General features: G+C 34.8%; 3 protein-coding genes across 3 annotated transcripts; 2 read left to right on the top strand and 1 right to left on the bottom strand.

Moving 5' to 3' along the window:
* The first annotated feature begins 14,970 nt into the window (after nt 1-14,970).
* LOC113748819 (xyloglucan glycosyltransferase 4) lies at nt 14,971-17,783 on the top strand. The gene is made up of 4 exons (XM_027292390.1): nt 14,971-15,624; nt 15,996-16,304; nt 16,382-16,786; nt 16,890-17,783. The coding sequence occupies exons 1-4, from the start codon at nt 14,977-14,979 to the stop codon at nt 17,529-17,531; spliced, it is 2,004 nt and encodes a 667-aa protein (XP_027148191.1). The 5' UTR covers nt 14,971-14,976; the 3' UTR covers nt 17,532-17,783.
* A 1,579-nt stretch (nt 17,784-19,362) lies between these two features.
* LOC113750090 (uncharacterized protein At2g37660, chloroplastic) lies at nt 19,363-27,205 on the bottom strand. Its single transcript, XM_027294026.1, has 9 exons — nt 26,858-27,205; nt 25,594-25,706; nt 25,424-25,477; nt 25,226-25,310; nt 24,564-24,669; nt 22,511-22,597; nt 22,300-22,397; nt 21,173-21,282; nt 19,363-19,727 (listed from the first exon to the last, which is right to left on the bottom strand). The coding sequence occupies exons 1-9, from the start codon at nt 27,171-27,173 to the stop codon at nt 19,644-19,646; spliced, it is 1,053 nt and encodes a 350-aa protein (XP_027149827.1). The 5' UTR covers nt 27,174-27,205; the 3' UTR covers nt 19,363-19,643.
* A 31,140-nt stretch (nt 27,206-58,345) lies between these two features.
* Nucleotides 58,346-69,282, top strand: LOC113749975 (pseudouridine-5'-phosphate glycosidase). Its single transcript, XM_027293874.1, has 13 exons — nt 58,346-58,493; nt 58,678-58,789; nt 59,618-59,728; nt 61,153-61,235; nt 63,315-63,374; nt 63,485-63,545; nt 64,882-64,988; nt 65,074-65,151; nt 66,726-66,771; nt 66,880-67,000; nt 67,147-67,232; nt 67,464-67,547; nt 68,690-69,282. Exons 1-13 carry the CDS (start codon nt 58,431-58,433, stop codon nt 68,698-68,700), a joined length of 1,023 nt encoding a protein of 340 aa, XP_027149675.1. The 5' UTR covers nt 58,346-58,430; the 3' UTR covers nt 68,701-69,282.
* The last annotated feature ends 2,807 nt before the right edge of the window (nt 69,283-72,089 follow it).

Consider the following 72,089-nt stretch of genomic DNA (forward strand, 5'->3'; position numbering starts at 1 on the left):
TTTTCTAGTGGTTCAATCCTATAGGTAATTAAATTTGGCCTATACTTATACTCTTCTTTAGTAGTTTCAAAATTATTCATGCCATTAGCACTAGCTTTCCAGTTGTAATACTTGGATCTTTTAAAGAAAGAAATAATAAAGGTTTCTCAAGAATGCAAACCTTTATGGCTAGCGTATATATAGATGATGTTGCTTTCTTCTTTTTTTTTTTTTCCCTTTAAAACTCCCTTCAGGTAGCATACTTACTTGCTTACACTTGTATTTGCATAGTGATTGTTTCCTTGAGGCATGTTTCATATCCAATCAAGAGACGCAAGTTAAACAAATCGTAAATTTATAGATCTCAAAATCAATAACGGCCTACATAAAAAGGAGAGCAAAAACCTCTCTTTGAAGTCCTCTATAACAATTGAATAAGATTAAAAGTTTTGCAAATGTTTTGCTAGTTTTTCCTTTGCCTAAAAAACTAAAAAATATCTTAATCAATAGCCTTTCTTAGCATTAGAGAACAGTATTCTAAACACGATATCTAGTATTAAACTAATTCTAGCAAAATCTAATTTATATTCAAACCACTTATAGTAATAATAGTTATATCTAACTTTACTATTTATTGGGAATTTCAAACTTTCCATTGATGTATACTCCAAATCACAAAAGATCTTTAATTTACTTTGTAAACTTAATAGATAGAAGCAAGATTATATTTCAGTAAACCTATTTCTATAGTGTATGAATATCAGTGAGATTGTGCTTGTAGCGTGCGAATATCAGTGATTTTATGTGTATATTTGAGTTTTTTTGGGTCTTTGTGCATGGTAGAGAGATAGAGCAATAAGCTAAAAGAATTGATTTTTTCTATCGTTATATTTTTGAAAATCGATTATTAGCCTATTTTTCAACTTTTCATCCATTGTAAAGCATTAGATGACTTAAAATTTGTGAGACTTTTAACAAAACCAGACTTCTTCCCTTTGCTCCAATGCAACAACCTTGTTGAAATTGAGCCTTTAGGAGGCCATTTGTAAGTTTGACTCATTTGGACAATAGGGCTTCTTTTAGATCAATTGTAAATCAATCCAAACTATCTCATATCTAATGGTTTCTTTTTTTAGTTCACTAATCTTAAGATTCAACTACTTCGACTCCTCCAAAGGCTCATTTCCTATAGGTAACTAAATTCACACCATTCTAATATAGTATTTTAGTGGCTCCAATATTATTCATATCACTAATGCTAACTTCCCCATTTGCAAAGCTTGATCATTAATAGAGGAAGTAAAGGTTTCTCAAGATTGCAAACCTTTAAAATTGCACACTATATAAGTAGAGCGCTGATGCTGCTCTTTCTTTGACTAAAATTGAGCGATAAGTTCCATACTTATGTGCACATATTGACATGTTGCTCTTGGTTTGTAGTTTTAAATGATTTTGGGGTTTGATTTCTATTTAATTTGCAAGATTTGCCTATTTGGCTACAGAAAAATGCATATAAAGGCAAATCTACAAGTTAGATAGAGAAAAATCTAACTTTGATTTAGTTTATTATACTTTGATTTATTAGATCTATCACCTTGGCTATTTTGAGACATGGAGAAATTTTTAAATGTTAGATGATTATTAGTTAGGTGTAATATGTTAGATATTTATGGATCTAATAAGAAATTTGAAAACATTTATTTGGTAAAAATTATTAAAATTTTGTTTTTTTAAATTTGTGATCAAAAGAATTTCATCAAATAAATTATTTAAATATGATTTGCTATGTAATTTTCAATCTTTAAATATAGCGTAGGTATACACAACACGTGCACGTACACACGCACACTTACTTATATAATAATGCATGTATGCATTATTACATATATATAAGTGTGTAAATCTTATTTGTATATAAATACATGTATGTTTGAAAAATTTGTAAAAACAATTTATAGATCAGTTACATATTCTTAATTGATTTATTACAAGTGCCAGTCTTCAAGTTAACTCAATTAGGTTGAAAAATTAAGAAATAAAAAGGAGTTTTTTCCCTATATTTTATCAAGAGTAATGAATAGGCAAATGTCATTAGTATTATTATTATTATTATTATCATTACTATTTTAAATTGAGGTATTCTTTAACTATGTATTAACTTTTATGTGAAGAAATTCTCTTAAAACTATTTTTTAACTAACTTTGGTCTAATAACTTTGGTTATTTATTAAATATCGAATAAATATAAGGAAATTAGCTTATTCCCTTTTTCATGAGAACAATTGTTTATTTAATATTAAAAAACTTTAAAGTTGAGAAATATAATTATATGCATGCCTTATGTCTCAAATTAATATAATAGTACCTCTCTTAAAACTTATGAAGCTATTGGATTTTCAAGTGATACCTATCCTATATTTCCAAATTTTGCAAAATTAAAATTTGATTCATTGATACTTGTTACGATTGATATAGACACAAACATTGTTTTTGGCTCCATGACACAAATATGTTTGGAATCTCCAAAAAATAACCAAAAAATGGTACAAGAACCCTAGAAAAACAAATATTAAAATCCATTGTCAAAAGAAGAAAAATAGACTTAGACCCACTTCCATCGTTAACCAAAAATAAGGGACTGTATGTCAAATTCTCCAAGAATTTCCCTACAAGGGTATTTATGGAATATTACAAAACCAAAAGTTATTTATGTGTGAGTGACTAGGGGTTCAAATGAGTCGAATTTAATCGAGTAGCTTGCAAACTTGCTCGGTCAAAACTAGGGTTCGAACTCACAATGATCGAGTTCGAGCAACTTGACGAGTTGAATTCGAGTTTAATATGTGAAGTTCGAAAGCTTGTCGAACTTAATCGAACTCAATTGAGTTTCACATATATATATTTTTTAATTTTTTATTTATTAGTATGAAATGTCTATTTTGTCCCTTATTTAAAATTATATAAAATATAAATGTATATTTCTTAAGATCGATTAGGCTCAATAAGCATGAGCTCGAGTTCAAGCTCGAGTAATGCAAAATAAAATCAAGATCAAGCTCAAACACTTAACTTTCAAGAAGTCGACGAGTTCGAGCTCGAGTTCAAGTTCAAGTCTGAGTTTTTTAACTCGAATCGAGCTTGAGTAATGCACTAATCGATTTCAACACGACTCAATTATACCAAACAGGATCCTCTGTCCATTATACTTGTCCATTTTTCCTGTCCAATGCAAAACTACGTAGTTCCACTTAATAATACTGTTGATGTGACACATAACATTGAATGCATATTTAGAGGGTGTTTGGTAAATGGGTTTCAAATTCAATAATATCCATAAATAATGTTTGTTTATGCCTAATTGTACCTATAGTCTTCTACTTTGGAATTTCACGCCGCATGATTCAGATAAGATTAGACAAGCATTTGAGGACGAGATTCTTGAGTTTGTCAGAATTGCAGTTATGTGCAGTCAATTCAAAAAATAGACCGTTCGTGCTAAAATTAAATTTGAAACCTATTTACCAAACACCCCCTAAATATGCATTCAATGTTATGTGCCACATCAGCAGTATTAATAAGTAGAACTACTTAGTTTTGCATATGACAGAAAAGTGGACAGACATAATGGACAGATGATCTCCTTTCCGATTATACTCCTATACTTTAGGATTTTGGCTTTGCCACTACCACTATCGAGATAGGACCAATTCTTGCACAAAACTCCGCTTTTTCGCTCGAATCTTGATTATGGCCTCATTTTTCTTCAATTTAAACCATTCGATGATAGAAAAATAAGGTCACAGTTGAAATCTTGAGTCGAAAATTTGAAAATTTCTAGGGATTGCCTCCTGCTTTAGGGTTTTTTTAGGCTCGGGCATATGCCCACCAACCAAATTCATCATCATCCAACACTTACTCCTCCATTGGCACGCCCAACTAGCCCCTTTAAAACAATTTTGAAGACACCCAAAATGGAGCTTAATAATCATAAAAAAGCAAATGCAACTTGCAAAATCCAATTTTCAATTTTCTCCTCAAGATTTAGCATCAGGTTTTACAAAATTCCACAAAAACGATCCAATCAATAAATACTGAAGCACTGAGTCAAGTCATATTGTATTTGTGCAGATTACTCAGTGTGTTTGCCGTGTCTGACTTGTATGTGTAGCAAAGAGAGAAACCATGGAGAGGATGAGGTGGAGGGGGTAGAGGGATGCTGGGAGTAGAGGTTTAGACATATAATCTTTTAATTCTTCAATGTTTTCTTTTAGCCAGATTTGTAGGTAGTTTCTTATCAAAACAGCCATATTCTTTCTGCAGACTTGTAGGTAGTTTGTTATTTTACTCTCAGTACTTTTTTTTTTAACGCGGTTGCTTTACCAAAAATAAAAAATGCACTTCAGCAGCATCCATAATCTTAAAGGGTTGATGGCTCATTAATTCACCTCTGAAAGCCATAGAGTATTGAGTTTGAAATTTCTTTTACTATAACTTAATGATCTAGGAACATGGAGAATAGTTCAGGTGCAATTTGTTAGATCTACCATGATGTTAACCAGTTTAAATACTATGGGTTGAAATACGAAAAACCGCCCAATGGTATAGTAAATGTTTTAACTTACCTCCTTATAATTTAGCCCTTCATAATTTGTAAGTTTTTAAAATTCTAACAAAAATCATCAAAACTAACATTGGCATGCAAATGTCACAGTTAGCTAGAGCTGTAAACGAGCCGAATCGAGCTGAGTATCTCATGTTTGACTTCTGTTCGTTAAGCGATTCGAACAACGTTCGTGTTCGTTCGTTAATTTTCGAACTCCAAACCTGTGTTCGTGTTCGATTCGTTAAGCAAAGTTCGAGTTCGTGTTCGGCTCGTTTAACATAAACGAGCTGTTCGCGAATATGCTCGAATCCAAATTATTTTAAGCCTTAAATATGCCATACAAATCATTAATCATTCTAAAAAATAATTAAAGTACTAAGTAGCTAAATTCTATTATTCATTAACTACATAACTAACGTTAACATAAAAATAACAAATAAAACCCTCCAAATATAAAAGTCTAGCCATAAAATTAACCCTAAAATTTGTCAAATGATAATTATGCTTATGTTCGCGAACGTTCATTAAAACTCGCAAACATACTCATGTTCGCTCGATTATTAATCGAGCAAAAAAATTCGTTCGAACTCGGTTCGTTTAAGGTTTCGAACGAGTTTTTCACAAACACGAATGTGTCAAAACGAACCGACTATCGAACAGTTTGATTCGTTTAACAACTCTACAGTTAGCCCATATAAATAAACAGTTTTAATACCAAAAAGGGCCTTGCGGCCTCGAGATGTTCAACTTGTCTCCTTAGATTTAGAAACTTACAATATAGTCCCTAGTGATTTGTAGGCTTTTGAAATGCTGATGGCTTTTACGAATCAAAAATCTTCATCATGGCCTTCCTTCAACAATTACAAAGTTTCTACTGGTATCTCAAATTCCTAATTACACCACTCGCTCAATTGGCTAAAAAGATATTTTTGAGATATATGAAATTTGTTTTGTATACACATGTCTAACTACGTGGATTTCTTTGGCACCCTCTGCATCAAATGTCCACTAGTTTAAGAAGATTTTCATGAGTTGATATAATTTTTAAACTAACTCTATGTCACATAAATTTAATCAAAGGATGATCTATTGAAGGAATAAAATTTTAGATTTTCCATTGTGCATGCTCGTGTGATTCCTTACAGCATCTCTATTACCATAACGATAATTTGTTCCAATGCCTTCAACTTATACATAGAGAATTAAAAACATTAGTGGAAGTTCGATTCTTACCCTTAACAGTTGTTTGTATCATGCTCTTACGAAATTTTCCAAAGAGCTCCACGAAAAAAGACCCTAAAGTACAAGTACAAAAAGTATTCCAAACTTCTTGGAGTTTTGAAGAGCAAAATGGAACAGACTACATCAATAGCTCTATATGTTTACATCCCATATCTTGCACGAAACACAAGAAACCAAAACTGTAATCTAGTTACCATTATGCATTTGATTTTTGCCCGCTCAATCTCCATGGACCATACCATTCTCCATTGAGGTCTCTCCTCATTCAATCCAAAACCCTCACCCTCGGTTGTCACCCCTAAAGGCACTAAGTCGCCGCCAAGCCTGGGCTAAGGTGCCAAGACGAGGGTAAACCACCATTTGAGCCACCAATGCGAAAACCCTTATTTTTCTCAAAGTGTGGCTACCTGTTTTATTGTGCATCTCCTTTATAATCCAAGCGTGAACCTTTTTCTTTATCTACACCAAAGCAAGGTTGGATTAAGAATGCAAAAGGAGTGCAATCTTGTCTAATACTAGATTGGGGTTAACAGACCAATGGACTGCTAGTCTGTCTACGCACACATAAAGCAGCAACTATGTGTATTACATCTAACTCTATTATCATTATTGTCAAAATTACTCTCTTGTCTCATCTTTCTTTCTCAATTTACTTTTTCTGTAATTATTTGTTCACCTTTAAAATAATGTTGTTGTTGAATATTTAGAAGTAATTTATTGTGTGCACATGTAACATACATTGAATTAGCGACATAAGTAGAATACAAATTATAACCATGGAGGAAACCGGATATGGCCAATGGACCGAATTGGACAAAGGGCGGGTCGAAGGATGGAACGAGACAGGGACCCGCCTCATTGCTGGTCCACAGAACATATGTATCCTGAACCAGGCATCTTCAGCCCAGACAAGAAAGGGAGTCAGTCTCATTTTACATAGTCCTAAACACAGTTCATGTTCTTGTTTCGACATTATTCCCGGTGAAGCTTTAGCTGTTGTTTGGTTATGTACAAAAATCTTCCATGTGCCTCTGTTTCTTAACTCTTAATTTGAGAAGGAAGGAATGAGTGTGATTTGGCAACTACATTTATAAGCTTCCACTGTTTACTGATTGCATTTGTAATGATTTAGACCCTGTTTGATAATTCAATTCAGTACTTAAATTTAATGGATTCAGATATTAACATATTCAGACCGTTTGATAACAAAAAATTGACATCTGAATTAATTAAATGACACTGAATTTTCTAGGCAAAACTTGCTCTTAAAATTAAGTGATAAGTTATTCACTTATCACTGAATGTGATATGCACCCAAATATATTAGATTTAATAATTAACAATTCAATAACTTAATGAATTCAGATTTCATATTTCAGATTTCAAATTTTTTATTTTAATTTTTTCAAACACACAGTTTGATTACAACCTTAAATAGTGTAACACCGTCTGAACACATTACAATCTACCGCAAGTTGCTTGAGCACGTTGTAATGCAAATGTTACATTTTTTTTTTTTGTGGTAACAGTACATATCTAGCCTACTCCTACTCATGGAGAGCGGGGGAAAGGGAATCTACTCTATGGGAAGGCCCAACTGAGCCGGAGGAACTTGATGGGAACTGAACTATTATCAGACTAAACGAGTGCACCATATATCCGTATGGATTTAGAACAAAATATGCGTTAAAATTACGTGACATTCTCCATACCCAAAATCTTAAATTTTTGCACTGTGGGCAAATTTTGGACCATATATGCCGTCGCAATCCCTTGTCCATTTTAGCTTGCGTAGCCCAAGATGAATAGATCTAGATCCATGAATCATGGACTGGCTTTATTCGGCTAGTTCTTAGGTTAAAGTACACTTTGGTTCCCTTGACTTTTCTGCCTTCCTATTGTGCTAATAATGTCCACTCTCTCGTAAGTTTAACAAAGGTTAGGGAAAAGTAATTACGGTGTTTAGGGTCTGGGCCTGCTGCAGATTATTTGAAATCGTTTTTAATTCTGGATACATTAATTACAAGCTTGTAGGATTTGGTAGTTGCTAACTTCCTAAAGTAACATGGCTTATTAATGATTGACGTACTTTTGCATGCAAGTATTGTCAGTTTCATAATTAAGATTAAGGCTCCCCCCCCCCCCCCCCCGCCAAGGCATATTATCATGTTAGACACAGTACACGCGTCCGGCATATCTTAGATTTTTTGTAGCAGCATATTTTGCTGCCAGTTACAAGGCCAGGAAATTGAATTTTCTAGTGGAAACATAAATAGAAGAATTAATTTTCTATGCATTGTTAGTGTATACATTGTCATCGTTGAATTTATAACAAATAATCTGAATTTAAATTTGAAATATAAATTTTGTGTATACGTTATCTGTATACATTGTCAGTGAATATAAAATTAACTCTAAATAAGATAAGATTCCTCTAGTTCTGAAATTTTTTACTAGATACTAATAATTTTCACATAGTAAGTAATAACAAGTAGCAAAAACATAAATTAATGAATAAAACGAGAGGATATTAGGAGCCTGTTAACACTCTGCAACTCATAAAAGCGATAGATTAGGTCTATTACTTGATTCTTTTACAAAACTTGTCTTCAATTACTCATAGTACCTATTCATAATGAGTTTCTACCGATTATGACGATAAAAACAAATTTGTTCTACAACCCCAATACCTGAAATATAAGTACATTTTCTTTGGATAAAATGGAGATTACACTAATAATTTAGTAGGATAAAAAAAAATTTTTGCAAATCCAAGTACCTAAAATGAAATTTATCCTCTTGCCTTCAATGAATAATGACTAATAGGATATAGAAAGGGTGAACCCCAACCTTTTGACCCAAAAAAAAAAACCCCCAACCTACAATATTCGATGCACAGTTGTATAGGAAACTTGAGCCTTTGCTTGCACCATGTATACTTTTGATCTCGTAATGTTATCGTTGCCGTAAAAAAAATTAATACAAATTATAGTTTCGACAAAAAAAAAAAGGGACTAATGAGTAGATCCACCACTGTTTGTGGTGATATATTTAGCAAATACTAATAGGGAAGGTCACATGGGAGGGTATAGTGGGACAGCAAGGTTGCATGTGGCCCTTGCAAAATATAGCCAAGACAGAAAACATCAAAGAGGGTTTCTTTTTTTTTCTTTTTTTTTTTTGTCAAACATCAAAGAGGGTTTCTTGGAGAAGCATTTATTTGAGAAACGCACACCCAAGTGGGTTCTGCCGGCGGGGCTGCGGTTCGGGGCTTGGACTTTGGATGCGGTGCACGGTTGCTAGGGTGCACGACTTCCCTAACCCCATCTGACCGGGAGCCCATCGGTTCTCATTTCATTGTTGGAAGGAACCAACCATTTTCGAATTTTGTTAAAATGCTAAAAAAGTATTTGTTTGATTATTTTTCTTTTTTTTAAGAAAATAAAGATCTGCAAATTCGTTTGAATACGGTAAGGGTTTATTAGATTCTTGAAAATAAGGCGAAAATTGTTGAACTATTACGATTTCTCTAGTCGAGATTTAGAAGTGGAAGAAGCGAACAAACTTATGGGGTTTATGTGATATTCTTTTGGGGGAGTGATCTCATTTTCTAAGTTAAGACATTATTGATTCTCATTATTTTTAGGGTAAAGTGCACTACCGTTGATCAAATATTTTTTTAATACTGTATTTAATTTATCATGCTATTTTTCACGTCAAGTGACCTACTAAATTCTTGAAAGTGATCAATTCAATTTGATCCTTTTTTTAAATTATTTGCTCGGTAAAAGGACATAAACGTCATGCAAGTAATTAAGCTGTGCAAAATATTTGCCGTGACATTTCCATCATTTCCTAGATGGAACATAATATAGGGGGCTAATCCAAAGATAGTATATTGGTTTAAATGAAAAGTGTAGTTACGGTTGGCAGACATGTTTGGAAAAATTTTTTTAACCAAGAGAAGAATAGAAGTAGAGCAAAAATTTATGATACAAATGATCCTTTGTGTTCTTAAATCTTTTGGGAAAATAATAGAAGTATTTTATTATTTGGAAAAAAAGTACCAAAAAGATTGGTGATAACGTCTTTAAGGAAATATCATGTTGACAAACAAATAAAGAAGTATAAAAAAGCAAAAAAAATTATTAGAAAAGGGAATACTGAATTTAAGAAATTCTCTCTATTCTCAAAATTTTTTTATCCTTCTTTACCTATTTGCCAATGCAATATTTCCATAAAGTTTTTTTTTATGACTTCTTTTATTGGTAGTTTTCTGGTTCCTTTCCTTGAAAAATCCAATTGATATTTTTCTAAAAGATGTAGCAATGCAAGCTTAATTTAGTGTAATAATTTGTCACTAACAAAATTTTTCCAAAAAAAGTGTACCAACAGTCACAAATAAATTATTTTCGTCTACAAAGTGAAAGAAATAGACCCACCGAATGTATTGTGCGACTCATGATATAGCATGAATTCCGTCTCTTTCTAACCGAGCAAATAGATGGAATGGTCTAATTGATCATTTTTAGGGTTTATTAGATTAATTGACACAAAAAAAAAAGAGGACATGATAGGCCATAGAAGATTTTGGAAAAGTTACTGGTAACGTTTTGAGATGATCAAAGTACAGTTGATTTATCATTCAAGCACCTATTTGGATAAGAACATTTCGTCCTCACTCGTGCAAAAAGCCCAGAAGCTATCCTTATGAAGGGAAGAGAACCAACATCCAGCCATAACACCGTTGCTCTCATGTTCTTTGTCTTTCTCCTGCAGACACAAATGCTATTATAGTTTGGCATTATTGTCTTGAGATGGTTCCTTTTCACCAAATCTTTTGTCAGGAATTCAACATGCATCCCTGTCTGTTTAGCAATCCATTGTACCAAAGTTGATTTAAAAAAAAAAAAAAAAAAAAAAAAACCCAAGAAGCTTAGCCCGTCTGGACGGGAGGTTTTAGGATTTTTTTTTTAAAATTAATCACAACAATGTGACGTATGTGAAGAAAAAAGATAATTGAAATTCATATCAATTGAATAGTTCATATGTGTTAGGTTAATTTGCGATTTTGCATCAGATAACGCAAACACATCAAATTTTTCAAAAAATTCGGTTGAAAAATGAAAATCAAATCTCTTTGGAGCTAGGAAATCAGCCACACCCTGTAACAGTGACCTTGGAGTGTAAAGGAATTAATAATTAGGTAGAGGACACGTGTAGTCTTTGCCAAAGAATCTATCTCGTGCATATTCGCACATTCGGACGGGCCTCTCCGCCCATAATTCTTTACGATTTTTTTTTGAAATTTTTATTTAAAAAATTACTGTAACGATTTAATATTATATAAATAAAAAAATAATTAAAAAATATATTCACTAAAAATATAAATATTTTTCTTAGAAAACTATATATGATTCCAATAATACAGTACATTTTCAGTTTTTTAGTATCACTGCAACGTTTGATTTTCTTACATGAGACTTGTGATATTCCATGCTCCATGGCATGAAACTTTCGCTAGCCATGGGCTGTCATTGCCGAAAATTAAACGTTGAGGACAAGAATGATTATCAGTGCAACCTCCTCTATTTGAACAAATTATAGATTGATTGCTTAACAATATAATTCACTTTAAATGTCATGAAAATCTAAAACACAATTTTCTGTGCCAAATGCATGATGATGAAAATCATAACCACCGTGTAATCTGATCCTTACTTTTATTAAATATAGCCTTGTTCAAATTGTTAATTTTTTGCAGAAAATTTTTTTACGTTTTTTATGAATATATTTTTTAATTATCTTATTATTTTATATACATCAAATCGTTGTAATATATTTTTCTAAAAAAAAAAGCTCTTAAAAATAGTAATCTAAACAGCACCTAAAATTTGACCAATTATGGCCTTAACCTTTCGAAGCCAAGCAATCGTTCGTGTCCTGTCCCGTGGTTTGACTCGTAATAGTGGTTGACCAACATCGGGGTCCAATAGAAGCAAGAAAGGAATCTATCATTGCCGAAAATGCGGTTAGTGCTAGACATGCCTCTAAGCACATATCCATGTCTTGCAATTACTACAGTTAAGTGTACAAAGAAATTTGGTTAACTTTTTTTTTAATAAATGTCCTATATACTATTGCTATTGAATATATAACAATTAATTCAAATTTAAATTTAAAATTCAAATTTCATATATCTATCATGTATTCAACTACGATAATATATTTATAAGATTAATTCTAATTCTTTACGTCAAAGTTTAAAAGAAAGAAATGAGTTAGAACTTTTTGGGGAATATAAAGCACTGATGCCACATTTCCAAATTTTCTTAAAGTAGATTACTGCAAATAAAAAAGGTTTCAATCGTAAAATACATTTTAATACCATAAAAAATGGTGAAAACATCAACTTAAAGTAGCGAAAATTTGGTTTATTTTATGGATTAATCTTTTTAATACTGAGAGAAAAATTACATAAAATTTGAATTTAAAATTCAACTGAATTCAATAATGATAATATACACACTAGCAGTATATATAAGATTTACTCTTATTTTATTCATCTATACTTATTTTCCTTTTGTCGAATGTGAACATGAAATTCTATCCGGTCTTACGTTAACCTGATAGGGACAGCTGCTATTGTCCTGTGACTCTTGGTAAGGTTCATTATAATAGCTTTGTTTTCCTTCTTCCGGAAACGGAATTTGACTAACTAAACCTTAATCCCAGAAGTCAACTCAAAAGCCGGCAACTTTTGGAATGCTCTCAGGGACTTAACTACCCAAACCCCAAACCCCCGAAAGCCGATGTGGGACAGAAACCCCGCTGAGGCCAAGCCCATTGGACCCGCTGCAACTAAGCGGTGATGACCCCCCACAAGCCCACAGAACTTGGAACTTGGAAGGTTGATGAACATCCTGGTCAAAGCTTCTTTTAAAAAAGTAAATAAACAAAGCATGACGAATGGATGCCTGACCTCCAAATCTTCCAAGTTCCACCTATTACATGGTTATGTGTAATCTTTTCAAGCCTTGTACCCTTTTGATGGTGAGGCAAATCCAAGGTGTAGATAGCCAATTTTGTTCCCAAACTTTTTTCTTCTGCCTATTTGATACTTGATCTTATTTTACAGTTCCAATTAAAAACCTCTGTATGGCACCATTATCTAAAACTGATCTAACTCCTAATTGTCTAACTAAATTGAGATATTACAAGAATATCACTTATGAGACTGTAATAAAATAAATAAATTATATAAAAATCACCATATAAAACTTTTTAAATTGTGTAAAAAAATCCCTAGGTACAACTTTTTTAAAGTTTAATTTTGTGATTTCATATGATTTACTTGATTTATTATAATCTTGTGAGTGACGTTTCCAAAATACCCCTGTTTAGTTGATCAATTAGGAGTCACATCGATTTTAGGTGATAGTGGCGCCACGAATGTCCTTAATTGAAACTGCAAAATAAGTTCACGTATCAAATTGAATAGGAATAAAAGTTAAAGACTAAATAACCACTAGTGAAAAAATTTTATGGATGAAATTGACCATTTTTCCTATATCCAATAGGTTACCACTTTTTTACCTGATTATGCACTCTGATGCACAAGCTTCATCAACCACCAAGAGTTTTGCACCTAACTTATAGACTTTTTAATTGTAAAAGAAACAAAAAAATCGAATTTAGAATCTACCTTTTCATGAACAACTTTTTGTTAAATCTACATGTTCATGCACTTAATTTCTGTCAATTAGCAACCATAATCATGGCAACAACACACGGTGTACAGGTCAGCAGACAAAATTTTCAAGAGGAGACAGGTATCGACTATGGATCGTCCTTTAAATCAACAATGTAGCTGTAATTTTGCTGTCACGAGTAGCTTCCGAACTGGTTCTTAGTTCTCATTTCTTGATCGGCAACTAACTCATCATATGAATCTTGTGATATTTGCCAATGCCAGATCTCTTCTGATAAAAGACAAGTAAAAGGGCGATTTTGATATTAATTTGTACATTCCCCTTTTTTTTTTCTTAGTTACATATTTTTGGCTGGAGTGGAGACATTCCCCATTTGACAAATTGGGATCGCATCTGATCAGTTGCTTTGTATTATCCTCCAGATCGCCAGTACTTTTTTTGGGTTACATTTTGAGGAGAATAGCTAAATCACAGTGGAAGTTATTACTTTGTTTTGTGAGTTAATTTTATATATATCATGATTGGATGGATACCACGTATGCAAAATTTGAATTGTACGGAGGATTAATCTTTATTTTATACTCCACAGTCCATATTATAAGATTTATTCTTTTGATTGTTTTATACACCATATTGCAAATATAGAAACAAAATTAACAAATGTAGACTCTAAAACACCAACATGCAAAAGTATAAAGCCTTAAATTTTGTATTCACAATTTAATCTTGTTTCCCTCCAATTAAAAATCAACCTATCCTCATCATCAATTGTACTCTGCAATCACCGTTTTGATTCCACAATCACCATGAATTGCAGTATTTCATCCACACTTGCATGATTTTCTAAAATATCTAGCCTTAGACCATAATAATTAATATTTCAAATTTCCGTATATTATGCATTTTAAAATCACAGCCTTTAATGCTACAATGTATCTATAATTATTGTACGTTTTGGACTGTGTTCACATGTATTTTATTATACGCCCGAACCTTCTACTTGCTTGCCTAACAACTCAGGCACCAAATTGCTCTCTCCGCTTTGTCTATTATAGTAACTGGAATGCCGCAAGAGGTGAAGGAGCATGTTCTCCCTCCCTCGGGCTTTGAGCTTTTAACTTGAAATATAGTCAACCTAAGCTCATTCCAATCGATATACAACTGCCACCTGAGTTCTTGAACTCCGTGAGTTTCTCTTCTGTTAGATTACATAGTACCATTAATACTCCTTAGATTCTGTAGTTAGTGAAAAGGGTCCATTAGATAATATTTATGGTCTCCTCCCCTGCTACTTCCTTGTAATAAAAGGTTGTGGAGTGACTAGTACAATGTACAAATCTCAAGACTGAATTGTTTTTGAGGTCAGCCTATTTCTTGCTTAACAAAGTTGAGTTGCAGGGGTCGGTTTCTTCTTTTGATTGACTTTACAATTTGAGGGAAATGGCCCCAAGCTCTGTGGTGGTCAATATTGAGAAGCCTGGTGGAAATAATGGAATAGCTCTGGTAGAAATCAATGATCCCAATTCACCTTTATTGCAGGACAAGCAGAAAGTTGCAGGTCCTAAGCAGTTTACATGGGTTCTGTTTCTCAAAGCACAGAGAGCTCTGGGATGTATTCCATGGTTAGTTACAGGTTTGTTGGCAATGTTTGTTTCAGTCAAGAAACGCATTGCGCATTCAGATGCAACAGATGAAGATTACAAGTATAGAGGGAGGTTGTATAAGTTTTTGAAGGCCTTTCTTGCAATATCAGTGGTGGCTTTGGTCATTGAGATTATTGCTTATTTTCAGAAATGGAATTTGAGTATGATTCGTCCTTGGGAGGTTCATGGTGCTGTGCAATGGTGTTATGTGGCCTGGCTGTCCTTAAGAGTTGATTATGCTGCTCCCTTCCTGGTAATGCTTTCCAAGTTCTGCATTGTACTTTTCATGATTCAGTCTTTGGATCGACTGGTGCTTTGCCTTGGATGGTTCTGGATTAAGTTCAAGAAGCTGATGCCAGTGGTAGAAGGAGAAGCATATGACATCGAGGATGCCTCAAGTTTCCCTATGGTTCTTGTACAGATTCCCATGTGCAATGAGAAGGAGGTAAAAAAGAACAAAGCCCAGATTTCCTCCTTTTCACTTTTGTTTGTTTGCTAGTTTGGAAGTGCTTTTTTCATCTTTCTCTTATGTGGATCAGATTCTTGATCCAGAAATAGTTAAACGGAATATACTGAAAAAAGGAACTTTTCAAATTTGGATGCCCTTGTTTGTCTGTACTCTGTACACAAGGGATCAAACTTCAAACTATTGCTTCTTCAAGACTTACAATTTGCCGAAAGCTGGATGACCATCATTTCAACAGAATCCTTACTTTTTACAAAATTCTACTGTTTGATCTCCAATTGAAGTCATTTTGTTGTGAGACACTTTTTGCTTATTGACAATAATTTGCTGTCACTTTCTTTGTATTCAAGGTCTACGAACAATCAATTGCAGCTGTCTGCCAGCTAGATTGGCCAAAGGATCGACTTTTGATTCAAGTCTTGGATGATTCTGATGATGAAATTGCACAGGCATTGATAAGAACCGAAGTGCTGTCGTGGAAAGAGAAAGGCGTTAACATAGTGTACAGGCATCGGTTCATTAGAACAGGTTACAAAGCTGGAAATCTCAAATCAGCAATGGCCTGTGACTATGTCAAAGACTTCGAGTTTGTTGCCATATTTGATGCTGATTTTCAACCCAATCCTGACTTCCTAAAGCAGACAATTCCTCATTTCAAGGTAACCAAAAAAAGAACTCCACATCAGGAATACAATTCTTTTCTACTCCCTCTAAAGTAATTTATGCAATCTCTTAGGGAAAACCAGAAGTAGGACTAGTCCAGGCTCGATGGTCCTTCGTGAACAAGGATGAGAATCTACTAACTAGACTCCAGAATATAAACTTATGCTTCCATTTTGAGGTGGAGCAACAAGTAAATGGTGTGTTTCTGAACTTCTTCGGATTCAATGGCACGGCTGGTGTCTGGAGGATCAAGGCCTTGGAAGACTCTGGAGGGTGGCTCGAAAGGACAACAGTGGAGGACATGGATATTGCAGTCCGGGCTCACTTGCAAGGCTGGAAATTCATATACCTTGATGATGTTAGGGTGCTCTGCGAGCTGCCTGAATCTTATGAAGCCTACAGAAAGCAACAGCATCGTTGGCATTCTGGCCCTATGCAGCTCTTTAGATTGTGCCTACCTGCCATCATAACTTCCAAGGTACATTTCTTGATTTCATATTTTAATCACTGAAATTTCCATCACTTTCTTGAAATTGTGGAATGAAAAGTACTTAAACAAATTGTTCTGCATTACCCTGCAGATATCAATCTGGAAGAAAGCCAACATGATTTTCCTCTTCTTTCTCCTGAGGAAATTGATACTTCCTTTCTACTCATTCACGTTATTCTGCATCATACTTCCATTAACTATGTTCATACCAGAGGCTGAGTTACCTGCTTGGGTTATATGCTACGTCCCCATCGTTCTGTCTATATTGAATATTCTTCCAGCACCAAAGTCTTTCCCATTTTTGATGCCTTACCTGCTGTTCGAGAACACAATGTCCGTGACAAAATTTAATGCAATGATCTCCGGCCTATTTCAGCTGGGAAGTGCCTATGAATGGGTAGTCACCAAGAAGACAGGCCGAGCATCAGAATCAGATTTATTAGCCCTCGCTGAGAGAGAAGCGAAATCTTTTAACGAAGAAAAGATTCAGAGAAGGCTTTCGGAATCAGGTCTTGAAATGCTCGGAAAGCTAAAGGAGCAAGGGGAGAAGCCGGTGATGAAGAACAAGAGGAACAGAATCTACAGGAAGGAACTTGCCCTTGCTTTTCTTTTACTCACAGCATCAGCAAGAAGCCTGCTGTCAGCACATGGAATTCATTTCTATTACTTGCTGTTTCAGGGCTTATCCTTCCTGGTGGTTGGCCTGGATTTAATTGGAGAACAAGTAAGCTAAGGAGTTATGAGTAATACATAAAACAATTTTGTGTGTTTTCTTGAGCAATCAGGATTGATTTGCAGATGAAAAAGATCAAATTTCCAGTTCTTGAGCATTATCTAGATTGCCATGAACTGGGATATCCTAGCATACTATATAATCTACTGTCCAGAATCCAGAGGTAGTATAGTACAAATTTCATACTTTAATTGTAAAATTACGAGGAGGAAACAATCATATACTCAGCACAAATGTATCATTCTATATAAATTTTATCAGAAGTGGGGCTAGTTTCATTGCCCCTTCAATGCAGAAAGGCGCCTATACAGATTTACTGCACATTTAAGATTACTTTTAAGTTTGATCTCAATACAACACAAGGATCCAAGTAATGGAAGTATACTTCGTTACTTCAGCAAAAAACAAAATGAAGAACAGATTCAAAGTGGGGAATTGCAAAACAGATTCAGAATCTCTACAATTGCCGGTGGGAATTTCACGTGCAATGTCTCACATTAATACAAGAAATCTAGACACTAAAATAACAAAAGTAATAACAAATGTATTATGGGCTCAGGCCTATGCTTATGCATACGTATTGTAGGACTAATTTGGGCGTATCACTTTAAAATGAGTTTAGATTGATTCCATCCATTACTTAAATTATCCATGAATTTTTTTGGGTTCTTATTACTAGATTCATATTTTCCTATATTCTTTTTTTCGTCAATTCTTCTTTTATTTGTTTTCTATATATACTTTTTAATATTTTTGGTTTATTAAATTCGTGTCTTTCTTTGTCTTACCACAAATTTATATATATTTTCCTGAATCCTTTTTTATCTCAATTCTTCTTTTATTTGTTTTCTATGTATACCTTTTAGCATCTTTGATTTCGAATGTTGCTAAAGGTGGACCTGCGCTGCAAATGCCATGGGATTGCTGTTGTCAATAGCTGATCAACTTGTTCATCAAAACACATAAAATATGACAATATTCAATTCTGATGCTAGGGACATCCGTGTTTTTAGTTTTTACTACAGGTGTAGTCAGTTTTGCTTAATAGAGGGTAGTTTCATTCATTTCTCATACAATATTACAGTAGCAATTCTGAGGATTCAATTGAAAAAGTAAATACTTGTAATATTAATATGATAGACCAAGAAGCGGTCCAACTTTGAGTAATGGTTTGTGTAGGATAACTAATTTTATTGTCACTTTTCAGTGGGCTTAGGGAAAAATTGCCTTCAAAAGTTTTTTAGATTAGGCAAAATTAGTACGGATTAATCTTTCTTTTACTGTCAGTATACATACTAACGAGATTAGATGAATGTCACATCATTTGAATTTGAATTTAAACATCAAATTTTGTATATGTGACATGAATTTAGATCCGTTAATATATACACTATCAGTGTGTAAAAGATTTACCCAATTAGTATAAGGCAATGTGCATCTTAATTTGTTGGCAGTCGTTACACCTAATTTATTATCTAACTGCAGATACAAAACATTTATTATTTCCCTTGCATTTAGAATACTATCAATTTAACTTCAACTTTCCAAAAAAAAAAAAAAAAAAGGAAAAACTAAAACTCGAAATCACCCTAAGGAGTGTCCATACTCTAAGATCACTATATTAAGCGTTGTTGAAAAATTATTTAATGATTCTCGCTTAAAGTAAAAATATATCCCACTTACACATTCTATGCTGCTTTGCTTTGTGCCCACCACCGCCACCGAAAAAAAGGCATAAAAAAAAGAAAAAGGAAAGAAAGGGCCAAAAAAAAAAAAAACACTTGCATAGAGCAAAGAAACTTCAATCTGTCTTCTCCAAGCAAACACCATGGTCACATAATATCATGCAGATTTGCATTAAAGATTAGGCAATGCCCATGTTAACATAATCACGCAAAAATCCTCTGAAAATTGTAGATCATATCAGATTCTTTCAACCAGACAAGTTGATGCTAATTCCAAAGATGGACAAGGCAATGAACATCTTTAATTCTCAAGCAGATATACAAAGCTCATCACATTGAGTATGCATATATTCACATATATGGGCACTTCCTAGGGTATATATTTCTAATTACAGTAGTATGTGTCCTGGTCTGTACTCAAACAGGGTCAGCTCTGTTTTTGCAAACTTTGGGTATGGGCGGATTTAAACAACTCCTGCCACTTTTCTCTATCGCTTCCCGGTCCTTCACCCTATAAATTTAATTTAGATTGAGTTAAAGTGAATCAAACATTTCATCAAAGCAATGGTATTGCAAATACAAATAGTATAGGTATTCAAGATTCTAAAGAAAGCAAGCTTAAGAAGTAATAATGATCTTAGCATGAAAAAATAACTCAAAATGTTGCATACCTTCATTTAACAAATGCACAAAAAAGCATATAAATAAATCCTATGCTAGTACGGTCGTCAAGTCCAATGTGACAAGCAGAGAGTTTTGAACACATTAAGCATATTGCTAGCATAAAGATAGTGGTAATAGAGATATGACCTCAGTATCAATTTCTAACTTGCTAATAGTACCATGTCAAACTCGCGTGTGACTTCCAATTCATTTACAATTAAAACTTTAGTTTGTGTATTTTCCCACATAACATGATTTTATACAAATTTAGAACTTTTTTCTTTAGCAAAAGGATTCACAATGATGACATTCATTAACAGACCAATGATTGGAGTTGAATACTGCAATCTGTGGTTTTAAGTTGTAGATCAGCAGGTTTCCGCCACAGAACCACTTGGTTATTTCGCAGTTGCACATGGACTGGCTAGAACTGTTATTTGCAAAGTGCTATAACAAAGTTTATACATTACGGCAAGTAAATCATACATACTGTATTTCTTTCAAATACCTCCTGCTCCAACCTTCATTTACATACATTAATCCAGGAAAGAACCATATCCCATTCTCCTCTGGTGGCATGATAGTCGGTTTAACTCAATTTTCTTTCAAGTACAATAAATGTTCATCATAACTTTCTATTTGTATCTCCATGACTTGTGTATATCATAATATTGACTGAGAATTTGGTTATACATATTTGAAAGTACTTAACAGTAATCCCACATCGAGGAATGCCATACGGGTTCTTTAGCGGTTGACAATAGTAAGTGAGTACTTGAAACTATAGGTCCTTAGCTTAAACTAAGACAGCAATTCTTCAACATCATTATTGTGATTCTTATTTCTACTTTGGTAGATAGACTTGCCTCACTACTGAAGGTTGTTGGAAACTCGAGAAGAGTAAATCTCAAGAAGCACTTACCAACACTTCTAGTTTCAAAGCCTAACTATCCAGTAAAATCAAATTGCAATTTGGTTCTGCTGCAATGTCTATGTCTGTCCAAATAACAAGTACAACTCAAGAAGTGCTACCAATATGCAACTTCAGATACCAAGTTTAATATATGGGATAGTTTGCTATATATTAGTACTATACCATACACAAAATCTCCAAGAAAAAAAGATTCAAAGATATACTTTATCATGGTTAGCCAGTATGCTACCCGTTTTGTTCTCATTCCAAAGAACATGAATCAAATATGTTCGGTAATTTCCAGATAACATCATACATATATTAAGAATTTGAAAGTAATTCAATCACTAATTACATGCTTAGCATCTGAAAGGAGTTACCTTGATTGAATTGATTTCATATATTTGACCTTCTGTTAAATCTATGTCCAATGCCTGTAAACAAGCTTCAGCAACCACAAGCCTGCTGACCTCCCCAACAAGTTTATCACCTTGAATCCATTTTTTTTTTTTGAAAAAAAAATGGAAAACATGAGATCAATAGAGCTTTGCTCAAGCATTAAGACAAGCACCATCATGGGTGCACTGAAGCATGTAAGCATCATAGATGAACTAAACTCAGACAGAAACAGGGAAAAATGGACATGACAGCAATGTTATCTTCTGAGATTGATAGAAATCATGCATAAGGTAGAATCCCCTATGTGACTGATGGTGTGTTGCAGATAACAGCTTTCTATGGAACAGCTTTCTATGGTGAATTCAAAATCATGTAGCTGCTTCAGCGATCCAACTTACTCATTTTGTTACACAAAATAATTGCAACAAAGTAATTGTCACTGATTACTCCTGTAATAAATAATAACCATGTTTTATATCCTGTCATATGCTGCTCCTTTTCTTCCCAGTCATAAATATTGGAAAAAAAATCTAATGAAGGACATTTGAAGATGGCAAGAAGTGCTAAACTGCTCAAATGTCAAGTTCAACATTCTTCCTTTTTCTGATGTGGTGATTTGCTCGGAATAGCCATTTGTTCATCTTGGATAACTTATTCCTCCATTAGCTGCCCTCTATACTGTTTAGCAGTAACTTAGCAGACACATTTCAAATCAACCCATGACAGATATGTTGCTGCATTACAACTTCCAACTAACTTGATTAGTACTCTTGTCTTTATTGGAATTGGTACCATGGCTCCCTGCTTCTCTGCCTGCTCTTAAGATTGCTAACTTTAGAAGGCATGCAGTATGATCTATTTTCACAATATCCCCCACCTTTGATTTTCAATTTGGAGTCCATGTAAATTCGAAGAAATGATATTATTGAAGAACAACAAAGCTTGAGTACTCTTTTTTTTTTTTGGCCAAAAACTTTAGCACTTACATGGAACGAAAACTAATTAATTTTCCCGTATTTGCAACAAACCCCATGTATCAATTTTTTTAAACAGGCGCCAGCTAGAACAATCAAGATATGTTTGTTAAAATTTTTCATCTAGCAGGTACCTTGACCTAAAAGCACAGCACGTCGCTCCCCAGCAGTAGCTTGGAGTAAAGTATTGAGATCATATGATGTGTATGGTCCATCTGTCAATCGGCCAGCTCTGATGTAACAACAGAGTCAATAAAACAGTAATTAGCATGTACACTGAAGAAAGTCCACAGCTAATGATTAGTCATCAGGTACCAAGTGCATTATCGAATGTGTATAGCATACCTGATTATTGTGAATGGAAGACCAGAGTTCCGAACAAAGTCCTCCCCCATTTTCTTGTACTTCAAGACACCAAAAAGGTTCATAATGCTATAGAATCAGACAATGAGAAATACATCAGATAACATGAAAATACATGCCTGTTCATATACTAAAATATCAAATAATTCTGTTAAACGGACCATCTGATAGCCCAAGATTTTCAGTGATGTAATTGATGCATTATTGTAGCAAGAAATGTTTCAAGTTGGAAACACATTTAGTTGGCCCAATTATAATAGCACATGTCCAAATAAGCAAAAGTTTTCACTTTGCTATCTGCCAGCTTTTTCACCAGAGAGAAAAAGCTTATGCTTTCCAGGTCTCACATAGAGCATCAAAAGAGAAGTTAGAGGTTTATAAGTTTATTTTTCAATTTTATCAATTTTCTGCTCTAAAGGAGATTAAGCATTATCATTTGTTGTCTTCCAGTTGTTGTGGAACTTGGAATTTTTGCAGTTTAGAAAACAAAACCAGTATGAAATCCTTCTTGCAAATGGTAAGCCGATAGCAGCATATGCAAGCATCTTATACTTGGTTTGCAAAAAAATAACAGCATACATAGATATACTTAGTTGCTTATGCTTGTGAATATGAGTTTACCCACTGAAGACACTAGTCGGATATGCACAAGCTTTTCCATTGTGCAACAACAATAAGAGTATTGTGAAAATGCTTCTTTCTCAGCTGTTGAACCATCTATAGTTACAAGATTGATTTTTTCCCTCAGCTTCTTCAACCAAGCAATTGAAACTCTGGTCTCTTTTGTGCTTGTATGCTATTGATGTGGAGGATGGAAATTTAGGTGCTTGAAAAGGAGGAGGACCTTACAGATGCTAATAAAAACAAATATAGCAACGTACGACACCCTCTCCAAATGCAAAAAGGAAATTGATTGTTAATTGTATACTTCTCAACAAAAACCAAGTTGTCCCCTATTAAGCTGGAAGACATGTTGTTCACAGACAAGATGCCACTGTCTATTTAGTAAGTAATCACCTAACATTCTTGAAAGCCTTGAACTAATGCTTGTATACCAGTTAATGTTAAGTCGGTTATAGAATCTTTACCAATTGTCAGATGATTCCCAGCCATTTAAACTTTCTTGAATATGGATATTAGAGGTTACATGACAAGAGGACGACTTTAAGCCTTACCTTATAACAGATATGAACTAAAAACAAAACTAGCAAAGCAGTTTTACATCCTATCAACAAGGAAACTAAGATAGCAGAAAGCCCATGTAAAGCATGACAAACCTGGTGCAGATGCTCTTGTGAATTTTCATTTTTCTTTTTTCATTAAATCCTTGTACTTTATGATCATCATGTTATAATTGAACATAATAGGCCTATTGCTTGCAGTAGCATCAGATTATGTTCATGAAGTAAAACTGATTAATTATTTAATGAAATTGCGGAAGATTTTTTACAAATAGAGCATATAATGATCGATGACTAAATATAAAAGAACTAATGATGATGTGTGGAAAAATGGGTCTTTAATAGTCTAATCCATTAACCTTCTATCATTTGTATGTAACAAAATAGAGGTCCATGAAAAGGTAAATCACTTCATTGATATCCATATCTATTATCTTGGTATAAACTTGGGCAATATCAGGCTGTACATAGCAGTACCATTTATTGGTCAATCCTAACTCTAAATGATGATTTGACATAAAAAATGATCCTAATATGCCTGGAAATAGATTTGAGTCAGTTGAGATATCTCGTACTTAAACGGAAATTCAACATAAATAGAATCTAAACCATTGGATGGGAAAAAAGACACTTCTTTAAATGCAATTCTACAGAACATACTGATTCAATACGAAACATGAAGATGAATTGCAAAAATCTGTAAAAAAAATCTTCTTAAAGTCCTCCTTCTGAAATTAGTAAACCTTTCACAGTTTAATCGCAACAAAAGTTTTGCTAAGTTAACTCACAGTTTTTTGCTCAAATTATCAGTAACCACTTGCTACATTGTACTAGTTAAACTATAGGTACCATACCTCCAAGGAAGTTCATTACATTTAGTGACTCCAATTGATGAAACAAGAATAATCCTTTTCACTGACGGAGGCAATGCTGAAACAAGATTTCTCACACCTTCCCAATCTGCAAATGTGATGATCTACAGTCAATATAGGTCAAGGATCAGAAAAGCCAGGAGTTCAATGCAATAAATGACATAAATTCCATGTCCTGAGCCAGATGATATTTATAGGTTCCTGCACCCTTAATTGCCTGGACAAATACAAGAGACAAAGCACAATGAAACAATACTATGACCTAACTGGATTCAACCATAAGCAGCAAAGTCAGCAACGGAAGAATACTGTGGCATGACGGTAGTGTTATTTCTAGTTTAGTTTGGCTAGAGTTAATCGTAAAGTATAGATGCTGTATTTAACCAAGCTAAGTGAAACATGAAGCGAAAACCTCACCATGAAATATTATCAATTCTATCTCTTCAGATCTAGAGTTCTTCTGATTGGTCTGCTATCAGTTCATCATTGGATTTGTAGTCACACTATCTTGCTTAATTATAACTTTTCAGATAACTTGTTATAGCACCAACCATAATGTGAAATGCTGATAGGAGTGTAAATGGTAGATTCATTCTACACAATAAAGTGAGAATGTAATTGACATCTCAGAGCTATGGTCTGACCTACTCTTTCTGGAGTATTGTCTCCATCCCAGCGCCTTGATGGAAAGGCTGTTGTACCTGTGCAGCAAATGACATGTGTAATACCCTGGAAACCAAATAACCACAGTTTAGTGCTTTGTACATGTATCTTGAGAAGAATAATGTGTTAAAATATTTGAAATCTGCCAAGAGGGGAAAAAATAGAATAAAAGCAGAAACCTCAAATATTGCAGGATCTAGATCCTGTGGATTCCTTGTGTCACCTCTGACAATCTATAATGTTCAGAAAGATCATTAAACAAAAAAACATAAAGACAAAACAAAGATAATAAAATGTGATTAAAAAACAAAAAAAAAAATGTTGTTCCATATGATAGGGCTAAATGAACCTGCAATTTTGCCTCATCTTGTTTACCAAATAGAGAAGTTGCCTTCTCAGGATCTCGAAGAATAAGGCGTGCTTTTATGTTCCGGCCAAGTAAGGATGCCACAACCAACTGCCCTGCACATTTTGTTTCCACCAGTCTGAAAGAATTACACACTCTTATCTCCACAAAATAGAAAACAAGGTTATAGAATTTTAACACCTAACTTCATGATCATACTTTTGAAAGCATCCCATTTTATAATACAACAGCAAACATACAAGCAGAAAATAGCAAAACTTTATCTGATATTCTTAACAAACCCTCAGCTAAACTTCTATGATGTGGTAATCCAGTTTATATACATAATTCCATTTAAATTGCTTGAAACAGAATCACAATATCAGCTTAATACTAGCTTAAGCGAATATTAGTAAAAAAAAAGAAGATGCTGCTAATACAACACTTTAAATAACAGGAACATAATTTTGCACTATTTATCAAAGAGGGCATAATTCCATTTAAATTGCTTGAAACAGAATCACAATATCAGCTTAATACTAGCTTAAGCGAATATTAGTAAAAAAAAAGAAGATGCTGCTAATACAACACTTTAAATAACAGGAACATAATTTTGCATAATTTTGCTGAGTTGTGTATGAGATTGTACTATTTATTCTACCCGAAAATGTATATTTTGTATGCGTCTTATTACAACTGCCATTTACAATCAATAGTTCAGCACTATTTATTCTACCCGAAAATGTATATTTTGTATACGTCATATTACAACTGCCATTTACAATCACTAGTTCAGCCTATTTATTAAATAACCATCCTAGAGTCACTTTATCACGTTAACTAATGAAAAGAACTTCCATTCCACAAATGAAAAATACATTTTCTAAAACTACTTCGGACTACAAAGAAAACTATTGACAATGTGCCTAGAGAAGGTAACTCTACAGCTTAGATATGACAGCAAATAAATGTAATTCGACAGATTCAAATTCAAGAAAAAGAACATCCTTAAGTACTGAGCTCTTCTTTCAGTCCTAATTTATTCTGACATGCGTAGTTTCAACTACTTTCAAGCATAAAAGCATCATAAGTAAATGGCAAAATTGGCATAGGTTCCAGCTTTTTATAGCCAATATGGAAATTAATCAGTGAATTTGGCCTCTACCCAGAACATTATACACTAAAAAAGAAAGTAACAAGAAATTCAGAAATTTGAGCACAAAATAGTTACAAATGTTATTGAAATCAAAGAAAGAGGAGGGTATACCAACGCCACCAGAGCCACCGGCTACAAGAACAAGCTTGGAAGAAGGGTTCTTCTGGGAATCTTCGATTGATTCTGGAGTCGGAGATTGAAGAACATCTTCTGCCACAAGAGTATCAGAAACTGAGGATACTGATGACGTTGATGGTGATGATGATGATGAGGATACTTTTCTAGACGAGCTCGCTGATGATTTAAGTCTGAAAAGGCTATGCACAGATGAAGAATAGGGGAGATGAAGAGGTAAAACTGGGAAATTTTGAGATTGGTTGGGGAAAATTTTGCAGGAAATTGGAGGGAAGGGAAGAGTGGAAGCCATGAAAGAGCAAATGCAACGGCCACCAGTAACGGAGGGAGGGAGTGAATGGGTGCGAGAGATCTTGTGGTGTTGGTTATGTTTTGAAATGGGTTGTAATTACTAGAATACCCTCGAATAAGGCAAAATATCTCTTTATTTCTTTGATAGGATTTAACTTATAAAATATTTTATATATATATATATATATATATTATGGTAGGATTTAATAATATTTGATTTTACAATTGTTATAATTTTATTACCTTATTTGTTGGTATCATTACTAACAACAAATGATAGATATTCGCACTGATTTTTGACAGTCGATAAATTGTTACCGATGAAATGATGTTTGTGAGCATGTTACCTGATTTATATCGATGAAATCAGGAAAACGATGAATGAACTGATATTGATGAAAATGAAAGTGCATCAATCTGTACCAAACTTCAAGTTCGCCTTGTCTTGAGAAGCTTCAAGAATTGTTAGCACAAAAAATTACGCAGCAGAAGTAATATTAAAATCTTACAAATAATAAAGAACAAGGAAGGCACGGGAGGAAATAAAATATTCTACTTCAATCTACTAATTTCCCTCAACTACAAACTTAGGACTCCAAGTCCTTAAATAGGTAAATATAACCTCAAATTCTATTGTAATTATAATACCAAAACATAACTCAACTCTATTTCCTAAATCAACCATGACACCAAATCTAATATAGTTACCAAATAACAAATCAAATTTTAAAACTATTAAAATTTTAAATATTCTTGGTTTAAAATATGTCAACAATGTCAAACTCTTGATGTTGTCATCTCCAATGCCATCGCGAGATTCAATCATTTTTGTAACGTTTGTAGCAGTATAACTCAAGTGCAACTCCAATTTGCAAATAATACCCATCTGCAAATTTACGCGTGGAAGTGGACAATCTGTATACAATTTTATTGTTAATTCTACTCGATCAAAAAAGTCATCGATATTGACTCATTTACAATTAGAACCACCCTATTTTCTTAAATAACAATCCACATAATTTTCAACTAAAAAATCATGCCTTTCATAATCTTCTTTATGGGAATAATTTTCACTATTGACAAATTCTCTCTTCGTGGTAACTCAAAACAATTTACGTACCTTTACAAAAAAAATTTTCCTACTTGAATTTCTTGGCTTCCCTGGTTTCAAACTTGATCAAACATCACTATGACAATCAACAATCTGGCAGGACCTTTTTTCCTGATCACTGCACAACACCAATAATATCAACAAAGTCCCTCCTTTTAAACCTTTGTCCAATTAGGGTCACTTTTCCCTAATTCCAATCAACGAGCGAGTACTCCATGACAAACTCTTGTAATCCAATTCTTCAATATACGAGTACTTTACCACAACCTCTGTACCCTTTTATGATATAGACTCCTCTATCAAAAAATTTGCACACCTTCTAGACACCATAGCAACTCCAAATCAAACTCTTGAATTTAGAGTTCTGATACCACTTATTAGTACAAAAAATTATGCAATAGAAATAAGCATATCAATGGGGCGAGGTTGGGAGAGGAGGGAACGCGGAGAAAGAAATCAACCTACCATATTTAACAATCTACTCATCTATAGGATAATTTTATCATTTATTCTATCCCAAAATATTCAATAAATCTATGCTCAAATACTCAACTTTCAACCTTCAACGAGTTGTAAATTCTAATAACTAAAGAAGATTAACAACCTGTCAATATTATGAAAATGACATTAAAACATCCGACTGAAATGTAATAGGACCAAGTCAGAATTGTTTGTTCACAATTATACTATTAATTATATTATTAAATATAAAGAATTGGATTATAACTAAATTATTATATTGTGTATATATATGTATTATATATATCTATAAATTTATATATATATATATAATTTTTTTGTATGCGGGGGATAGGGCGGGTGTATGTTGCCTCACCCCCCACCCTGTTTTAAAGCTGGGGGAGAAAATCTCCCTCTGCCCCCGTTCTCATTCCATCCCATTTCCACCTGTGCGTGCACCCGCCCCCGTTGCCACACTTAAGCAAAAGTAACATTAAAATTTTACAAATAATATAGAATAGGAAAGGCATGGGAGGAAACAAAATATTCTATTTCAATCTACTAATTTTCTCAATTAGAAACTTAGGACTCCAAGTCCTTAAATAGAGAACATAATCATATATTTGATTCTAATTATAATACCCAAACATGATTCAACTCTATATCCTAAATCAACTGTGACACCAAATTCAATATAGTCACCAAATAACAAATTAATTTTTAAAATTATTAAAATTCTAAATATGTTTGGTTTAAAATATGTCAACAAGAACTAAAGTTCATGGCAGAAGCTACTGATTAAGAGAATGTTGCTAATGGAAGTTGTTTCACAAATAAAAACAAATGAATTGCTTGGCATGAAATGTAAAGGAAATTGCTGGAAATTCATAGACGTTGCTTGGAAATGTAAATATTATTTAGAAAGGAAAAAGTATACATAACAACTTGACAAAAATTACAGAACCTAACATTAATTTGATTAGAAGTATGAAATAGAAAGGAAAACGATTGCATGAACAACTTGAAATCCTAAAGTTAGCCTAAATATTCTAAGAAAGCTTGCGAAATCCTAATTTCTACCCTATGAATCCTATGAAAGCTTGCTAAGAGATAACATATTGAAGAAGAAAATCAGACTTGTCATTTATTATGGAGTTGAATATGTGTCCTTCATCTGATGCCCCTTCTTATATTTATATCCCGAATGCTCCTTCCAGAACTGGTGGCAGTTTCTTTGGTAATTGCAAATGAGACCACTTTCTTTATAACTCATGTAATGGTTTTTTGTCTCCAATCATCACATGCCACATTAGCCATATCAGCTCATTCATAGGTAGTGGTAACTACCCACTGCTATGTATTAAAGATAATGTGACTACTACATCCCTAATTTGTAGGGGTGGGGAAAAAATTCTATCACCCGAAAACTTGAGCAATCTGATCCACTCCACTTCGCTCCAGAAATTAGGATATCTGATATGATTTTTCTTAATGAAATGGATGATGATCAGGTACCTATAAAATTCAGAAACAAATGTGGGACATAAAAATAAAAACCTACGAGTATCCGACCCACTGGTATATTATATATATATATTAGAAAATATAGAGGCCATTATATAATTTCCTTAAGTTATTAACCCTAAATCCATCAACTTTCCAAATTTCTCAGTCTTCAGCCTTCAGCCTTCAGCCTTCAGCCTTCAGCCTTCAGCCATGTCTCTTAGTTTCCTCTCCTTCTCTTCCTTCTAATCTTTACAACAATTCCAAATTTCTCTTCAATTTTCACCACTTTGTACTACAAATTTGTAATTGTCTTCGAAATCTTCACAGAATCACAACCCATCTCTGAATTTCTAGTGCTCCTCAAAGCAAATCATCAAGCAGACAACTGGACCCTCAATCGATTTTTCTACACACTCAAAGTGGATCTCAAAGTAGGCGATCTACCTAGTAAGTGAACCTTAAGTGCTTTATTTATGATATGCATTTTTATTGATGCCTAGATTCTTATGGAGTATAAACACTTCATCTTGGAATCTTGCAATTAGGGACCTTGATTTATTCGTTTAGCATCTATGACTGTATGTGCATGCTTAAGTGTCAGTTTTTGCTTTATGTTAATCAAATTTTCATGTTATTTGTTTATCTTAAGTTGACTCAAATTTTCATGCTTAAGTATTAGTCTTTACTTTTCAGTTTGAATCTTCTTGTCATTTCAACATTGATGATAAACCATTGTTCAGTGTTGGACCAAATATTGGACCAAAATGCCAAGTGCCAAGAACAACATGCTCTCTTCTTGGTTTTGGACCAAAGTGCCAAGAAGTTTCTAGTGTTGAACCACATGTTGGACCAAAGTGTCAAGTGCCAAGAAGTGGAAGAGTTTCTATTTATGACTCTAAGCTATTTTATTAGTGGCAAGTGGATTTTTTTGAGAAATGGGGTGGTGAATGTTTTCTTTGTGATGTTGGACCAAAGGAATTGGACTAGTGAATGTTCTAGTGAATGTTCTCTTCTTACAGTTGGAATGTTCTCTTCTTGATGTTGGACCAATATGCCAAAAAGTTTGGTTGGTATTTGATTAGGTACATTAGGGTTTGATAGAGGGTCTAGTTGGTATTAAACCAAGAGCCAATCATTGATAGAGTTTTGAAATTCTGTTTAGATGTTGAAGAAAAGTGGATTCATGAGTTAGAGAAAATGTGATCTTGAGTGTTAAAATGGGCTTGCATTGGATATTAGAGTGAGCTTAGAAAAGAGTTTAGAAATTTGGATTCAATATAAGGGGTTACTTATGAAGGAGGAGATTGTTATATTCATGAAGAATCTGAAACCTAATAGTTTAAACTTTTTATGTCAATATTAGATTCCTAACTTATATGTTGGACCTTTTTGGTGAATTTTCTCCAATATTTCTCCCTAACAAACTTGTTGTCATCTTTACGTATATTTATATGATTATTTTTTTGTGCATCTAATTAATTCACCTTTAGGAAATAATTCACCTTTGTGCATCTAAAAACCCTTTTTTTTTTTTTTACTCTGCCTATCAGTCAGGTTACAATAATACATCACATAAGTAGTTTATATGCAATAAACGATACATTTGACTTGAATTAGTAGTTAGTGTGGGGAAATTTTGGGAAATAAAAAAAAAAGAAGATTGATTATTTTATACAATGGCTATAACTTTAGAGAAATTAAAAAATGGAGAATTGAATAGTATTAACATGAAGAAAATAAAAGTATGAAAATAATATAGCAATAGTATTTTTATCCTAAAACATCAACTACGCCAATAGGGGCATAGATTGGATAAAGTGCAATTAGGAGTAAAGCCGGGGTGGGTATAGTGCCTAATCCTTTGTTTTAGGGTAAAACTTAAAGCCTTAAAGGCACTAATCCCCTTAAAGTTTGGTCACCTACGTAAGGGTTAAAAAAAAAAAACCCTTGTGGTTTAGTTATCTTATAGAAAAGTCTCTTGTGGTTTGAAATCATATGCATGTACCTCATTGGTTTGAATTAATTTGAAACATCAATAGAAATAGTTAAAACAAATAGTTCTAAGTGAAATAATAGAAATGCCCTAATAATATAAGCAAAAAATAGTTCAAGAGATTCATCAATTTCATTCGCTCAAAACAAACGAAAAGAGGGCGAGAGGGAGAGAGAGAGAGAGAGAGAGAGAGAGAGAGAGAGAAGATACCAAACCCTAAGTGATAGAGAGAAAGAAAGATATATTAGCCAAATTTTTTATTGTTAACTCAATCAAACAACAAAATTGAAGGAAAACAAGAGGAAGTGAAGATTTACTGCAAACTATTGAAGAAAAATGGGTTCGTATGTCGTCTGCCATCTATTTCAATTATGGTTTTGAGTTATTCATTGTGATTTATTGATTTTAAATTCAATTTTGAGTTAATTATTTAATGAAGATAACGTTTTTGATGTATTGACTATCATTTATAACCTGAATTTGCTATTTTGATTATCGATTGTCAGATTTGTTAGGTGATACGAATCTCGTTGGTGAGAAGATTCGTGACCCAAGATCGGTTGTTGGATTTGTGATCGACAAACAACGAAGTTAGCAGCGGAAACCCTACGACCCCTCTAATCCCCGTGACTATGAACTTGTGATATTATCTTAACCCGTAATCAAACGAATTAGCGAACCTCAGGCAAGTGTAGAAGGCGCCACAATCCAAGTGTGGTTCTTCAATTGATAAGCCAAACAAGAACACTAGAGTATAACTCTAAGTTGTTCAAGGATTGCTCGAAAGCTAGGGAGAAAGTTCTCACAATCGTTTTTTTGATAAAAATGTCTACCCCTTTATTGATGTAATATGGCTTCTTATATAGGATACAAGCAAGACCTAATCTAATAAGGAATAGAAACTAAAGGTGCGACTGGTATGGCCCTAACAAGTTTAGAAAACAGAAAAGAAAGCTACCCCCTCAATCCTCGACAAATCGGGTTTCGTGTGGGCTTTCCTTTCTAGGAGCCGACCTTCACATATAATGACGAATAAAATGACAATCCTACCCTTGGCGATTCTATGTGCAACATGCACTTAGCCAATTATTCAAACTAATCAAACTAACACGTAATTAAAGGAAACTACTAAAATGGGAAGCTAGAGTTTGGCAAAACCCTAAACCTACGGTGCCGTTTCAATACGCAATACCGGACCTCGATCACCTTCACCAGAGTGTACGAATCCCTCAAAGGACTTGTGTAAGGCCTACATAAGTACATTGAGTTGCTCACGAAGTCTCCTTGCGTGGACCCTAGTGATGGGTCCGTTTGGAACTTGCACGCACCCCTTAGCCCCTCGACCACTCGTGCCACCGTTAGTGTGCCCACGTACCATGATGCTATCATTCCCCTCCTCTTGAGCAGGATTTGCCCTCAAATCAAAAGCATCATCTGCATCAAAAGGAGCTAAATCAGAAACATTAAACGTAACACTAACTCCATACTTACCACGAAGATCAAGTTTGTAAGCATTGTCATTGATGCGCTCCAACACTTGAAAAGTTCCATCACCCCGTGGTTGTAGTTTATTTCGTCTTTAAGCGGGAAAACGTTCTTTGCACATGTGCAGCCACACCCAATCGCCAGGTTCAAAAGTCAGCTTTTGGCGACCTTTGTTAGCTTGCTTGACATATTGAGCAGTTCTCCTCTCAATGTTGGTCTTGACTTTCTCATGAAGTTGCTTAACAAAATCTGCACGTTTCTTACCATCCAAGTGTGCGCGCTCATTAGTAGGTAATGACACTAGATCCAGAGGTGTTAGCGGATTAAAACCATAAACACATTCAAATGGAGAGAAACCAATAGCAGAATGGACAGCTCTATTATAAGCAAACTCAACATGAGATAAACACTCTTCCCAAGATTTCAAGTTCTTTTTTATGATGGCACGCAACAAGGTACCTAATGTTCACTAGTTCGGTTTGACCATTAGTTTGAGGGTGACTAGCGGTAGAGAAAAGCAATTTGGCGCCTAGTTTAGACCAGAGTGTCTTCCAAAAATAGTTTAGGAATTTGACATCTCTATCAGATACAATGGTTCTAGATACGCCATGCAAGCTCACAATCTCTTTAAAGAACAAGTTGGCAATGTGAGATGCATCATCCGTTTTATGACAAGCAATGAAGTGTGCTATTTTAGAAAATCTATCGACTACCACATAGATAGAGTTATGGTCATATTTAAACCTAAGCAAACCAAGTATAAAATTCATAGAAATATCAACCCATGGTGTACTAGAAATAGGTAATGGGGTGTAAAGGCCAAAAAGGCGTACCTAAGATTTAGCTTTCTGACACGCTAAGTAGCGCTCCACCACCCGTGCAACATCTTTCCTCATGTGCGGCCAGTAGAAGTGTTCCTGCAGCATGACAAGAGTTTTATCAACCCCAAAGTGTCTCATAAGTCCACCCGAATGGGATTCTCTTACTAAAAACTCACGGATTGATCCATGAGGGATGCAAAATCGATTGGCACAAAATAAGTAACCATCAGAAATGAAGAACTTACCTTGCTCGGTGTGTTTGCAAGAAATGTACAGCTCACCGAAGTCACTATCTTGAGCATAGAGCTCTTGAATTAGCTCAAATCCCAACAACTTAGCATCTAAAAAAGTGATTAGAGAGTGCATCCGCGATCACATTGGACTTACCAGCCTTGTACTTAATAACGTACGGAAAGGACTCCACGAATGCAATCTATCGTGCATGCTTCTTGCTCAAGTTGTGTTGGGTCTTAAGATACTTAAGGGACTCATGATCAGTGTGTATCATGAATTTCTTAGGTTTTAAATAATGCTGCCACACTTGTAGTGCTCGAATGAGGGCATACAACTCTGTATTATAAGTTGAGTAATTCAGTGCAGCCCCATTGAATTTCTCACTAAAGTAGGCAATAGGCTTTCCACCTTGGTTCAATACAGCTCCAACTCCAATACCTGAAGCATCACAATCAATTTCAAATGTTTTAGAAAAATCAGGTAAGGCAAGTACAGGTGCATGTGTGAGTTTGTGCTTCAAAGCGCAAAATACCTTTTCATTCTTCTTAATCAATTCGGTCAAAGGTGCGGCGATAGTGCTACAGTCCCTCACGAATCTCCTATAGAAACCCGCAAGTCCAAGGAAGTTTCGAACATCGTCCACAGACCTCGGTGTTGGCCACTCTTGAATAGTTTTCACCTTTTGATCATCCACCTTCATTCCCTGCACACTTATAACAAACCCTAGAAATACAAGCTCATTAGTGCAAAAATTGCACTTCTTGAGATTGACATAAAGCTTCTCTCATCGAAGTACATCCATAATAACCCTAATATGCTCAAGGTGTTCATCATAAGACTTACTATAAATTAGGATATCATCAAAGTAAACTATCACAAATTTTCCTAAGAATGGACGCAGCACATGATTCATTAATCTCATGAAAGTACTAGGTGCATTAGTTAGTCCAAAAGGCATCACTAACCATTCATACAATCCATACTTAGTTTTGAAGACAGTTTTCCATTCGTCCCTCTCTTTAATCCTAATTTGATGGTACCCACTCTTAAGGTCAATTTTGGTAAAGAACACAGCCCCATATAACTCATCAAACATATCATCTAATCGAGATATAGGGTGGCGATACTTTACCGTAATGGCATTTACAGCTCTACAATCGGTGCACATTTTCCACGTATCATCTTTCTTGGGCACCAAAATGACTGGAACAGCACACAGGATTAAACTCTCATGTGCCCATCCTTTGCCAAGCAACTCATCCACTTGCCTTTGCAACTCCTTGGTCTCCTCCGGGTTGCTCTTGTAAGTTGGTTGATTTGGCAATGAAGCTCCAGGGACGAAGTCTATTTGATGCTCAATGCCTCTAAGCGGTGGCAATCCATTTGGCACGTTCTCGGGAAAAATATCAGCATACTCCTGCAAAAGAGACATAACCTCAAGAGGGATGTTAGTATCAAATTCATGCACATTCAGAGCTACTTCTTTGCTAACAAGCATAAGAAGTGGTTGCTCATCTCTTATTAATTTCCTCATCTTCTTGGCTTTTATCAGGAGCATTTGTTTTTCCTCTGATTTTACCTCATTTGCCGAGCTATCTATAGCCTTTTTCCTCTTTTTTTTTGCCTTGGCGCTCACATTTTCTTTCTTTTTTGCACAATATTTCTCATACTCCTGTTGCAATTTCAATTGGTTTTCATGCACTTGTTTTGGGGAGAGGGGAGCTAGGATGACTTTTTTACTATTGTACAAGAAGCTATACTTGTTAGTCACACCATCAAAAATTACCTGCCTGTCAAACTGCCGCGGCCTACCTAGTATAATGTGACTAGTCTGCATAGGAACTATATCACATAACACATCATCAGAATATTTATGAATTTGGAAGGGTATAAGAACCTGTTTGGTTACTCGAACCTCCCCAGAATTGTTGAGCCATTGGAGTTTGTAGGGTCACGGGTGATCCCTTGTAGGCAGTTTCAAGTTGTCCACCATGAGTGAATTAGCTATATTTGTGTAGCTCCCACTATCAATAATCACACTACAAAGTGCCCGGTTGACGAAGCACCTGGTGTAGAAGATATTCTCTCATTGAAGCTCTTCCTCCTTAACACGTGCAGGTAATGCTCTTCTTGCAACCAATGTTGTCCCAAAGTGACCCTCGGGTGCACTAAATTCCTCTTCATTTGGTGACTCACCATCACTACCTCCTTCAAGAGGGGGCATGCCTTCGTACTCGGTTTCGTCCTCACTCACGATCTCGCCATTTTGCATCATAATCATAGTCCTTTGATTGGGACATTGACTAGTATTATGGCTTCTACCTTGGCATTTGAAGCATCGAGTATCACAAGCTCTAGTTTGAGCTTTAGGTTCCTCAAATTTTAGAATAGAAGAGGGTGGTTTCCCAACATTAGAATTGCCCACCTTATCTTCCTCGAATCTCGGCTTTGGTGTAGGAGCATTTGGCAAAGGTCGAGAATCATTCCGTGGTTGGAATGGACGGTTGGTAGACTAGGTGGTATTGCCGAAATTCGATCAAGTAGTACCCCTCCTCTTGAGTCTTTGCTTGACCTTAATGACCTTGTCAACAAGCTCATGCAACTCCATATAGTGTTGAAGTTCCACTCGTTCAATAATATCGAGTCTTAACCCGTTCAAGAATCTTGCCATGGTGGTCTCGGGATCATCTTGTACATCCGCTCTGAGCATCAGGATCTCCATTTTCTTATGGTACTCATCCACACTCCGGTTGCCTTGGATTAGGGTTTGTAATTGGTGGTACAAATCCCTAATATAATGTCCAGGAACAAATCGGGTGCGCATCATGGCTCGAAACTCGGGCCATGGAATGAGCTCGGGTAGCCCACTTTTCCTACTAGACTTCTTGATTTGATCCTACCAAACCACAGCGTACTCAGTGAATTCCATAGTTGCCAACTGCACCTTTTGCACCTCGGTGTAGTTTTGGCAAGAAAAGACCATTTCGATCTTGAATAACCATTCGAGAAAGGCCTCGGGATCGGACCGTCATTTGAATTCAAGGATTTTCATTTTGATCCCCTTGAACACATCGGTAGGTCCAGTCTGGTTCCTTTGCCTTGGTCGAAAGCGAGGTTCCTCGTCGTCATCATCATGATTGGAACCATCGGACTCCTCCACGTCCCTATGCCTTCGCGTGGACTTAAAAGATTTTGGTGTTCCAGACGCCTGGAGTTGCAGCAATTCATCTTGAATTGGTTCTAGCATGCATTGGAAACGCCTTTTCATTTGCTCCATCATCTTTTCAAAATTCATGGGTCGGGATACTCCTTCGTTTCCACTAGACATGGAGTTTCGAGTGTACCTACAAGGGTTAGTAGCAAAGAAAAGGGAAAAGGGAAAAGAAACGTTTATCTTTTGCTTTTTTTTTTCTCTTCACTCCCTAAGTGTATACTCTCACGCTCGTATATGGTCATTCAGGTCACTCTAATGAGCTCACCAAAATTTTCTCACAGTCCCTTGCAAGACCTTAAAGAATTTAGAATTCCTCAGGTGCTCAAATTTAGCTTAAAAAACAAGTTCACGCTAAAATTTGAGGTTCATAAGAGTGGAGATTTTCTTGAAAAACAAAATTGGAACACTAAGAATGGAGTGGTAGAATATATTCAAGAATAAGAATTAGAGAAAGAATTGACACAAAAGCTCCAAAAAATTAAGAATGACACTCAAGGACCCTAACCGACAAGGAAGTTGGTACTTGTGCCTTGCTGGATCTTCTTGGTCCGTTTAATTCTTGTTCCAGCCGACTATAGGTGCTGGATCCTTTTGTTTTGCAGAGGTGTGGGTAAAGGCTAGGTACTAATATGGACAAGTGGGGGCTACAAATCAGGAAGCAAGAAGAATTTGGAACCCCTTTAGTTTTAGAGACCAATCAGGTTTGGAAGTCCTATAGCGGTTGTTCCCTCTTTCTTTTCTAGATGTGCAGCCTAGTGGGTTCCTCTTCCCACGTGTTCTAGGAGTGCACAAAGGCTGGAATGTTTGGGTGTTATAAACTCGGCTCCCTCTGGCTGTCCAACTCACAAGGAGCAAGATCAACAATCCAGATGAAGTCGCAAACTCAAGGTGATGCTCAGGTCCCTCCACGGGCTCCCCCCCTTCGGGTGACCCAAGAACCTCCCAAGAAGAGTGCGGGAGCTCCTCGAAGACCCTTTACAGATGCTCGAGGGTACTTCAAATTGTTCAAGAAACGTAAGTTACAAGCCTTCAAAATTCAAGGGACTCAAGAAACCCAAGAAGTTATTGATCAGAATTTTTGAATGTAGACTAGGCTCAATGTAACCTGCAATTGATTCCCAGTAGAGCTCTAGTTTCTCGTTTGAGTTCCCCAGTTCAATAAAAGTATTCAAGACTCCTTTGTTTCGAAATTTACTTGCTGTGTTTTTTTTTTTTTTTTTTCAGCAACAACTTCGGATGAATAAGGGCTTGGGTTATCAATTTTTTTTTTTGTTCCAGGTCTGTGTCGAGTCTTGTCCAGGTCTGTTTTGGGGGTTTTTTTTTTTTGCAATTGGGGTAGGCTAGGTTTGGTCACAAATGGGTCAAGGACAGCTCCAGGTATCGACCAGCCTTTAACAATCAAGAATTGTAAACCAAACACAAAATATCCAACAAAGAACTTCAGGAAGTTCGCCGCAATTTCCAGATTTCAGAGTGTCAAAAATCTCTTCAAGAACTCCAAGAAATCGTGAAGTTTGCTCACGAAATTCAAGAACAAGGTACCAATACTTTCCTAGACAATGAACAACTAAGACACAGAGCACAAACAAGTAAGAGACAACTTGGTCAAATTGGTCAGTGCAAGAAAACAATGTCAAGTGCGGCAAAGACAGAAATCCGAATGACTCTATGTCTTGTTGTGCGACTTGGACACAACTTTCAACACCGTTGAACACCTTAGTTGGCTGGACCCAAGCAGTGGAAGTAATGTCAGCAAGACACGTCCAGATTTAACACACAACACTCAATAGGAATCAGTAATAACAGGATACGGACAGATTGCACAAGATTGAATAGAAACAGCAATACGGCCGCGACACTAAGAACACTAGAGGTTTGGTTTTTTTTTTTTTTGTTAACAAACGATGGGCTCACACACCACCAGACCGAAACACAACACACTTGACTTCCAGAAATTCCAGAAATTGAAGACGACACCAAGACAGACCCCAAACAATGACGACCAAAATTGAACAACAAGGAAAACTTGTGGACAGATTGCAGTCGTGCGAACAGAAATTTAACCAACGGGGTTGTAGACACCAAAATTTTAATTTTAAACTATATTTAATTAATTAAGTTAATTTTGGCTTTATTTGTTTAGTTGATTCAATTTTAGTTTTTTTTCCTTTCTTTCATTTTTATTTTTATTTTTATTTTATTATTGTTATTATTTATTCTTGTTTTCATGTTTATTATTTTATTTTTTATTAATTTAAGGTTGCAAATAGCAATTGGTGTTTATTCTTATTTTCGGTACATTGAGATTCATCATTTTCTTTTCTTTTAAAACCATTTTTACACCAAATCTTAGAAAAAAAAATAAAAAAAGAAAGAAAAAAGAAAAGAAAAATGACAAGTGGGACACATGCAATATGACAAATGGGACACATGCAATAGGGACAAGTGTCCCTTTATTTTCTTTGACAACACAACACCTAGAAGGTGAGGTGCTAGGGACACTTGGTTGGTTTAGGGATTTTATTTGAAAAGAAAAAACCAAAAAAAAAAAGAAAAGAAAACAAGGGGTTCTTGGCGACTGGGGATGGGAGGAAAAAACAAGGTTTTCGGTTGGGAAGAAAGCCAAGGGAAAGAGAGCAAGAGTTTAGAAGGGAAAAAAAAAGGGAAAAAACAGAGGGAAAAGTCTGGGAAGAAAGAAAAAAAGAACAAGGAGGAAGCTTGGGGGTAGTGAACGGTTGAAGAGGAAAGGAGAGTGGGAGGTGGCTGAAGCTGGCGAGGGAAAAAGGAGAAGAAGAAAGCTGGGAAAAGGCTACGAGAAACAACAATGGTTCTGGTAAAAAACAAAAGAGAGCAACAAAAAGAAAAAAAAAAGAAACGGAGTAAAAAATAGAGAAGCTTCTAGAGGAGTTGAGTGAGGAGGAAACCGAGAGGGAAATCTGGGAAAAATGGGAAGGTTTTCGGGAGGCAAAATGAAAGAGAGAGTCGGAGAGAGATAGACGAAGAGAAGAAGGGAAAACAGGGGAGGCTTGCGACTGAGAAAAACAGAGCAAAAGGGGAGAAAGAAAAGCCAGAGGGGCGCGGACAAGGAAGAAAGAGAGAGAGCTGGGGCAAAGAAAACTGAAGAAACAAAGGAAGCAGCAAACGGTTGCTGTTGCCGCTGCCACCACCGGAATCCATCACCATCGCCTGAGAATTTTCATCGCAAAGTGCCTGTTGTAAGCCATTTTTTTTCTTCCCTTTAAATTTCGTTTTCTCTTCAAGCTCAGACTCTCGAAGCAGAGAGTTGTTTCTTGCATTTTTCCTATTGATTATCCACAATCGTGAACAGACATGCTTTTTGTGTTATCTGGATTGAATTTTTCTTTGTTTCTGATAAATCTTGGGGCTAATTATAACATCAATTGAATAAAGAATCGGTGAATTTCCTTATGCTCATTTGGTGTTCGATGAAATGACTGAGTAAAAATCATACTTGGAAGATGACTGACTTGCATTTTGCGTGTGAAGAAAATGAACAAACAACAAGTTTAATGTTTTGCCAAAATGCGATAGCTATTTTTCATGGTAACAAGAGATGGGTTTTGTCGATAGAGATAGGTTGTCTTGAAAATCTTGGAGCTTTGGTAGAAGTTAGTTTTCCAAAAAATAGCCTAGGGAAATACGCGAGGTTCAGTCATGTTTTCGGAAGAAAATGGAGCCTGAGCATCGCGAGGAAGACGAACTGGGCTGAAAAATATTTATGAATTTGCACATTGACCCCCGCCCTTTGGTGAAATCACGTTAAAGCCTACATAACCTCCAGATCTTGTTCAATTAAGTCATGATTTAAACATAAATTGACCCCTGGACGTTACTTTTCTTTAATTTCGGCCCCTGAACCATGAGTAATTTCATCACGGCTCGTATGATTTGCCTTTTCTTTCAATTAGGTCCTGAATTAATATCACATTGACCCCTGGACTTAGTTCTCTTCATGTCTTGTACATTTTGACCTTTGATCCTTGGCTAATTGTGCTATGGCTCACATAGTTTAGTTTTTCTTTCAATTGGGTCCTTGCTACAATTGCAAATTGGTCCGTGAACTTTATCTTTCCTTCAATTTTGGCCCTAAGGTTCTGGAAATTGTGACTGGGCCCTAAAAACTTTCTGATCTTTGCAATTTGGTCCTTGGCAGCTTTAATTTCGCAACTTCATTGCTTGTTTGCTTCAACTAAACACCATGCTTTGTTTAAACTGCACTTAATTCATAATTTTAAGGGCTTTATGACCAATTGAACTTGTGTTTGCATGTTTTCTTTTATTTTCTCAATTAAAGTGATACCTTGACCTTTTCTTTGTTTTTGGAGGGTGAATAAGTAATTTACATTAGGGCATACAAAATTCTCCAATCTGTTTTTATTAGGGCACCAATTCAAGGGAGGTACACTCTACCCCTTATTTTGATTTTTACTTGACCCTATTTGACCCTATGTGACTTTATGTGTTTAATTGCATGCCTTTTGAATATTTTCATTTCATTTATTTCTTTATTCGATTTATTTGTTTTAATTTTGTATATTTATTTTAGTTCAATTTCGATTATTTGCAAGGCATTAAATGTCAAGTTGTAATAGTTAGGGGGTTCAAGATCTGTATTTAGATAGAATATGTAATAGTTAGGGATTTATTTATTTATTTTATTCTTTTTCCCCCCTTAGATTGTAGTTAGGGATCCAAGCGTAATAGTTAAGGCTTTATTTGCTTTAATTGCTTGTGTGTTTTGCATGCTTATGTGTTACGTGTTATCCGCTTTCTTAGGGTCTTGCATCTATGTGACAGCCCCACCTCCCCCTAAGGCGAACCAAAGGGTTTGGCGGACCGCCTGCCCAACTCTCGCCGGGACTCAGTCGATCACTTCCATCCTCGAGCAAAAACCAGATCCAGCCCGTACGAAAAATATGACAATAATCCAAAAACTTAAACGACTTATATACATTACCATCTCAAAAGAAGTACAACCGTCGAATATACAAAGGTTCCAAATCCACCATACAACCAGCCCGTGCCAAGCACTAGGGCGAGAACCATTACAAGAAAAATCAAAAGCTAGACCAGCTAGTCTATACAGATCGCTCGTCCTTGCGTGCCTTCCCCTGTTAAGGAAAACAAAACTAAAGGGATGAGCTAAAAGCTCAGTGAGGTTCCGAACACATAATAAAACAATCAATCCAATACACTAACATGGCATATCACTACTTCACGAAACATTTACAATGGAAAGCGATAAAACATTCATGAAAAGGATACGACTCACAGGGAGCAATTCATTCGATCATTCATTCGTTCTCCTGACATTTCCCCTTATTCCTCCAATCATTTGAAAATTTCATTTTGTGAATAAACCCTCGTTCGTTCGTTCATTCGTTCATTTCATTCACCCTCTCCTGGACATTGTCCAGGCTCCACCAACCTAAAAAGGTAATACTCGAGTATACCAAAACGTTCACCCAGGTCACCATATCGCCCGACCGAATCCGCTTCTGGCTCGAGTCGATCGGTAACAAGGGACAGTGGCCAGTTCAGCCAAAAGGCTTACATTCATGCACAAGTAACATTTCAATCGTTCAATCATTGAAATTTCACAATCATTTAGGCTGAGTGCGATAAAGTACACACTCGCCTAGAAAACTCATTTTTTTCAAACATTGAAAGCACTTAACACGTTATCAACCAATAATACAAGTCATGAAGTCAAGAAAATACAACAAACAAGGAACACTCACCTAACTATGCAAAATAACGTGCAAAATATCCTTCTGGATAGAATCCTTAATCACCGAGAAAACCTAAGATTGAACGAGAAAGAATATAGCACAACCAATTAGGTGAAATCGAAGAAACCCAATAAATGATGAGTAAAACGCATAAAAATGACTTTAAAGCGAAACGGGGCATTTGGACTGATGGTCGGAAATATCTAGGGTTTCATAAACCAAACGCAAAACTAAACTAAAAGGGTTATAAAATTTTGCGGCAAAAAGCGCTTGGACCAAAACTAGCCTTCAAGTAAAAATTTCGGTAGCAAATCCCTTGTGTTTACCTATTTTTCAGCCATTAATGGCTTCATTATTTCCTCAAATCAGTCCCAACATCTCACACAAAATAAGCTCATTTCCAAAAGCCGTTCACTAGGCTTACAGTCATTCAAGTACAGAAGTTAGCTAGGAAAATGATCGGATATGAAAGTCAAGCCCTAAACTATTCAAATAAACACAATAAGACTCGATTACAAGTCATAAACCAATTCTACATACTACCAAAACAGGGTTCCCTAAGCATACACAAGCAATAGAGGAAACCAGAAAAATCCGGAAATGATTTAGCTTTAACCCTGAAAAAATAGTTTTTGACATCATTTTGCGGTAATGGCACCAAAGGTACTACGATTATCGGATGAAGGTGTAAGATACACCGTTTCGAAGCTAAAAGACAGGGCTACAACATTACAGAAGGTCACTCAACCCAGTTTTGAGTGCAACCAGGTCAAAAATGCAAGATACTACACCAAAACCGTAAAACAGATTCACAGAACGCATTCTAGCGGAAACATCATAAAGCAGGCTATCCAAGTCCAAATCCAGAAATTCCAAAACCAGCTGAAAGCTAAGAAACAGGGATACATTTCATCAGAAGACCTCAACAACTAATTCGGAAGCAATCCCAACCAAAACAATCAATTACAGGCGCAATTCCTACATTCGGGTAAAACCAGGACAGCAAGGGTAATTTCGACTTTTCTCATTCTACACAACTCCGATTGACCTGAAATTTTGTAGGTACCTCTAAAATTTCATTTCCTACAACTTTCATGTTTTAAGCCAAGGCTAATTCGGTCTCTAACTAGGAGCTATAAATTCGGGCAGAATGTAACCATTAGAACCCTAATTTTTTCAATTTTCTTCCAAACCAGAAATTGGTTGCAATTATCCACTTTTTCCACCTTCTAGAATCATTATATACCATTTCCAATCATCATAGATAGCCACACAATCATGTTCATATTAAAACAGAAAAATTCACAAAAATAATAAAACTTCATCACTTCAACCACAAATCAAGAAATAATCCATAAACTTGCACCTTATGCTACCACTAATCACAAATTAAGCATCATTAGAGGGAGGAGAGTGGTTCTTCACAACTCACCTTAGAAACAAGAGAGAGGGAGCAATAGGTCCTCTTAGCTTTCCAAATAACTCCACAAATCAACTCACTAACACTAATTGAAGAGGTTTTATGGAGAAATTGCAAGTTTCAATGGTTGGTTGGATGGATTTGAGCTAAATGGAAGCAAAACTTGAAGAGTTTCTTTCTTTCTTTGTGAGAGAGAGAGTCGGCCAAAGAGGAGAGAAAAATGGTGAATTTTTGGTTAATTTTGTGATTTATTTGATCAATGGTAAGAAAAGGAATAGTAGTCTTACAAATCACTCCAATCAAATGGTGACACTTGTCACCTCATTTAATGCTTGCCTAACTTTTGTCTCTCTTATACCAATCCACTTAGCATACTCTACTTATCTCTTAACACCCGATAAATTAATTCCAGTATCCAAAACTTAACCTAGTTGACCGAATTTTTCCGCACTTTTCGCACTAGTGGGTCCCACGTCCGGTATATGCTCTTAATTTCTCAAAAACTATCCGATACTAGAAAAATCATCCAAAAACTATATTTACTTATAAAAATTATTTTCCCAATTTCTCAAATCAATAAAATGTGGAAAAACGTGCAATTATAAGAAAAAATAAATCCGAGTACTTTAAAACAAAATTCCAGGCTCTCACAATCTAGATATCATGATTATGTGTTTTGTGTTTATGTGATATTATGTGTTTACATGCTTTTGTTATGTTTTACATGATTATTTGATTATAATAAATGTGTGACGTCGCCATACTGGTCCAACGCTAGTTGTGACCTCTTTCTCGACTCTACACTAGTCAAATGCTAGTTGTGGTCCATTTCTCGAATTCACACTAGTCCAACGCTAGTTGTGGCCCTTTGTTCCGATTTTTCACTAGTCCAAAGCTAGTAAGAATTCATAAAAATGGGTTAACCCAACGCTAGACCTTTAGGAACCTTTCACACGTTAGATCACGTTTGTGTGCCAATCACTTCATCTCATACATATTTTTCACTTTCTAGAGTTTTTTATCATTTTGCATGATATCCCTCCTTATATGTATATCCCTTCCCTTATCCCGTATTTTTCCTTATATGTATATTCTGTGTCCCTATGTGTGAGACATAACATTTAGATTTGCATTCCATTTAAGAATTAGAGATAGGTTAATACATTTGTTTGATTAGATTATGAAATAACCCCTTGGATATGGGATATGGACGAGTTTGGCTTTCTAACCTTAGCACACTCGTACTCCCTCTATTAAAGGAAAAATTGAGTCACGAACACTAGTTCCCCGTACCTATTATGATGCATCCCTTTAGCTCATTTATATTTGTACATTATTTTATTTTCGTATTTTTTCTTCGAATTTCATATTTTTGCACAATTCGTGACTTCTTTAAAAAAAATCCCTATTGGGCATCACAATTAATGTGATTGGCACCAATTAAGAATTGGAGAGATACTTTGGCCCCCTGATACCCTCTTAGGTCTAGGGTTTGTATTCATATAGTACATCCAAATGTGATAAATCTTTAGGTTAAAATAAGAAAATTTTTTACTAAATCACGCAACTAGCCTTGGTTAGGTCAAAAGGATGCCTCGAATTTTTATCCTTGCCTTCCATTTTTTCAAATGTGACTCCCGAACACCTTCTCTGATTTTTGTAGATTTAGGAGTCATTTAAAAAGGGTTTTTTCATAATTTTATCTAAAAAATTCATTTTAGGTGACTTGGTACATCTTAATTCTACACCAAGTGGCGACTCCGATTTTTTATTCAAAACCCTTTTTAAACTATTAATCTAGACCCAAATCGTCGCACTTTCAAACCCCATTTAGGTCTTTTTCATTTTTCTTTATTCATTTTCATCAAAAATCAAGAACTCATTTTCAACCAAAAATAAACCAAAATTCATTTTTATAACACTCTAATTTTTATTTTTTCAAGAAATGGGGCGCGACAGTTGGCGACTCCACTAGGAACTTAGAGGCTCCGAGCATTTGATTTAGTCAACCTTGTTTTCTTTTAACCTTCTTATATATCACATTTGGAGGTATTAGGTTGCATTCTTCTTTTCCTTTTATTTTTTTCTCTTTTTAGGGCTTTTTGCATCTACCACGCGCGTAATCACTCCTCGCACGCTATGTATGTGATGAATGATTGTTTCTTTACTTTTACTTGTATCGCACTTGCATTTTGAGGGGGGGGTAGCTACCCTAGAACCGTCGACCGCATTTGATGGTATAATCCCTCCCCTCAAAAGAAAAGTACCTCATACATGCATGCATAGTTTTATTTACCCTATTTTTCTTTTTCATGGGCATTTCTCACACCTGCTTCTAGGATTAGGATTGATTTCCTTAAGTACGCGGATGGTGTGCTCTGCGCCCATAGTGATGCCTAAGGGATCATTCGAACCACCGACCGAGGGCTTTGGGATTGATGACCCTTCGCCTCTTTGTCTGAAGGCTTGGAAACCTGGAGACTTATCGAGTTTAGATGTATTAGTTAACCAAATCTCATGCATCCATATTAGAAATATCTTAGGGTAGAGTCGACCTTATCCTGAGTTAGGGACACTAGGCACGAGGGGAAGGATTCCAATCCTCTTTCCTTAGTTTGCTTTCTATATTTTATTATTTGATTGCCACAACGTGTTATGTGTTGAACTAACTTTCCTTGTTTCTTATCTTTTACATTCACAAACACTAGAAAATAAGAGATCTGGCATGATACTCTTTTAGAACCTACCCTCTTAGATAGGCTATTGCACGTTTTAATTCCAATGTATTGTATTTGTAGATTAAAAATTGCACATCATTCTAAGCTCACTCTGGCATACAAAGGGTCCCTTAGGTCATATTTTCGTTTCAAATTGCATATTTAATTGTTTTGATAAATTGACATCATGCATAAACTTTAGAGGGAATGCCATGTAGAGGATCCTACGATAGGAATAAACCACCTTGCGTCTCGGATATGTAATCCAATGAGACTTGCACGTTTATATTTCTTGTACCATCCAAAGGAGTAGTGCGCAAGGTAAGGTAGGATCCGATCTTTTTCATGATAACAGAGCAACTTTTGCACATTAGAATATGAGCATCTAACAATCATCTCTTGGCCATTTTAACATATTTGGTAAAATTCCCTTGCATAAAGGACATTAATTTGAAAAAATTCACAAATAATTCCTCATTATTGAGATGGTAAATATATTGAGGCCAAATCTTGATTTTAGGAGACTCATAGACTAATGCATCGCAATGATTTTTTGAAACTACCAATAGGTAGACAATTCAATCAATTTTTGAATAAATCATCAATTTCATTCAATCCATTGAACAATTTTATTCATTAATTTCATCCAATCCATTTTTTTTCAATTCATTCACTTTTAGGACAATCTAGTCAATTTTGAATAAATCAACAATTTCCTTTGACTAATTTACCCTTTTTTAGGGTGATCCGATCAATTTGAATAAATCATCAATTTCATTCAATTAATTTGACCAGTTCACCCATTTTTAGGGTAATCTAGTCAATTTTGAGTAAACCATCAATTTCATCCGATCCAATTGATCCGTTTTGTTCTCTTTGAGGGTTCCCTGAATAAACTAGTCAAGACATTGCACTTCGTTCAAGAGTAGGCTCTTTCACACATCATTTTACGTGTCGATCAAAGTAATCAATCCATTCGGATTTGATCATCATTTTTTTTGAAAAATGTCTCTTCTCACTCCAATTGGTCAAAATTTTCAAATTATTTTTCACTCAAACAGTTGATCGGATTCATCAGGTATTGTATGGTGCCTACTCTAGAGAATTGCATTTTCATTCTAGGCCAACTCTTGACATAAAAGGGCTCCCCCATAGAACTTTTTCATTTTTCTTTATTTATTTTCATCAAAAATAAAAAACTCATTTTCAACCAAAAATAATCCAAAATTCATTTTTATAACACTTTAATTTTTATTTTTTCAAAAAATGGGGCGCAACAGGGGCAGATACTAAAGGCACGAATTAAGACACGAAAATAGGGATAAAACGATGTTACCAACAAGCTAGCTCTGATGGCAGCTGATACGAATCTCGTTGGTAAGAAGATCCGTGACCCAAGATCGGTTGTTGGATTTGTGATCGACAAACAATGAAGTTAGCAGCGGAAACCCTACGACCCCTCTAATCCCCGTGACTACGAACTTGTGATATTATCTCAACCCGTAATCAAACGAATTAGCGAACCTCAGGCAAGTGTAGAAGGCTCCATAATTTAAGTGTGGTTCTTGAATTGATAAGCCAAACAAGAACACTAGAGTATAACTCTAAATTGTTCAAGAGTTGCTCGAAAGTTAGGGAGAAAGTTCTCACAATCATTTTTTTGATAAAAATGTCTACCCCTTTATTGATGTAATATGGCTCCTTATATAGGATACAAGCAAGATCTAATCTAATAAGGAAAAGAAACTAAAGGTGCGGCTGGTATGGCCCTAACAAGTGAAGAAAATGGAAAAGGAAGCTACCTCCTCAATCCTCGACGGATCGGGCTTCGTGCGTGCTTTCCTTCCTAGGAGCCGACCTTCACATATAATGACGAATAAAATGACAATCCTACCCTTGACGATTCTATGTGCAACATGCACTTAGCCAATTATTCAAGCTAATCAAACTAACACGTAATTAAAGGAAACTACTAAAATGGGAAGTTAGGGTTTGTCAAAACCCTAAACCTCGGGTGCCGCTTCAATGTGCAATACCGAACCTCGATCACCTTCACCAGAGTGTACGAATCCCTCAAAGGACTTATGTAAGGTCTGCATAAGTACATTGAGTTGGTCACGAAATCTCTTTGCGCGGGCCCTAGTGATGGGTCCGTTTGGAGCTTGCACGCACCCCTCAACCCCTCGACCACTCGTGCCACCATTACCGTGCCATGTACCAGGATGCTATCATTAGGGTTTTGTGTTTGGTTGACTACATAAATGAATAACCTGACTAATGAATCTGCTATTTGGTGTGAGATTCTCAGTTGACTGATTTATTTCAGATTTGTTTTCCTTTGAATCATAGTTATTAAACCCGACCCAGGGAGGAACCCAATGAAAGAGGTGGGTCAACGAGTTATTGGTTCAACCAGTAAGTGAGTAATCCAATCAGTGGGTCACTAAATATACTTAAATATTATATCTTATATTTTTTAATATGGTTAAAACTATAATAAACTATGCTATAATAAATGCTCAGTTAGTCAAATTTATTATATAATTATTAATTCTTATAAGAATCAACAAAACCTAAATTTAATTAGTAATCCACTAAATTTCAAGTATAAAATATTATCTAAGTGTAATTTCTAGTTTATTTATGAATTTTAAGTGCAAAAGGTTATTAGAAACAGTATTTGCTTTAAAATGAATTGTGTAATATGTTATTTTTTAAATCCATTTAATAACTTATAGAGTTTGGGGAATAATAAAATTCTATTAAAAGATTCCAAATAAATTTTATTTTGGAGAAATAAAATAAGAATAAAAGTCTAATACATAATATAAGAAGGGCTAAACAACCAATAAATGGGTTGTTGGTCTAGTGGTGATTGCACTACATGTACACATGAGGTCCCATGTTTGAACTATCATTTCAACATCTTTTCAAAACTTTTCCCATAACAATATGCTAGATCCAGGTTCTTTACAAAATCAACCGGTTCATCGGGTTGACTGATTGAACTACCAGTCCGTTGACAAGTCAACGGATTTATTAGTTAAACAATCCAATTAAAGACCCAGCTTGGCTCAGTTGCTGGTTCACTAGGTTGATCAGTTGAACTGTCAAACTCAATTGCTGGTTCACTGAGTTGATCGATTGAACCGTTGGGCCGAATTGGATTTAATAACAATGCTCTGTATAATACACAACTAAGTAATGTTTGTGTTTGAGTAGAACTCTCGTGAAGCTTGGTTGTCATTGTCAAGTTATTTAATGAGTAGTTGGCACAAAACTAGCTTGTTGTTCAGTTTATATCCTTATCACTTTTTGGGAGATTAATGTTGGTGGATAATCTGTCCTTATCTTAATATGGGGTTAAAGCACACCTAGTGTAGTCAAATGTGGTCCCCAATCTCACTTCAAGTTATGTTATTTATTCTGGTTCTTTTATGTTAGCTTTTTTGTATCATTGTGAAAGACAAATTACTAAAAAGTGGTTGTTTTATTGCTTCTCATGGAACAGAAGAGGAGAAATCCAAGGAAAAAATAGACATACATGTGTATTTTGGTGGGAGATTTAGAGAAAAACCAACTTTCCATTACACCGGAAACCATAGGGCCATTTTCAAAGAAAGAGTTGAAGATCCAATATCCACAATTAGCCTATGCAGAAAGCTTAAAAACATAAATGAGTATGCAACTAGAGTAACTTTTTGGTTTCGAAGATTAGATATCCATAATTGGCCTATGCAAAATGCTTAAAAACGTAGATGAGCATGCAATTAGAGTAACATTTTGATTTCATAACCCAACAGTTGACTTGGATTGTGGCCTACATCTAATTAGAGACAATGACGATATTAAATTGGTAAATACAGCATATTGGAAGCTACCAACAAGGCTAATTTATGCTTGTAGTGGGGATGAGTCATTTGAAAAAGACCCTGAATATGGTGGGATAATTGATGGTACAGCTACTAACTGGTGACTCAACAATAAAAAAATAAAGACAGTGTTGCAAATGATGGTGGGGTAACTGACACTATAGGGATAGCTGCAAGTGCTGGTAATGTAAAGGACACTAAAGTAACAGTTGATGATGATAAAGAGCTTGAATGGTTAAAGGAAGGGTTGGAAACAATAGAAAATGAAGATATTTTTGCATCCAAGAAAGATGCTGCTGGAGAATATAACAAAAAAGTTGCTGGAATTACACCTTTTCTGACTTAACAATCTTTACCTTCGCCTTCTTCGACAATTACACATCTTATACTGACAACAATATTTACCTTTGCCTTCCTTCGACAATTACTCATCTTGTACTGGTATCAAAGATCTCTAGCTCCGCTTCCCTCGCTGGCCCCTCTAGAGTTTAAAGAAGACATCATCAAATAGCTCCCTAATTTCCCTTCACTATATAGACGAAAAAAATACAATGTTCACATTTTTACTTTAAATCCGTACAATAGACCTTGTAAGAAAATATTGCAACTGAAAATTCCAAAGTATAAAGGTATCTTTCCTCACTTGCAAGCTCAGTTGATTTATCTTTGATCTTCGTCAATTTTTGTTTGATATGTTTTTTGCAAGTTTGAGGCGAAATTGATGAAGAAACATGGTAGTTTTATTAAGATCTAAAGGACACAAAAGTACATCAAATCAAAATTTGTCTTAAAAAACTATTTTTCCAAAGAAACACTCGCAGTTCAAGCATGTTTACATCAAACAGGTTTGTTCCAACAATTTTCGTCTATTTTTTATTTTAGTTCAAATCATGAGATATCGACACGGATACCTTTATGGTGGGAACCTGCCTATGGTAGGAAGACGGAGACGTTAAATTGTTGTACAGCGCGTGGAGAGGAAATATACGAGAACCGTCTACGGATGCAACCAAAAAGTACACTGACTTCCGTACGAGTTGGGGCAGGAAGTGTTTTTGCATGTTAAAACCAGAGGCATTTATGTATTTGTAAATGTACCCATTACGACTGGAAAAATGTTGCAAATGCCTTGGACAAAAAATGTGCATAAAGAAGGTACCGAAATTTTAAGAAATAATAAATGATTATCGCACATACGTGGGGGATAATAATTTGGAAGAAGGAAAAGTGGAGGTAAACGAAAGGATTCAAGCCTTCATTATATTTATATACATATATAAATTTAGTGACCAAGTGTTCAGCTTAAGCATCCAGAAAAATGGTCCCATAACTATCGTTATGGTAAAAAAACTTATTATAATAGGTTATAATAAATTTAGCAACCATTTGATTACCTGTTGGACTTATCCACTTGAATAGGATTATGCGTAAAAATAAGGAAGTAAGTTTGTCATCTAAAATAGTAAGTTAACGTAATAAACTAGTAATTTTTGCAGCCCAAAACGTGAATTGAAAGTATTACGAAACATACTTTTTAAAGAGATAAATTACAATTTTTATCCTCAATATACTTTTGAGGGAGTAAGTTTATTCGAAGTAATAGTATGTTTTTATACATAAATAATCATTTTTACTTATAACATAGTAAATTTCATTAATGACAAAAACATGCTAATTTATGGCAAAAATTCTCTATTATACTTAAAAACCTTATGCCAAGCCCATATTTTATTGTTATTTAAAATAACACTAAAATGTTTTATTAATGATTAAAACTGAGTACCTTACTTAGTAAGTAATGTTAATATACTTGTATAAATACTTGATCGTATGTGAAAAATTAGTATTTTTGAAATTTATACATAATTAAATTTTTTCTATTGCAGTTTAAAAAAAAAAGTAAGCGAAATTTTTTTTGCGCAGAGCACCGAAATCCACAAGTCAAAATAGTTGGTCTGAAAGGGAAAGATACAGCTGAATAGCATTGTTTAAAGCACCAAATAAATAGATGTAAAATGCTGGTTAAAAACTGGTACTTTGACATATAATAAAGGAAAGTCATAAAAATCAGGCCATTTATGGAAAAAGTTTTCATTAATAAAAATTCCAGCTCTTCACGGCTTTTTTACCAGTCCTCCAAAGCATGAGCAAAGTGCCAATAATTGAAATAGTAATTTTTTCGATTTATACAGAATTAATTTATTTTTTGCAAATAAAAAAAATAATTGAAATTTTTTATCAAAAAGCACATAAGTCAAAAGGATTGGTCTAAAAGGGAAAGGAATAGCAGATATGTACAGTACTTGTATTTCACGTTCGAAGGACTACAGTGCTGTTTTTGACAATACCCCGAAAAATATGTAATGCAAACGGAACCGATTCTTCATTATTTAAAATACCAAATCTGTGATTGTATTTTAACTGTTATCCATTGGTATTCTAAAGTATCATTTTTTCATCCAATACCACCTTTTAACACCCATTTTCCCTTAAAAATTTTATTTATTGGATGAAAAAAAATAAACCTTTTATGCAATAAAACACTAGCTCTTTGTAACTTTCCTCCATTATAAGAACAGAGTACCCATTTTTTCATAAAAAAATTTATTTATCAGATAAGATAAAAATTAACCCGTTTTTCAATAAAACACTAGTTATTTATGGTTTTCATCTATTATAATAACAGAGTACCCATTTATAAACAAAAAATTTATTTATCGAATAAAATAAAAATAAACCCATTTTCCAATAAAACACTAACTCTTTATGACTTTCCTCCATTATAAGAACAGAATACCCATTTTTGCATAAACAAAATTTATTTATCGGCTAAACTAAAATTAAATCCATTTTTCAATAAAATACTAGCTCTTTATGACTTTTCTCCATTATAAGAACAAAGTACCATAACAAAATTTGTGGATAAAATAAAATAAAAATAAATCTATTTTTCAATAAAACACTAGTTCTTTGTGACTTTCCTCCATTATAAGAACACAGTACCTACCTTCCATTAAAAAGTGTATTTATCGAATAAAATAAAAATAAACCTGTTTTCTAATAAAACACTAGCTTTTTATGACTTTTCTCCATTATAAGAACAAATAGCCCATTTTCGCATAAAAGAATTTATTGGATAAAATAAAAATAAATCCATTTTTCAATAAAGCACCAGCTACTTATGGCTTTCCTCCATAAATTATCTATTTTCATACGTTAATTTATTAGTTAGATAAAATTAGAATGAAATTAGGTTGAACAACAAATTACCCTTTACGATGAAATTGAAATACAGAAAAGTAACCCATAGCAAGTTTTAACTTCATTTCCAATACAAAAATATGCTACAAATTCTTTTGGCAAACGCAAGACACCTCATTCATAAAGTCTCAAGAAACCTTTCCAACCATTATGCAAAAGCAACTTATTCATTCTAAATTTTTAGCATCAATTTGATTATCAGTTGGACGTATCCACCTGAATAGGATAATATGTATTTTCTGGGACACGAGACATAATAGGAATTAAACTTGTATTAATGTAGACCTAACAAAATGAGAAAAATAGCATAACAATTAATAAGAATAACAGAGTTGGTATAACAAAATTAGTTTAGTCTACAAATTTATTTTTTTCTGCAGATAGTTCGCGAATATGACATTCAACCACTAAACAAAAGACATCTATATCTGTCTATATGTATTGCAGAGAGAATTTTAGATAAGGAGCTTTTCAAATTGTCAAAAGTTCGAATACTATTTTATTACAATTTTGCATTTCTAAAATTAAGAAATGTTTATCTCACAACTAATCCTTTAACTGCTCGTACAAATCCTATAATCGTGCTCATGTTTTTCCCACATTTCCCTCACATTTTCCCCACTAACCAATAAAATTAAAACTCCCAAATTTTAACTAACAGATAATAACCAACCATGTCAAATTAATATCTTTAAATTCCAATTAACATCTCACATTTACTGCTGACTTTACTGATAGTATTAACTAACAGTTATTTCTGACATTCACATCTCACACTTACCACATTACTCATAGTAATAACTAACTGTTAATTTAAGATATTCGCAACAACGAAAGTCACATATCCAAAATTTAGGAGCATGTTGAAATTATAATTTTCACAATTCAATGTATTTTATTGCCATAATATAGTTAACTCTCGGAATCATTCACAAAACTGCTGCACACTAATCCAATTGACCCCATTTAATTTGCCATCATATAAATTCAATACAGTGAAAAAATTACGTATCATACATTTTTTCACTAAGGATAAATCTCAGTTACAAACATTTCAGTCAGTGACAAAGCCAAGATTTTTTTTCTAGAGAAGCTAAAATGGGTACTCGAGTTTTTATAATGGAGAAAAGCCATAAAGAGTTAGTGTTTTATTGAACAATGGATTTATTTTTATTTCATCCGATAAATAGATTTGTTTATGCAAAAATGGGTACTCTATTCTTATAACGGCGGAAAGGCATAAAGAACTAGTGTTTTATTGAAAAATCGAATTTTCATGTATTTTATCCGACAAATAAATTGGTTTATGGGAAAATTGGTGTTAAAGAGGTGGAATTTTTCTAGAGGGGTTGAAATGGGTACTCTGTTTTTATAATGGAGGAAAGCCATAAAGAGTTTATTGAACAATGGATTTATTTTTATTTCATCCGATAAATAAATTTGTTTATGCAAAAATGGGTATTCTGTTCTTATAATGGAGGAAAGCTATAAACAGCTACTGTTTTATTCAAAACCGAATTTCATGTATTTTATCCGATAAATAAATTGGTTTATGGGAAAATTGGTGTTAAAGAGGTGAAATTTTATGGAAAAATGATACTTTACGATACCAATGGATAACAATTACAACACAATCACAGATTTGACATTTTAAATAGTGAAGAATCTCCATTTCAATTACATATTTTTCGGGATATTTTTCAAAAATAGCACTATAGTCCTTCGAACATAAACTATAGGTACTGTACGTATATGCTATTCTTTTCCCTTTTACACCATTCCTTTGACTTATGTGCTTTCTCATAAAAGATTCTCATTCATTTTTTTAAATGGAAAAAAATTAATGAAATATGTATAATTCGAATAAAATACTATTTTAATTATTGCCATTTTGCTCATACGTTGCAAGACTGATAAGAAAACCGTAAAGCGTTGCTATCTTTATGAATGACAACTTTTCTCGTAAATGGCCTGCTCTTTATTTCTTTCCTTTATTATAAGTCAACGCACCTGTTTTAACGAACATTTTACATCTAATTTATTTAGTACTGTAAACAATGATATTCAGAATGTTTCTTTCCCCTTTAGACCAAGAACTTTGACTTGTGGATTTTCGTGCTATGAGAAAAAAGATTTTCGCTTACCTTTTTTTAAAACTGCAAAAGAAAAAATCAATTTCCCCATAAATCTCAAAAATGCTTATTTATACACATACCATCAAGTATGTATACAAGTATAATAACTGTACTGACTAAGTAACGTACTCAGTTTTAATCAATAATAATACATTTTTGTGTTATTTCAAATAACTCTAAAATATGGGCTTCGTATAAGTTTTTTTAAGCATAATACAATATTATGGCCATAAATTAGCATGTTTTTGTCATTAATCAAATTTACTATGTTATAACTAAAACTCATTATTTCTGTATAAAAACATATTTTTACTTCAAATAAACTTACTCCCTCAAAAGTATATTTGGGATATACTATTGTAATTTATCTCTTTAAAAAGTATGTTTCATATTACTTACAATTTACCTTTTCGACTGCAAAAGTTACTAATTTATTACGCTAACTTACTAATTTGAATGACAAATTTACTCCCTTATTTTTACCCATAATCCTATTCAAGTGGATAGGTCTAACGGGTAATCAAATGGTCGCTAAAATTTTAGGAACCTATTATATCATATCTAAAACTGTGTTGTTTACCGTATCGATAGTTATGGGACCATTTTCCTGGATGCTTAAGCTGAACACTTGGGTACTAAATTTATATATGTATATAAATATAATGAAGGCTTGAATCCTTTCGTTTACCTCCACTTTTCCTTCTTCCAAATTATTATCCCCCACGCGTATGCAATAATCATTTATTATTTCTTAAAATTTCGGTACCTTCTTTACACACATTTTTTGTCCAAGGCATTTGCAATATTTTTCCATTGGTAATGGGTACATTTGCAAATACATAAATGCCTCTGATTTTAACATGCAATAACACTTCCTGGTCCAACTCGTACCGAAGTCAGTGTGCTTTCTGGTTGCATCCGCAGACGATTCTCGTATATTTCCTCTTCACGCACTGTGCAACAATTTAACGTCTCCATTTGGACTGTTTATAACGTCAACACGTGTCGCTCTCTGCTGGCCTTCCTACTATAGGCAGGTTCCCACCCTAAAGGTTTCCATATCGACACTATCATTTGAAATTACAGGGTTATGTCAGATAGTTCAATCACTCTGAGCATTTTTTACTTTTTACGCCAGCGTAATTTTCTGCCCGCGCAGCCACTGCTTTGGCTTGCGCGTCGCGCGGTAAAATAAAATCCATACAGTCAAAGCCTGGTAGAAACTCTCAAGTCGTCCTCCTCAACAAAAATTTTCTTGGCTACTGCTCCAACAAACCATGCAATCATCTGCTCTTTCTCGGTTATCAAACCTCAACAACCATATCAATCCCACCAAAAAGGTAGTTTCGTACACTTGATTCGCAGACTGTAATCTTTGGATTTCGTCTGATTTTTTTTTTTATTTTTTGGGAATTGGGACCATGTAACGAAGGTTCAGACTTTTCTGGTTCGGTTGATCTTCTTTTGACTGTGAACCTAATTAAGTTGATTAATGCTTGATTAATTAAATTGTTGTTTTCACAGGGCGGGAGTGAAGATGGTTTTGGTGGGCTAATTAAGATATCTCCTGAAGTTTCTGAAGCTTTATCACTTGGTAAAGCAGTTGTTGCTCTTGAATCCACTATAATTTCTCATGGTATGGATAAGCTTTATTCAAGCCGCCCTTATAATTTTGTTTGAGCTATATATAGTTTCTGTGGAAATGATTTTGATTGAGACTCAATATAATATATGGAATGTGGAAAGCCCTGTTGATGGTTCTTGATCATGAGTTTTATTGCTGCAAGTCTTCAGCTTACTGTACTGCTTTTGCATCACTAAACGTAAAAAACAATGTTTACAATTGCTCATTATGATTTGGTTTGATTAAAAGATGTGGAATTGATCTGCTTAAATGTATTGTCTGGATTTCCAAGTAAATTGAATCTTGATTAGTTGTAATTGCAGGAAATCTTAAGACATTACTAGTTGGTTGAAACGTTAGAATTGTCGCATGAAGTTTATTATTAGCTTGAGCATGTTCTATAGTCTTGGGTGATCTGATACATCTTGTCTATGTTACGAATCACACATTGAACTCGCTTGATTAGCATAAGTATATGGTGATATAAGCATCTTGTATTATTATAGCTTCTTTTTTTATATTTTTGGGCATGTTATTTTATTCAGTTAAGGGGTAATAGCTATATTTAGTTCTTTTTTATACAGTATCACAAATAAGACAATAGGTATTCTTGGTAGTGTATAGGATGCCATTTTTGTTATATCTTGTTTTGGAGTTTCTTTGTTTAGGACATATAATCTATCGCTATTTGCTATTTGATTCAATTTTTTCGTTAGATACTTTTATATCATTCAGGCGAAAATGTTCTATTACTTGGGCGTTTATGTAGATTCTCCTTATGGATGTATGTGTGGTTTGTTTCATGATTTGGTAATCTATATCCTTGTGTTCTGTATTTAGGAATGCCCTATCCCCGCAATTTAGAGGTAGCCAAAGAGGTAGAGGCTGTTGTAAGGGATAATGGAGCTGTGCCTGCCACAATTGCAATTTTGGATGGAACCCCATTCGTAGGTGCTGTTGTGTCTTAATATTTATGATGAATTTTGCTTATCTATACTACCTTTTTTTTTTGTAGCAACATAAAGGCTGAACATTTGCCTCTAAATCTTTTTCTAGCATACCAAATTATGTTACTTCCTCTGTGTTGTTGATTGTTGCTTTATTAAGATTCTCTTATGAATCTAGAAAAAATTTAATATTATACAGAACATATGAAATGACTCTTCCAACATCCAATCAATGAGACAACTATAGCATAGGTCAGATAGTCAAGGGATCTGACGAAGCACTAGCAATGCTCATGCTTAAATTTGGTAGGTTGAGGAAATAGCAATGAGTAGTAGAAGGGAGAGCTAGAAAAAGAAGTATCCCTGTGATGTAGAAATGCACCAGTTCTATCTGTGTTTGAAGCCACTATGGACACTGTCTGGCAGATATCAAGGGGGCAGTTCAAGTTTTTCAATCAGGGATGCTAACTGTGCATTAAAGGATAGATCAATCAAGAGAAGGAACTAAGACTGAGGTGCAAATAGAAATAAGTAATAGAGAGAGAACAAGGAATTGTAGCTAGAGAGTAAGAAAATTATGGGCGAGCTAAATCTATGCAGAAGCTTTTCATTTCTGCTGTAATAACTATATGGTTTTTAGTATTTTCTAATTGTTCATTGGATATTTTACTTTTTGTTGCTTCTTAAGGAGGTGATCTATGATGTGTTGAACTCTTTTGAGTGTCAACTGGTGTTTTTACATTGTGTTTGAAGTTTCGATAAGTTTTAACAGCCAGTTTGCTTGCTTGTGCAAATTTTCATGGTTTTCAACCACATATCTTTCTTAGGCTTGAAATAATGCTAATTTCACTAGAGGTGTATATGTGTTATTATGGATCAGTTTGAGGGTATCTATTCTTATGAACTAACTTTAGCACTGGACTTTCTTTTTTGGCTTAGAAATTTGGTAGCATAACTTTCTGAGAAATAATTTACTCCCCTTTTCAGCTGATTTATGAATGCATTCATGTTTATAAGTTTCTGTGAATCTCACCATGCAGTGGAATCCATTTTTATTTGCTTATCTCTGTCATGATACAGGTTCATTTAATCAAATAATATTTGTAGAATTCCCTCTGTAAAACTTCTACTTTTGACAACATTTCTTCTCTTAATGTGAAAGTTTTGGTATAAAATTTATGGTGGATGCGCTTCATTCTCTTACCTGTTCTACCTTTTATGGTCTTCATAGTTATTTCACATGTTCTTTCTTTTCATGTTCCATTTGCTGCCTGGGGTAATAAAATGAGTTCATCCCTTTTTTGATACAGAAAGAGAATACAATCTAATTGTAGTTTATTTGCATCTCATTCACGGATGTCTGCCTTTGAAATGAGTTAAAACAAACTAAAAGTATTTCTGTCCAACTCTCTACTTTTTTATTTGTAGGTTTAAGTTCAGAACAACTTGAGATGCTGGCTAAACTGGGAAAGAAAGTTCGTAAGACAGCTCATAGGGATATTGCACATGTGGTGAGCATTTTTGTTACTGATGCATATACATTGTATTCATAATACTCTTTGCATATTGCAAATCTGACGATCACAGGACGAATGTTTCCATCTTTTATTACTTCTTCGGATATTCCAAAATAAGAATGTTGGTCATGTATAATAAATATGAATTTTTTCTATTAGATGTTGTAACAGAAACCCCGCTTAGCTGAATTATTTTCTTGTTTGATTTAAGAGCAGAACTTATATAGATGCACATGCACATGCACATGCACACTAGTAAATGTACAACTAATATTTATGTTTACATATGTACATACAAAACATAGATATGCTACAAACAGCTTGAAAGTACAGTGTAGAGGTTCAGACCAATTATAAAAGTCACTTCGATGCAATACATTTTCATTTGTTCCTTAGCTTCTTGAGAACCTATGCCTTTTTAATAAAAGAGTGAGGAACATTTATGTCAATTCTATTGTGTGCTTTTCATCTTCTTCTCTTTAGAAAATGATGCAACTTGATGGTCTCCTGCCATTTACAAACAGCAACTGGAGGGGCTGATGGAGTTTGTCTTCATAATACCTGCTCAATGGAATACAGAATGCTGTGGAGAAGAAAATAATTGGAGGAGATGTGATGCACTCAATCTCCTCATACTACAGTACAAAAAAAAAAAAAGAGAGAGATGAGGCTACATTAAGTCTCGGATTTGACATGGGTACTTCACAGCTAAAATGTCTGATTCCAGTTAGTAAAGGACCTATCTTAACTAACTTGCTCTTCAGTTTGGGTTTCCAACAACTACAGAAACACTGAAGAATAAAAATTGAGGTTTTTGTCCAAAGGGGAAGTGTTGGTGGCTTTTGATGAGTCGTTTAGTAAGCTATTGCTTCACTGACTACTTAGTGATACCTAAAACAGATCCCTCCATTTGCTATACTGCCAGGTATTAATTGATGAATAATAGCCATATGAATTGATTGTTGCCCCATAGATCCTCAAGCTGAAAGAAATTAATTGTAGTTCTTTGTGTAATGATTTTTTTAATTAGTTGCTTATTACTGGATCTTCTTTCCAGGAAAGGAATTTTTTTGATATCGTATTCATTAGATTCAGAGTCCCTGATGGGGCTTTCTCCCCCACAGTAGTACTTTGCCATTTGCCACCTAGGCCTTGCAAGGTGCTTCTTGCTGTTTCAGACTGGATTTTTAGATGGGTATTCAGTGTTCAGAAAACAATAGAGGAACTCTTTCCTTTCCATGTTGAGCTTTTTCTAAAAATAAGAATTTATGCATGTGAAGCAATATCACTTTTGTAACAAGCAGATGTTGTTCACTGAAGTGCATTGAAAGAAGGTAGTTTGATGTGTTACAACTAGATCAAGGATATGACATGGTGCTTGTTTTGAAGGTTTTCATCTGGTAAAGAACTCACACTTTGAGTACCTATATTGTTAACATTTTTTGATATCTCATCTTGCCAACCCCTCTTCAACCATAGGCCTAATGTTGATTGGAAGGAAATGGAGGGCATGGTACAAGGGGGGTTGGCAAGATGGCAAATGAGCATACTTCCTGCTTGAGTGAACGCTGATGCATTCTGATGTCATAAGAAGGCTTGTCACTTGAGATTGCTTCACGAAAGCTTATCCATATCAGAGCCAAATTAAAAAAGTTACTCAAACGTCAAGCAATTCTGTGGTGATATATGAATTTGAACCTAGACGGTTAAGTTGCATTTCACTTAATTTTACGATCAATATGGACTACCATACATAACTTTCTAGTTTATCTGGGTTTAATAAAATGTAGAAGCAAATTTTGGTTTCTCGGAAGTATGCTGATTATGGCATTTATATCATCTTCTTAATCTTTCTATAGATAGTGCTTATATACATGTTTCTGCTGTTGAAACATTTAAGTTTCTTGTGGCCATTTACTTGATATTTCAAAATTATTGGGTCTAAATGGCTAAGTTCTTATAATGGGACAGCTTTGGGAATAGCAGACATGATATACATGTATGTAGCTCACTCGATCTTACTGCATTGATGGCTAGTTGATAGCATTCATTGACCTTTTGCACACTGTCTAGGTCGCTACACGCGGTAATGGTGCTACTACTGTATCTGCAACCATGATATTTGCATCTATGGTGAACATTTTCTAAACTATTTTGTTTCTTACTTTTCCTATTCTTTTTTTTCTCAGATTAATCCTACTTATAAGGACATTACTTGTAATTTTAATCCTAATCTTCTGCAGGTAGGCATTCCAATATTTGTTACTGGGGGTATTGGAGGAGTGCACAGGCATGGAGAAAATAGTAAGCTTATCATCATCTGCATTTTAGTGCTACACAGGGTGTTTTTTCCTCCTATCTTTCTTCTTTATTTAAAAATATGGTGCAAATTGAAGTTTGTTGCTTTCTGTAAGAGCATAAATTGCTCCACCTGTATGCTAGTTTGGGGCTTACTCTTCTGGAAAAACAGGCAGAAGAAACCAAGAATCAAATGGATAACTTTCTCATGTTTGAGACATGAAAAGGTTTAATCCAATGCGTCTCTGAATTGGTTTCGAAATCGAGGGTGTGAGAATTTAGTCAATCTTGACCAGCTAGATGTTAAAGTGAGGAATTCAGATCTGTGGGTAATACGGTTGGCAAGTATATCATACCTGGACAAGTCTATGGTGAGGAACAGTTAAAAGCTCTTTTTGGGTTAACATTCAGGTTCTCACATGGCATTATTAGCGGTTATAATAAAGGACAGAGGAGCTGTACAGCTATGTTTCTGGATACTCCAATGGCTGATTGCTCAAAACTACTGAATTCAACATTATCCAGACAACTGAACTTGTTAAGTCTGTGCATAAAGATGTGATATGAAATGATTCAATAGGTAAATTCGTCTTGTGGCATCATCTGGGAAAATGCTCTAGAAACACTAGCCTTATGGGAAAAAATTATTACATCAATGGTTGCTAATTAAAACAGTTAGCAGGTAGGGTGTTAGGATTCAGTTACCCAAGTAAATCTCTTTTCAGTATTGCTCTAGGTAGTGAGTAACCATACTTTTGGGATTTCTGTAATAGTGATAGAAATGATTGAGGTTTAGGTGTTTTTGGGCCAATAAAATGAAAATAGAGATAACTAGCTTCACTGTTTGGATAACAGACTGGAAGTTTCTCAATGGAGCAAATTTTATACAGAAAAGTGTTTCAGAAAAATAGTAAAGATGCAGACTGCGAACAAGGAAGAGAAAAAGAGAGTAGAGGAAAGTGCCTTACAAAAGTTAAGTACAACTCATATTCATTTGCTTTCTTCAAATTCAGCAACGAAATTGAAAACAAAGATAATCTGATTGTATATTTGCAAATAGGATAATGTCCTATATGCAAATTGTCTGTGTAGACTCTTAAGAGAATTCTGGGATAAGAGTTCAAATAAAGCTCAATCAATGGCAACTAGTAATCTAAAAGCTGTGAATCACTGCTAAGCATGTGTATTGCGGAAAAAAAAAGGTGTGTAACCTTGTATTTTTCATGCTGACTATAAAGAGTTGGGTAGGTTCATCAGCAGGGAAAACATCAAATGCGTCAAAATTTAATGGCAGGGATGAAATAGAACGTCAATATTTATGTGGTTATGGTTGTCTATGCAGCGATGGATATATCTTCAGATCTTACTGAGCTTGGAAGGACTCCAGTAGCAGTAATCTCTGCTGGTGTAAAGTCAATATTAGATATTCCAAGGACAATTGAGTATCTGGTAACTGGCTTTTCCCTTGAAGCAGCATTGCAAGTGATTTCACAAAAGCACCATGTAATTCTCATACTTCCATTTGAAACTACAGGAAACTCAGGGAGTGTGTGTTGCAGCTTATGGGACTGATGAATTCCCTGCCTTCTTCACAGAAAGCAGTGGCTGTAAGGTTCAGATTCCTTTCAAAGATTGTAGTATACACAATTTGTATATATTTTCTAATCTGTATGTCACCCTTAGATATCTTACAACACATGCAGCAATTTGATTTTGCACAAGCATATAAAGTCTAAATGATATTTGAACCCCTAGCTCTGGCCAAATGTCCTCCGTAGCCCTTAGGTGAAAAGAAATTCTATCAGTAATAGCATAATCTTCTAGAATGGTCAAATAATTCACGACCAAGTCGCTGTCTATTCTTGTTCCTAAAAGTCCCCTGGGTCAAAGATGCCTTATATTACCCTCTCATGTCCTTTCTAACCATGACCATAGCTGCTGGAAATAACCCTTCTCTCACAGAAAATCTGTGCTTCCCATTCTGCCACAACACTTCCACTTTCCTCCTCTTTATGCTGCTCCTAAATGCCACAGCCCTTTACATTTCCTTATTTGTTCTCTTCCTTTCTACACCATGTGCATATGCTTCTTATGTCCCTCCCCCTATTTCAATTCCTCTGTGCGGTACCTTCAAGTCTGATGTCACCACCCAACCACACTATCAATCTCCTTGTACCTTCTTTTTCTCCTCTTGTTTGCCACCCTTCCATCTGTCTGAGATCTGGCATTTCTCTCTGTGTTAGTGTCACTTTTGTGTGGCTCGGAAGTTAGTGAGCACATTGAAAAATGTTTCCTTGTGCATGTTCTTTATAATGTGGCATTTTGTCTCTAGCATCTGTATATATAGCCCTTTTGTTATAGCTCTTGATCAAAATCTTTTCAGTGGTCCACTAGTGTGCTAATAGTGTATTTGTAGTCTGGTGGTTGAGAAGCCGTGAGCTTCCAGTTTTTCATTCCCAAAATCGTGCACATACAGCTAATGGTTTCTTCTGGATATGACTTTTTCCATGGCTGATTGATTGTTGTTGGTAATATGGTCTGTGGATATTGAAGATTGGTAAACCTTTCTCTGAGGGTCAAAACCATGAGTTACAAGAAGAGGTGGAGAAGTTGGTAAAAAAGAGAAAATGGTCTTTGCATATAATTGTTTATATCCAGTTGTCACTGTTCCAAGTTTATACATTAACTACGCTCATAGTGACGTTGGGATGGCTGTGTTAACATAGAACTTAAAAAGCTAAGATTCAACTAAAATATTGATAAATGACTGAGTCAGTGTTCATCAATCAAGTTGCAGGAACTATTTTCTATATTTCCTCTTACGTTTCTTCATCATTATATTAGCTTGGAAGTTCTATTTCTGAGAGTATCGATTGAAAATGTGCACATTTTGGTTATGAGTATTGTATTTCTATTCTAGGATAAAAGCTGCTTCGGACATAATGCATTTATGTTTATTTTTACCTTCCAAGAAGAATTTTACATGACTGAAAGTTTTTACACATTTATCAGCTATATGTATGTTATACATGACTAACAGAGGATTAGAAAATGGGAAACTTTGTCGTAAGGGCGTGATAGGAATTTAACTAATAAAGAGGGAGCAAATTGAATTATTATCACATCCTGCCTTTTCATTACTGAACTTCTCTTTTATGATCTGTGATATAAACGTAAACTATGCAGGCACCTTGCCGAGTTGATACTCCTGAAGATTGTGCTTGTGTAATTGGTGAGTTATGTGCAGCTTCAAATTTTTCCCTGTTTCGCCCACTATAATGGTCAACATTATATGTCAGCCTATCATTCTTTTAATTTCTTTTGTCACTTTAACTGACAGATGCAAATACAAAACTGAATCTAAAGACAGGAATTTTGATAGCTGTCCCTATTCCACGAGAACACTCAGCTTCAGGAAACCTGATTGAGTCTGCAATCCAAAGGGCTATTCAAGAAGCAAGGTTGTTGTTTTCTTCACTATATTTATCACATTGCTTACTGGGTCATCCTACAGTTTTCTTGGATGCATCTTATTTGACTGACATACCTGCCAAAGATGTAAAAGAAACACAGCAGAAACTGATATTTTTTTGAGCTGTAACTACAGGGAGAAGAGCATAATTGGAAACGCTGAAACTCCATTCTTGCTTGCTAGAGTAAATGAGCTAACTGGAGGAGCGTCTCTTGCTGCCAGTATCCTACTTGATTATTGGATAGGGGTGGAGTTTTGAGCTATTCTTTTCCCTTTTTCTTGTGGATTTGGCTTTTTTTTTTTTGGTTTGGGAGGAGGGGTGGTGTGGTTGGAGTTGATGTTACTGTCATCAAAATTTCTTTTGTTATTAGTTTTAGCTGGAATGATGGGATTGCATAGATCAGACAGACGGTAGTGTTTTACTTTTGCAACTATCCTTAATGGAGTCCTCGATATTGCACTTGTAAAAAATAATGCGAGCATTGGTGCTAGGGTTGCAGTTGCCCTTGCCCGTCTTCGTGAATGTAGCTCTAAAGGTACATATTTACATCACCGCATTTTCATTTGATTAAGCACTTGTGTTTATATTCATTTTCAAGTTTCACTTTCTTGTTCACTCCTTATAGAAGGACAATGAGCTAATAATCTTACATCTAAGAACTTTTAGCTCGTTGAACTTCAAACTTTACTATTTAATAACCTGTATATCCTCTACGACAAGGCTGTAGAGAATATTTTTGTTGCTCACACCTCGATTCTTTGGAGCTATTTTGCTAAGGCAAAAGACCAGATGTGAAATGTTTTGGAGAGGCATGCCAGCTTCTTAATATTAAGAAATATTGAAATGTACAACTGTTTCAGCACATTCTGCCAATATTTTCACACCGTCGATTACGTTATAATCAATAGAAGTTTTGCCTTGGGGCCTCCTGTATTGGGAGCTGTGTCAAGCTCAATCCCTTTCCCTGTTATTAGTCTCTTGAGATTGTGTCTATAGGGAAACATTCACATCTATGTCCCACACTTTCCCACAATCTGGTTGTTGCCAACACCAAACGAAAGTACTCTGCGGTCGACTATAGGCTTGCTAGTCTATTGGCATTTCTTACACTGCAATCAAGCCAATGCACCTTCCATTCACACATCTGTATGAGAAAAGTTGGCCTCCATCTACCAACGATGGATTGTTCTTGTATAATGATCATAATGTATGACAATTTTCATTATCACATAAAATAATTTACAATAACTTATTCTATGGGTGATCACGGTAGCTTTACATGACATATTTTGCATTATCACATAAGTTTATTACAGTTATGTTTCCTGAACCCGATACTTAGGCTTTTGAGTGCAGCAGATTTAGCATTAAGTTAAATTCCTCCCAGCCCCCATAACTTCCTACTTCAGACGGAAACAAGAAAGAGGGATTCAGTTTAAGTGTTCCTGAAGATATTTTGGTTATTTGGATGCAAATTTGCTGTCAAGTTAGTTGAAGGGAAATTTACAAGTATACTGAAATTGCAAACACCCACCCCCCCAACACAAAACAACCACCAAACTTTTTTGGCTCTTTTGGGTAGGCGATGCTTCATTTGAGCCCTTTGCTTGTCGATCAATGATTTAGAGATCTGACATTTTGAGTTTCCTTTTTTTAACATGCTTCAATATCTTGCAGATGATGAATAATGGGTTGATGCTAAATGCTGCCTCAGTTGGACCATACAGTTAACACTGTCAATGGCAGAAAACTTTTCTTTCTTGTTCGAATCTACTGAGGAAAAAGTTTTGGTGTTCCATTAGAAGAATGTTTTCAACTGGCATGAAGGTTTTGTGTAGATGCTCCATTAGCATATCTTGAATATTTAGATGCACACCATATGCTGCACGTCCAAATGCTCAACATCCATACAGTTGAGCTAGGGTTGCTAAACAAAAAGGTGAGACAGTTTGTCCTTGATGCTCCATTGACAATTTGACATTGAATTTCACTCTAAAGAGAGGGAAAAAAAAAGTTTGACTGTAATTCTTACCATGTACTCTGTGCTGATAAAACCTGTGTACTATATATCAGCTCTTAGTATTATCTCTGTCACTATGGTGTTATGGTAATACAGATATTTTGGTGAAAAGCTTAGTGAAGTATATTGGTGCAACATTAAGGTTCTCTTTGGTTATGTGAAGGGTATTCTTTGTCACTAGATTTGTTATTCATCAAATCTGGTGGAAGATGATTTAGAATCTTAGATTATAAGAGTATTTGTTTACCAACTTTTGGTGCTATTTTGATATTTTTGAGATAGAATTGTATGTTATGGATGCAAAATCGGTTTCTTCTGCTTAAACCCTCATTGTTTTTTAACCAATGTCAAACTGACCCTGTCAATTCAAATTTTAAACTTTATATATCTGTCCAAAATAGCTCACTTTTCTGTGAAATCTCCAACTGCTTGTCATGCCTAGGACCACAGCTTTGGCATCCCTGTTGTAAAAGTTAATGCTAATATAGATATTTGTTGAATTTCACTAGTCTTTGGTCATTCAGTAAGCATTTCTCAAGATTTTCTGGTGGTGGAACAGCCATAAATTTCATTAGGCATAGCAGAATTCTAGTGAGTACAAAATATGGATTAAGATGTGGTTAACAGAAGTATGGCAAAGGCAAACTAATTCATACTTCCTGGAAGGATGACAAACATTGATCAGCTGAAGTATGGCCTGTGGTTATGTTTTGTTGTGTTATGTCCTGTCCGCTATTGTTTTTCTTCTCAAAGGTAAGTGGAGTGCTCATGTTCATAGGGATGAAGGTCCATAATCCTGAATAAAGACACTAACACAATGATAACACAATAATTGCGGATGAATAAATTGTTTATTCTAAATTCTAGTATACATTTATAATTATTTATTTATGTTTCAATTTCCATAACATAATTTTGAACTTGTGAAATGATCACACCATAAATTTGCTATTAGTTATCATATTTCATTCTTGTGGAAAGGCATGTAGTGTTATGGTGGTAAATTGGTCAAATACGATTTTTTTTTCTTTTCCTTTTTTCCTAACTTCTTATTCTCTGTCTATCTATTATCTCATAATATTGTGGAGGTGTATGGCTTTATTGGGCTTGAGTTCGGGCTGGAATCAAAGGAAGGCAAAAAGGGGCATGTAAGAAGAAAGAAAAAAAAATTTAAAAAGAAAAAATAGAAAATGAGAATCATTTTGACATTTTTACCCTCATCAGTCTAGGCAGTTCAACAATTTAATTCTTCAAAATATTCACTCCGCATGATGGGGGTGGATATAGCGCAAAAGTGAAAGAAAGGGTATTTTTGTACATAAATATGTGATACCCTACTACAAAAAATTATATGTATAATGAGCTAAAAAAAAGTTACACGAGCGAGATAATATGCTTAATACAAAAAGAGTACTAGCAGAAAACACAACCGAGAAAAAAAAAATCAAATAAGGATAAAGAAAAGAGAAAACACAAAATCATGGCATACTATTAAAAAAAGATATTAATTTTATGAGTTGTTATAAGTGAAAACACATTTTTTGGCACAATTACAAGTTAAAACATGTTTGGTGAAAATCTATTTTCACTGGTGTCAAAATTAATTGGCATACTATTATTGCTTTTATATACTATCAACCGATAATTATAAACCGTTGGGGTTCGCCCCGTAGTTAGGAGAGGTTTATTAAAATCTTTTTTAATGTCAAGTTCAAGATTTGAATATTGTACCTGATAGTAGTAGATTGTGGAGAGAACCACATTGAATTAGTCTCATTACTAGGGTCTTACTAATTATTGGGATAACAATCAATGCTTGAATTGGAGAGAACCACATTGAATTAGTCGGTCTCACTAATTATTGGGATAACAATTAATGCTTGAACTAACTTCACTTTACACCCTTAAACTTGTACAACCTTTTCACTTTGCACCATAAATTTCAATTTTGGGCACTTTGCACTCCAAACTCTCAACTTTAGATATTTTGCACCCTAAACTCTCAAATTTGTCATATTTTAGTTCAATCAACGACAATGTTAGCAAAGTCAATGGTATAGATCCTACAATTCAATGATAATTTATTAAATTGTGACCAAAATGAGCTAAGGAAACTTTTTATACAGTGCAAATTTATAAAAATGTATTACTTTGTTCTACAAAAAATTCCTTAGCTCATTTTGACCATTTCAATAAATTATCATTGATTTGTAGGATCTATGCCATTGATTTTGCTAACATATTGTCATTGATTGGGCTTAAATATGACAAGTATGAGAGTTTAAGGTGAAAATGTCTAAAGTTGAGAGTTTGGGGGTGCAAGGTGCACAAAATTGAAATTTACGGTGAAAAGTGGTACAAGTTTAAGGGGTGTAAAGTGAAGTTCCTTCATGCATGGATGGAAAATGTTATTTGTGCTCCATTTTTTTAAGTGTATTCTTATTTATTATATAGTCTAATAAATGATAACCATATAATTAGAACGATAATAGGAGTCTAATTAACAAAATTGAAGTGCTAACAACATTTTCCGCACTTAATTTTGTCATTACATACTATACAAGCTATTGAAACAATAACTCCATAATTAATTTGTTTCCAGCCAAAAACAAGTGGCTGGGGAGGCATCGACTTGGACAGAATTTTGGTCACAATTCTCAAGCCTAGGTTGGACAGTGTACCTATTAAAGCAATTCGTATTAATTGAGTTGTTTAAAGTTTGAATAATGATTTGTCGTACTAGTGTTTGATGATCGCTCGTAGAGAGGAGTTTTAATTCTGACAAATGACATTATCAAAGTTAAAATTTTGACGCCAGAGTTACAATGAACAAACTAAACCAACCACTACTTCTAAAGTAGTTGGTCATCAATAGAGGTTTAAAACTCGACTTGACTCTAGGTTACACACACTGAAAATTCAGGATTTCTTGAAAATTTCGTCAGCGGGTGCATGACACTCGTCTAGGCATCGTCTGGACAAATGGTGATTCACTCTCTTTCGAATTTTTCTTGGATCTCTTTAAATCTTCCTTTCCCTAGTATAGAGCAAGAGTAT

The sequence above is a fragment of the Coffea eugenioides genome, chromosome 1, assembly GCF_003713205.1.
Source record: "Coffea eugenioides isolate CCC68of chromosome 1, Ceug_1.0, whole genome shotgun sequence".
Taxonomy (NCBI): Eukaryota; Viridiplantae; Streptophyta; class Magnoliopsida; order Gentianales; family Rubiaceae; genus Coffea; species Coffea eugenioides.

Coding starts and splice junctions, on each gene's coding strand:
- LOC113748819 (XM_027292390.1), top strand. CDS start 14,977: ATGGCCCCAAGCTCTGTGGTGGTCAATATTGAGAAGCCTGGTGGAAAT. Junction 16,305..16,381: donor AGACAATTCCTCATTTCAAG/GTAACCAAAAAA, acceptor GCAATCTCTTAG/GGAAAACCAGAAGTAGGACT. Junction 16,787..16,889: donor CTGCCATCATAACTTCCAAG/GTACATTTCTTG, acceptor ATTACCCTGCAG/ATATCAATCTGGAAGAAAGC.
- LOC113750090 (XM_027294026.1), bottom strand. CDS start 27,173: ATGGCTTCCACTCTTCCCTTCCCTCCAATTTCCTGCAAAATTTTCCCC. Junction 25,707..26,857: donor CGGTGGCTCTGGTGGCGTTG/GTATACCCTCCT, acceptor CAAAATGTGCAG/GGCAGTTGGTTGTGGCATCC. Junction 25,311..25,423: donor TAGATCCTGCAATATTTGAG/GTTTCTGCTTTT, acceptor TTTGGTTTCCAG/GGTATTACACATGTCATTTG.
- LOC113749975 (XM_027293874.1), top strand. CDS start 58,431: ATGCAATCATCTGCTCTTTCTCGGTTATCAAACCTCAACAACCATATC. Junction 58,494..58,677: donor ATATCAATCCCACCAAAAAG/GTAGTTTCGTAC, acceptor TTGTTTTCACAG/GGCGGGAGTGAAGATGGTTT. Junction 58,790..59,617: donor ATCCACTATAATTTCTCATG/GTATGGATAAGC, acceptor TTCTGTATTTAG/GAATGCCCTATCCCCGCAAT.